Source organism: Fundulus heteroclitus, chromosome 15 (assembly GCF_011125445.2).
Source record: "Fundulus heteroclitus isolate FHET01 chromosome 15, MU-UCD_Fhet_4.1, whole genome shotgun sequence".
Taxonomy (NCBI): Eukaryota; Metazoa; Chordata; class Actinopteri; order Cyprinodontiformes; family Fundulidae; genus Fundulus; species Fundulus heteroclitus.
Genome location: NC_046375.1, coordinates 18028878 through 18098459, shown reverse-complemented (window position 1 = coordinate 18098459; position 69582 = coordinate 18028878). Strand labels below are relative to the sequence as shown.

The 69582-nt window shown below is 42.1% G+C and overlaps 5 protein-coding genes across 7 annotated transcripts; 2 read left to right on the top strand and 3 right to left on the bottom strand.

The window, feature by feature from the left end:
• Positions 1 to 6814: 6814 nt before the first annotated feature.
• pigh (phosphatidylinositol glycan anchor biosynthesis, class H) lies at positions 6815 to 9918 on the bottom strand. The gene is made up of 4 exons (XM_012859995.3): positions 9214 to 9918; positions 8345 to 8554; positions 7258 to 7341; positions 6815 to 7146 (listed from the first exon to the last, which is right to left on the bottom strand). Exons 1-4 carry the CDS (start codon positions 9388 to 9390, stop codon positions 7072 to 7074), a joined length of 546 nt encoding a protein of 181 aa, XP_012715449.2. The 5' UTR covers positions 9391 to 9918; the 3' UTR covers positions 6815 to 7071.
• A 551-nt stretch (positions 9919 to 10469) lies between these two features.
• Positions 10470 to 18321, top strand: zfyve1 (zinc finger, FYVE domain containing 1). 2 transcript variants are annotated; one of them, XM_021324757.2, is made up of 13 exons: positions 10470 to 10713; positions 12188 to 12696; positions 12776 to 13019; positions 13122 to 13382; positions 13476 to 13690; positions 13787 to 13893; positions 14671 to 14779; positions 14866 to 14963; positions 15080 to 15197; positions 15412 to 15582; positions 15717 to 15897; positions 16689 to 16802; positions 16903 to 18321. In XM_021324757.2, exons 2-13 carry the CDS (start codon positions 12217 to 12219, stop codon positions 17133 to 17135), a joined length of 2331 nt encoding a protein of 776 aa, XP_021180432.2. In that variant the 5' UTR covers positions 10470 to 10713; positions 12188 to 12216; the 3' UTR covers positions 17136 to 18321. The 2 variants fall into 2 exon arrangements, with proteins under 2 accessions (XP_021180432.2, XP_012734508.2); XM_012879054.3 differs by having other exon boundaries at positions 10478 to 10713; positions 13119 to 13382.
• Positions 18322 to 19541: 1220 nt separating this feature from the next.
• wdr21 (WD repeat domain 21) lies at positions 19542 to 26933 on the bottom strand. The gene is made up of 14 exons (XM_021324759.2): positions 26784 to 26933; positions 26383 to 26511; positions 26153 to 26277; positions 24835 to 24992; positions 24610 to 24692; positions 24222 to 24324; positions 23441 to 23584; positions 23223 to 23272; positions 22986 to 23065; positions 22705 to 22797; positions 21348 to 21445; positions 21036 to 21212; positions 20177 to 20291; positions 19542 to 20098 (listed from the first exon to the last, which is right to left on the bottom strand). Exons 2-14 carry the CDS (start codon positions 26463 to 26465, stop codon positions 19872 to 19874), a joined length of 1536 nt encoding a protein of 511 aa, XP_021180434.2. The 5' UTR covers positions 26466 to 26511; positions 26784 to 26933; the 3' UTR covers positions 19542 to 19871.
• A 771-nt stretch (positions 26934 to 27704) lies between these two features.
• dpf3 (D4, zinc and double PHD fingers, family 3) lies at positions 27705 to 57660 on the top strand. Of its 2 annotated transcripts, XM_012879066.3 has the most exons (12): positions 27705 to 27887; positions 40160 to 40320; positions 41654 to 41761; positions 50291 to 50424; positions 50710 to 50805; positions 52242 to 52314; positions 52694 to 52735; positions 54155 to 54292; positions 54878 to 55006; positions 55831 to 55943; positions 56050 to 56131; positions 56280 to 57660. In XM_012879066.3, exons 1-12 carry the CDS (start codon positions 27856 to 27858, stop codon positions 56345 to 56347), a joined length of 1176 nt encoding a protein of 391 aa, XP_012734520.1. In that variant the 5' UTR covers positions 27705 to 27855; the 3' UTR covers positions 56348 to 57660. The 2 variants fall into 2 exon arrangements, with proteins under 2 accessions (XP_012734520.1, XP_012734521.1); XM_012879067.3 differs by lacking the exon at positions 52694 to 52735 and having other exon boundaries at positions 27706 to 27887.
• A 6433-nt stretch (positions 57661 to 64093) lies between these two features.
• On the bottom strand, positions 64094 to 67638 carry LOC105937633 (protein LEG1 homolog). Its single transcript, XM_012879059.3, has 8 exons — positions 67232 to 67638; positions 67057 to 67143; positions 66895 to 66968; positions 66712 to 66816; positions 65379 to 65497; positions 64724 to 64865; positions 64533 to 64629; positions 64094 to 64439 (listed from the first exon to the last, which is right to left on the bottom strand). Exons 1-8 carry the CDS (start codon positions 67527 to 67529, stop codon positions 64288 to 64290), a joined length of 1074 nt encoding a protein of 357 aa, XP_012734513.2. The 5' UTR covers positions 67530 to 67638; the 3' UTR covers positions 64094 to 64287.
• Between the last annotated feature and the right edge of the window lie 1944 nt (positions 67639 to 69582).

Genomic DNA, 69582 nt, shown 5'->3' with positions numbered 1-69582 from the left:
AATAGATTGTGCCGTTTTTCACTTTCCTTGGAAGCTTTCAAGTCCAAGTTGGTTCACGCCAAATGAACCGGGGGGTTCAACCAGAAGTTGCAATTGTAACTTTGATGCAGACAATTGTTGTTGTTTTTTCTTTCTTTCCAGGAGTCAAGATTCTTCCATGACGTATCCTCCAGAATATTTTGCAAGCTAAAGAGCTATTTAAAGAACCTCACATGGGTTATAAGGCCTCAGGCATATCACCTGAAGACTAAATATCGCCTCCCATATTAGCATCTGCCTTGTGTCTTTTGCCTTTTGCAGCTTTTAGAAATATTTCCCTTTCTGTTGTGATTTACCTGCCTAATGGGTTAGTGCCACTAAGCATCAAGCTAATGCTACAATATTGGAAAAAAATTAATGTATGCAAGCAAACGTTTTTATTTAGTTTTTTTTACCAGTGATCAAAACATTAAATATTGTATCGTGTAGTCTGAAGGCATACACAGTTTTACTTTTTTTTTTTTTTTTTGTTAAACAGCACTATCCTGAAATGAGTTATTGTAAAGAAACTCTCATTTCTTTATATTGAAGTGACCAGATTTATTTGGGGAAGCAGGTAAACATATACATGTTAACCTTACAGGAAAAGGCCTTACCTCTAAATCCCAAAAGAAGTCAATGTTATTGTAGAAATGACATTGCCTGAAAGGCAGTAAGGGAACCTTAGGGACTCTTTTCAATATTTAGATCTAAGCTGACATCATGCTTCTTTTATCTATTTGAACCAGAAATATGGACACTTTAAAAACAAAGCAAAAGACGAGACACTTCTCTCTCCGGCACCTGACAGCCTTGAACGCAACACACATACAATACAAAGAGATGACGACACATACCGGCTGCCAAACGTTTGCATAACATGTTTTCAATTGAGTTCAGTTCAAAGCTGCACTAAATGCAATAAAGCCTGAATTTGAAAACTTTTTGAACACCTTTAATTTTTAACAATCCTTCAAAAATTATGAAAGCCTGGTGTTGTTTCTGATACATATGGACTAGTGGATAGTTATAATGCATTTTAACAATGAAAAAATAATCAATCTATATATGTTACATCTGAATTTTTTTGTTAAATGTTACTTAAATGCATTTCTTGTTGCGGAATAAATCAGTACACCCACTTATTTATTCCCATTAAAATGGCTTGAATAAACTACAACATGATTTGGAGATTTTTACTCATCACCTTTGAAGGAAGTTTGTCTTGTTTGAGCATCAGGCATGCAGTTCACTGTGCTCGTTACTGTTGAGGTGAGAGTGAGCATCATTGTGAGATCGAAAGAGCTGCCAGGGGTGTTCAGAAAAAAAGACTAAAGCATCTTGGTGAGGGCTTTAAAAAGTGTCTCAAAAGAAGTGGAAATCCACCATTCCAATATAGAGAAAATAGTCTACAAAGTGGAGGATGTTCAATATAACTGCCAACATGCACAGGTCTGGTCATCCAAGCAAGTTCACTCTGAGAGTGGGCAGCAAGATGACAAAATAGGTCTTCAGAAATCCTGAAAAGTAATTAGGGGACCCAAAGGAGTGGCTTGCTGCTGTTAATTGGGAAGTACCATGCATGCCTGCGCAATCAGAGAGACTGCACAAGTTCAACTTTCCCGGGAGGTGTGCAAACAGGAAACCTTTGCGTTCTAAGAAAAAACATGAAGGTCAGAAAAAAGCTGACAGTGAGGACACAGACCAAGACCAGGACTTCTGCAATGATGTTTCTTGGACAAATATATCTAAAACTAGAGTATCTTGACAGCAGAAGAAAGAATGTGTTTAGCATAAATTAAATATAGCATTTGAAGCAAAGAACATCTTACCAACTGGAAAGCATGGAGGTAGAGGTAGCTTGGTTTGGGGGATGTCTTGCTGCACCAGGACCTGGCAAAGCTATCAGCCTGAAGTCTACCATATATTAGACGTTTTTGGGAGGAACATGTGAGAGATTTCTTTGGTTTGAATCTGGCTCCTCATAATATCATGTTAAAGTTCTTCTTTTGGCTGATATCTTAATGAGTCTCAACAGTAGCTCGTCTGCCTCATTTCACCCCATGGGTACCACTCTTCATTGTCACACTGACCCTCTGTGTTGATGCCACAGGGGTAACGACAATCAAATATGGCTATGTAGAAAGCCATTTTTGTACTTTGGTTTATCTTTTTTCATGCTGTTTTAGTTAAATACACAGTTGAAACCTGAAAGTTACATAGGGAAAAAAATAGCTGTTATCCACTGACATTAGATCAGATAAACTATTTTAGGTTACTTAGAATTACTAATTAACATTTGTTGAAAGACTGAATTCTTTTTTTACTTCCTTCAAAATTAGAAGTTAGATTTGCATACATCAATATGCCTTTTAAACGATTCGAGAAAGCCAAGATACTGACAACTCCGGTTGTTCCTTGGATACAACTTGAAGGTGCCACTTTCATCCATTTCAACAATTATAGCTACGCAGCTATGAATACCACATGATGTCTGGCCAATATTAGCAAGGAGACTGATTCTGTGTCCCAGTGTTTTGGAGAGAAATTTCCATATCATAAAATAATTGTGGATATCCACGTCTCATGTATGTGATTGTACTGAAACAACAATTTCCCTCTGGGATTATTAAATTATTTCTGATTCTGATTCTTTCAACAACTCTGGCTGAAGGTGGTATCATTATCCAAAAGGAAATCCTGTACTGACAAAAGTTGAGTGGCCACTCGGAGAATAAGCTATTATTTAAACAAATACATAAATGGACAGATTGCTGTTTGAAAATTCAAAGGGACAAGACTTTGACTTTTGGAGATTTGTTCTGCAGGCCGTTGATATGGATGGAAAGATCCCCAGAATGTCTGACCCAAACCATCCAGTACCAAATACATAAGAGCATTTGATGTATAAGATTAAAATAGAACTCTAAGAAATTCTCCCTAATATTATTCTAGCATAAATAATTCTGGTAATTTGGTTAAAAAAAAAAAGTCTAACCTAACGTTAGAACATGAGAAAATGCTTTTTGGAAATGTTTGTAAATGTCTGGTTTTCAGCTGTGAATCTGGTTTTAGCCGGAGCTAGCATGTTAGCAAAAATCTAACACCTCTGATATCACCTTCATCTTGTTAAACTAATATCTAAGAGTTTTATACACAATACAGATCTACAGAGATTTACCTATCTAACTTTTCTTTATATTATCATTATCAGTGTGCTAACAGATTAAGTTTGCCATGCTAGCGGCTAAATAGCTACTGCAGATACACATCAAGATACTAAACTTGTGTTGTTGTTGAGGACACTCAAATCTTCATACAACTTTATTGACAAAAAAAAATCCAGACAGGGTCTAGAAGTTTCCAGCACTGGAAGAACTGCTCTGTGTACTCAGAAGACATGCCCCAGATGCTGATGTGATGTCACGAACAAACCTTCTGGTTTTCCATGTCCACGTGTCATTATCATCAGCAGATATTCTGAATATTTTCTCCTTACAAGGAGTTCTTCAAATAATTTGGTTTTACTGACCTAAGTCATGATCCTGAGGACAGTAACCTAAAAGCAGAGTTCTGTTAGTGAAGGAGGAATAAGAGATTCAAAATGATCAACCCTGGGCACGTCACCTTTGGCAAACTCGCTACTTGTATTGTTTTAATGTCAGTGAGGCAGAATTGGATTGTGTTTTACACAATTGTGCATTACAGGTGGTTAAAAAAAACTCAATCATGGCAACTTCACATGACTGAGAGAAGTTCTTGTACAATTGCAGCTTTGCTATAAAGCAGTCTCCCATTGAGTCTAAAGCAAGACTTGCTGTGTATTCGCTCACCCAAATGTTTAACCCATGGGGGTAGTGGCTGCTTTATGAGGCTTATTCAGAAGCCCCAAGGTGTCAATCCTGGTAAGTCCCAGGCTTCCCCCTCTCACTGATTCCCCACTGTTTCACACCTTCAGGCGCTGTCAGAAGGCCACCCTTCCCATCAGGGAAATGCATCGCTCCGTGAATATCACACCTATTTGTTTTCTTTTGACCAGCAGAACATGGAGTTCACGCACAGCTAGTGGTTGCAGATGGTTCTGAAGTTTCAACCCAAAATGGAACAAAATGTATAAAGAAACTAAAATCTCACTACGATAAAAGACAACATGACAGAGATAAACCTTGGTCTCAGCCTAGTTTGGATTTCATGTCAACATTAAAGTTGAAAAATAACAAATGGACAAATAAGCTAAAAAGCAAACACCTGAAAGGGCGCCAACACTTTTGCCGAGGAATTGTCTCGCTCAAATTTAGTCTTTGTTTCCACTGTCGCCACATGCATGCTCAGAAGGAAGGATTGCTACTAAGACAACAACTTGATATAACCGACCACTGGCTCTACAAGCTCATTCAGGTGCATGGACTGCTTCTATATATGCTGGGTTTCCTTAAACAGAACACTTCAGAAACTGAACATAAGTATATGTTTTACAAAAAGATTTAACTATGATTGAATCTGCCTATACGATTGGATTGAATTGACTATATGTTTCTCTGTATAAATTGGATGTTCTTTTTATTGTAAAGTACCCTTCAGACCACATTTGAAGTTAATCAAAGCGATCCAAATAGCTGTCCAGGGTGAATCTTGTCCCTTGTCCAATGACCACTGGGCACAGGAACTGGAACACTGCATTATGATACTGCTGAATTGTTTTTGTAATGCTTGTGCAGTAAACATCTCTCTGAAACTATCCCTGCACACACTGCAACTGTAATATGAGGTTAGGCTTAATACCTCAACAAACAAGTCTAGTTAACTAACAGCAAGAAGGCAGAAGTGAGAGAAAGTGGCCAACTGCCTTTAAGGAAGATACAGTTGGGAGAACTAGATTTTGAGACACTGCTAATTTTGCAGGTTTTCCCACTTCTAAAGCTTTTAGAAGTCTTTTTTCCCATCATAAGTACTCTTCAACGACGGCCGAGTGATGCAATCTAAAATAAAAATCCAGATAATCACATTGTCTGATTTTTGAATAAATAATTAGAATTTTTTGTTGTGACAAAAGTATTTGATCACCTATCAACCAGAAACAATTCTGGCTCTCACAGTCCTGTTAGTTCTTCTTTAAATTCTCCACTCATTACCTGTATTAACTGCACCGGTTTTAATAATTTGTATAAAAGACACTTGTCCACAAACTCAAACAAACTCCAACCTCATCACAATGGCCAGGACCAGAGAGTTTTGTAAGGTTGTCGGATAAAATAGTAGACCTGCACAAGGGTGGGATGGGCTACAGGAAAATAGGTAAGCGGCTTGGTGAGAAGGTAACACCTATTGCTGCAATGATAAGAAAATAGAAGAAGTTGATGATGATCAATCTCCTTCAATCTGGGGCTCTATGCAATATCTCACCCTGTGGCGCATGAATAATATTGAGGAAGGTGAGGGACCAGAACTACATGGCAGGACCTGGTCAATGACCTGAGGATAGCTGGGACAACAGTCTCAAAGAAGACCATTAGTAACACACTACGCCACCAAGGATTGAAATCCGCCAGCACACGCAAGGCCCCCCTGCTCAAGCCAGGCCCGTCTGAAATTTAAATTTGCCAATGACCAGATCCGGAGGAGGATTTACGGTAGGTCATGTGGTCTGAGGAGAGACCTTGCCGTGTTTGGAAGGATGAGTTCAACCCAAGAACACCATCCCAACCGTAAAGCATGGAGGTGGAAACATGATTCTTTGTGGATGCTTCTCTGCAAAGGTGACAGGAAAACTGCACCGTATGGAGGGGAGGATGGATGGGGCCATGTGTTGGGGGATCTTAGCCACCTTTTTCCTTCACTAAGGGCATTGAAGATGGGTCGTGGCTGGGTCTTTCAGCATGACAAGAACCTGAAGCACACAGCCAGGGCAACCAAGGAGCTGGTCTCCAGACCTGAACCCAATCCACAGTCTTTGGAGGGAGCTGAAAGTCCGTATTGCTCAGCGAGAGTCCCGACACCTGAAAGATCTGGAGATCTGTATGGAGGATTGGTCCAAAATCCTTCCTGCACTGTGTGCAAATCTCATCAAGAACTAATCAGAATTAGAAATAATTTAATAACTACAGGAAACTTCTGCAATTGCAGACAAAAGGTCTCTGTACCAAATATTAAGTTTTGTTTTTTCCGGATGTATCAAACGTATGTTTTGCAATAAAATGATAACTACTTAAAACTGTTGGTTTTTTTGGATATTTGTTTAGATTTCACCACTCATTGCAACTTAGTTTAGTTTAACCATCGACACAGTAGTTGTAAGCAATAAGTTTAAGGCCTATATAAATGTTATTTTTAAAAAGGCATGTTTAAAATAAAAGTATACCCTTCCTGTTTGCTGTGCTTTCCTAAAAATTCAGAAGAAACAGGTTTGTGAAATGACATGATTCAACCAATACCAGAAAAAAAAGTATGAATTTTGTCAAAATGTAAACATTTCCTTATAGAAGTGCACACAGTGCAGAGAACAAGTATTTGATACACTGCGGGTTTTGCAGGTCGGGAGGGCATTTAAAGCCTGTAGAGGTCTTCAATGTTTATCAAAGGTACTCCATCTGTAGCGCCTCTTGGAAGGTCCCCCTAAAAACCTGGTTCGCATCTTTTGTCCATCGGTGCCCTCTACTGTCGAGTTAATGTATTGCTCTAAGAAAAACAAGAACGCAAGAGAAGCACTAAGACCATTTTCCAAATTATTTTTTTAATGAGCAAAAACAGAATACTTACAAAACAAAGTTGAATTAGTAGTCAGTTCATATCTAGTAAATATATATAGAGAGCTATTTTCATTTAAAAGTTTTAGAGTTGTAGCTTTTAGACTATTTCTAATACATCATTAAACAAAATTTTATAACAAAGTAAAACATTTAAACTTCCACTTGTGAATAAAAATCCACCGGTCTCATTTCATGTATGCATTCATGAAGGAAATAAATCCTGCAATAACTTAAGAAGTCTTGGGGAAAGAAAAGTGTTCAAAACACGCTGAACGTCCACGAAACAATGTTAAACTTGACTCGTGGGTCATTGGCACATCGACAGAATCTCCTGACAGCTCTTGTAAACCTTCACTAAGCAGTTGAGCCTCGGCTTGGAGCTCTGAAAGACAAAGACGGCACATCCACCGTGAGATTTCAGCCTCTGTAGCGGGGGAGCAGGGAGGAGTAAAACAACAGAAGCTCTCCGTGATGCCCGGGGCATCTAACTCACCTGAAACAATGTAACAACACTTGAGACTCCATTGGACTCTGAGGGCTCCTTTAACAGCACACACAGGTAGTAGATGATCTGATGCTGAAATAAAAGCACACAAAGAAAACAACATTAAACAACATCTTAATATGCTGGTGAAGATTCTCAGTCATCCAGGTCATGGTCATTCTAAAAAAAGTAAAAACCCAAAGCAACTGGACTTGTTTTCCGTAGTTGAAGACGTTTCGCTTCCTCTCCAGGAAGCTTTCTCAATTCAATTCTCAATTCAATTCTCATCCTTCCAATTCCTTTTTGAATTGAGAAAGCTTCCTGGAGAGGAAGCGAAACGTCTTCAACTATTCAATTCAATTCAATTTTCAATTCAATTTTATTTATATAGCGCCAAATCATGAAACATGTCATCTCAAGGCACTTTACAAAGTCAAGTTCAATCATATTATACAGATTGGGTCAGATTATACAGATTGGTCAAAAATGTCCTATATAAGGAAACCAGTTGATTGCATCAAAGTCCCGACAAGCAGCATTCACTCCTGGAGAAGCGTAGAGCTACAGGGAGAGTCGTCTGCATTGTCCATGGCTTTGCAGCAATCCCTCATACTGAGCAAGCATGAAGCGACAGTGGGAAGAAAAACTCCCCATTAATGGGAAGGAAAACCCTCCAGCAGAACCGGGCTCAGTATGAACGGTCATCTGCCTCGACCGACTGGGGGTTAGAGAAGACAGAGCAGAGACACAACAAGAGAGACAAAAAAACACAGAAGCACACATTGATCTAGTAATCTGTTCTATATTAGATGGTAATAGCGGGTGAGCCGTCTTCTCTGGATGATGTCACAGTAAACAGAACGCCAGACCAGGTGTACCTACTATGAAGAAAAAGAGAGAGAACAGAAAGTTAAAGCAGAAATGACAACACACAATGCTGAAAAAAGTTCAGTTGCTTTGGTTTTTTACTTTTTTTGGAACATCTTAATATGTAAAGTCCGACCCCACTGTGCAGCGAGTACATCAAAATCTCCCCACCGCGGGGACATTAAAGGATATTTCTACGCTATTCCATCACCACACGCGCCCCACGCACCAAGTAAACAGCTTCATTGATGACGATGTCTTTGATCCTGCTCATCTCGATGAAGGTGGTGACCTCGCGACCCGACGCGTAGCTGGAGGACACCTGGATGCCCAGGGAGCCGACGACGAGGAGAGTCTCGTGGTCCACCTTCACAAAGTGGATGTGAAGCATCATGCCGGCGAGGGTGATGAGAATAGCGCTGGAGAGCACCGCGGTGTTCTGCGGGAGAGGGGGGGACATTCGCGCACAGCTCCATGAAAGCGGTAAAATATTAACAGTGCAGGCTATTCTCAAGGTGCACACGTACATATATCTAGGGATATTTATGGCACGCTATGATTTATACAGAGTTCTTGCATCTTTTTTGCATGTTGACAGTATATGCTTTTCCAGTGTGTGCAAACACAACGCTAAAGGTCACACAAGCGAAGCCGAGAAGGAGAGGAAAGAAGAAAATGGGTGACAAACGCAACTGATGTTGTCATCGCAATATTTAACTATATTGTCGTGTGATGGAACATTGGATGGATTGGACTGACGATAAAAAGAGGCTGTATTTATGCATGAAGGTATGGGTGGATGGATTGATTAATATATGGCTAAAAGATGGATGGGTTGAACTGACAGAACTGATGTATGAATAAAAGGAGTGACAGATCAATAATAGAACAAATAGAAAAGCATAGATTGATTGATGAAGAAAAACCTGATAAATGGATTACATAAACTGATGCAGCTTCTAAACTTTAATATACTTTTGCTAACCCAGAAAAAGGTGGATGAAAGCAGGATCTCACATTTGGTTGAGCGTGAAAATAAAAGCCCTTGCGACTGAGGTCTGGTCCTATAGGGGTAAGAACCGAGACGCGTCGTCTTACCTGCGTGAAGAAGAACATGGCATAAGCCAGGAGCCACACGGAGCAGGTGTACACCATCACTTTACCGATGGACATCTTGGGGGAGCTAACCGTGAACTCCCTGCAGAAGCTCGAGTGATTCTGACAAGCCAGGGAGATCGGCTTGCCGCTTATGTTGGAGAAGGCTTCGTCCTCCATTGCTGCTCAAATCCGACACCAGAGTGAGCGACGGAAAAGATGTTGTCGGTCTGCAGCGAGCTAACGTCTGGTTGGTGCGAAGGTTAACAACAGGCTATGCTAACAAAAAATAAAAGGCCGTAAACTCTTCACGAGGAGGGAAAGAACCCGCTCCCCAGAGGATGGAAGTGGCTCCCGTTGAAACGTAAAAGGTGAAAAAAAAAGACTCAGTTTTAAACACAAAATAAACATTCCAAAGAGAAGTGCTGAGATATTGGATGGCTAAATCGATCTGAACCTTCGCTGGCTTGTTTTCTACACCGGAGCGTCCAGGATGAGCTTCAACTAAAGCGGTTGGCTCAACGTCCAGCGATGCGCTTTATCGGAGGCTTTAATTTCACCAGTTAGCTCGATTTATAGTTTATCATTGTAACCTTGGATATATTCATAGACCCAGAGTAGAGAGACTAAAAGTAGACACCGCGTTGGCTTGGATACAAGTAGAAAGTCAGGCGTCCGCCATATTGTGAGTGGCAAATCCGGCTGGACTTTGTGTTAAACTATTTGATTATGTTTTTTTATACATACATATTGGTTCTAATAATTAGTTATCACTGGATTCCAAATCAGAAAAAAAATCTATTCAAAACATGCAGTTAAAATATCACAATACACAGCTGAAACTATATCAGGTAATTTATTTGAAGTTACCACTTGTAGTAGTAATAATAATAATAATAATAATAATAATAATAATAATTATTATTATTATTATTATTATTATTATTATTATTATTATTATTATTATTATTTATTATTTCACGCCGTTCCACTGTAAAGTCCCGTCACCTTGTGCTTCGGTGTACGCCGGTGTCCAACACAAACAAACTGCACAGCAGCTGTGAGGAGCAAAGCATCATGGGTATTGTCGACTGTTCAATAGCTCAGTGTGTTCAACCAGCATTTTCAGAAAGTTCTTTTCCAACCAATCAATACACTTTTAAGAAGTGTTGCATTCAAAATAATTAAATACCACGTCTCGTTCCCGGGAAGCTGCCTAGGTCGTGAAATGAACAAAAAAAATAATAAAAATAAACAAACTCCATTACCCGTCATGCACTGCACTACATGACCCTTGGGCGAAAACAAGCCGATCAGCTGCAACGTCTAAAAGCAGGGGGGCTGCTGCCGCTGCTGGAACAACATAGCTTAGCTCTGCCGACAGCAGCTATATGTGGCAGTTCGGCAGGATGGTCCCAGACGGCGGACGGGCGCAGCGTTAGCCCGGGTCCAGCCCGCGTCCTTAACCCGACAACCGTCCATCCGGTCGGTGAGAACTGTTAGGTCAGTGGACTGAAATCAGCCTTGTTCTGTCTCCTCTGGACTGAGCTGTTTCTTTGTGTAGGAGCTGCCGTGTTAGCTAATGGCTGTTTATTATAGGACTCTGACTTGAAACTTAGCACCATCTGGCGAGCTCCCGCGACTCCTAGCGTTACCTAACAGATTGTTACGCCGCTATAACAAAGACAGGTTGTAATTAATTGGCCTTGGAGAGTGTTTCCTTGCGTTGTCTCACCCTACGCCGAGTTATGTTGATCAGCAGTAATAAGAAGTAAACAGAAAACAGACTTGACAGTTTTCTTGACAATTGTTTGGGGCTAAATGCCAGAAGACACCTGACCACAGGTTCTTCTAAACGTCCCCTCCATGCCACTGTTGGCTTTTGCACCACCAGGAACCTGAATGTATTCTCAAAATGTATTCCCCCCCACAGTCTGATGCTGCCACCGCCATGTTTCACAGTGTGGGTTGTGTGCTCGCTACTTTCTGCCACAGTGTTGGCCCAAAAGCCGCAATTAAACTGGAAGGCACAACTAGTGATCGTGCTGCCAACAGGTTCCCCCACCCGAGCTGCGGATCTCTGCAGCTCCCCCAAAGTTACCCAGAGTCGGCCTGCTTCTCGGATTCGCCGTTGGGGCTGGGTGAGATGGCCGAAGCTTGGGCTCTCGGTCCAGAACCTATCGCAGCTTTAAAACTATTTCACAACCTGGTGCGACGTATTCTTTGGTCTTTGAGATCCTGCTTGTTAAACCAACGTTCCTCCAGAACATGTGTTTTCACGCTAGGGCTGGACGATAATTCAATAACGATATATATATCGATCGATAGACGTATATCGATGATAGAGAAAAGGGACAATAAAAAGAATAGCTGTTTTCCTTTTGCATTCTAGCCATGTAGGTTAATATTACAGTAATTACAACCTCCCAACCAATCACAACGCAGACCAAGGAACCAAGCTCCGCCCCCTTCAAGGAGTTCAGAGAGCATGTGTTCTTTTTTCTTTTTTTAAAAAAACTTGCAGTTTTGGTAAAAAAGTTGGTTGAATAAAAGGTTGAGTTTGAATTCAGTGTTTGTGTGCTCTGTATCTAAAAATGTGTCGCTAAGCAACAGCATAAAATGGCCAGGGCTGCACTTGAAATACATGTTTTGAATTTCGTTGATAATTATCGATATCGATCAATACGATTTCTATTTTATCGATATGCTTTTTTTCTATATCGTCCAGCCCTAAAGTCCCTGGTTAACTCCTTTTACTGACATTAGGTAGACATTTTTTAGGCGGTCGGTTGTCAGAGGCAAATGAAGTCCACCATTTTCATAAGTTTTTTTGATAAAAACAAACTGAAAACAGTATAAATGTTCCTTTCCTTTTCAAAATATGTGCCTTTGGGTAATGTAAATCTGCTTTGCCGCTGTCTGAGTGTTTTTTTTTTTAAAGGTTGAATGAGTGGATTTCCCGGTTTATCACCTCCAGGGGTCCCAATCTGACCTTCCAGGTTTACCATGAGCGGCCAAGGTCCGGCGGTGGACAAAGGGATGAACACGGTCCTGGTCTGCCAGGAGAGCTACGCCTGCGGCGGGTCGGACGAGGCCGCGTTCGAATGCGACGAATGCGGCAGCCTGCAGTGCGCCCGCTGCGAGCTGGAGCTCCACTGCCAGGAGCGCATGCGGAATCACGACCGGGTGCGGATCGCGGCGGGTCACGTCCCCTTCTGCGACGCCTGCAAGGGGGACAGCGGCGGCGCCGTCAGGCTCAGGGCGGCGGTGCGCTGCCAGGGCTGTAAGATCAACCTGTGCTTGGACTGCCAGAAGCGCACCCACGGCGGGGTAAACAAGAGGAAGCACCCGCTGACGCCGTACCCCCCCGCCAGGGCTCCTCCGGCGGGCGGCGCGGCCGACGGGGAGGCGGAGATGGAGGTCCTCAAGTCGAAGCTGGAGAAGGTGTGCAGCTTCCTATTGGTGGACGAGAGGGAGGAGATGCAGGTAATGCCGACGAAGCTTTTAGCTGCGGCTCACGCTTTACGCGATGCAAGCGTTGACCTGGTCTCATGTCGCTCCTCAGGTGAGGGATGAGGAGGAGTTTGTCGGCAGACTGGGCTGCACCCCAGATGAGCTCCTCAAGGTGGTCTCCATCTTTGGCAACACGGGGGAGGGCAAATCGTACACCCTGAACCACACCTTCTTTCTCGGAAGGGAGGTGTTTAAGACCTCTGCCACACAGGAGTCTTGCACCGTGGGCGTTTGGGCAGCTTTGGACCCCATCCACAGGGTCGTGGTCATCGACACAGAGGGTTTGCTTGGGGCTGGTAGGGGACCGCTTATTTATCTGATAATTATTTGCTCGGGCGCACTGATACCTGATCTCCACTGAGCCTTTCCCCCCTCCCCCCTCCTCCCATACTCAGCAGGAGCTAATCAGGGACAGCGAACACGGCTTCTCCTCAAGGTCCTGGCCATCTCTGACGTGGTGATCTACCGGACGCACGCGGACCGTCTCCACGACGACCTCTTCAAGTTCCTGGGCGACGCCTCCGACGCCTACCTGAAACACTTCTCCAGGGAGCTGAAGGCGACCACGGCCCGCTGCGGTCTGGACGTCCCGCTGTCTACGCTGGGGCCCGCGGTGATCATTTTCCACGAGACCGTCCACACCAAGCTTCTAGGATCAGGTGTCCAGCCCGCTTTGGGTTAGATCTGAAATCCGGTGATCCTCCCATCAGCCCGTCTGACCTTCTCCCCGTCTTGCGTTGTCCTCATTTCAGACAAACCGTCCGAATCGGCCGAGCGCCTGCTCCAGGAGCGCTTCAGGAAACTGGGGCTTTTCCCCGAAGCTTTCAGCTCCGTCCAGTACCGCGGGACTCGCACCTACAACCCGCCCACGGACTTCAGCGGCTTGCTCCGCAGCCTGGAGCAGCAGCTGGACAACAACAACACCCGGTCGCCGCGCTCCGCCAGCGTCGTCTTCAAGGCTCTGCAGGTGTCGGCGCCGCTCTGAATCAACGGCGTGTTTTGTGCCTCCGGACCTCCTCGTTAAAGCCAACCCGACTAATTTTATTTGTTTTCTTTAATCCAGGCCCTGAGCGAGCGTTTCTGCGGGGAGATTCCAGACGAGCGAATGACCAGTAACTCCTTTTTTCCAGACGAGTACTTCACCTGCTCCTACATATGCCTCAGCTGTGGGTACGTCCAACACAGAGCAGTGCATTATTATGAAGCGGGAAGAAAATGATCAGTTCTTTGCTTTTGCATCAGCGGCGTTCTGCTGAAAGCTGGACCTCTGCCTCAGTTTCATGACCTCTGTGGCCTCTAGCAGGTTTTTCTCCCAGTGTGTAGCTCCACCAGTCCTCTCAGCTTCCCTGGCCCCGCTAAAGAAAAGCCTCCCCATAGCATGATGCTGCCAACGTCGTGTTTCGTCGAAGACGCGGTTTTTACACTGCAAAAACGGAACTAAAAATAAGTAAAATGAGTGCATTTGTCCTTGATTTGAACGGGTACATAAGATGATTTGCCAATGGAATAAGATTTTTGCACTTAAAATAGGAACAATCCATCTCCATCATCTTATTTCAAGTGCAGGATGTCTAATTATCTTATTTTAGGGGTCAAAATACAGATAATCTTATTTACCTGTTCAAATCAAGGACAAATACACTCATTTAAGAACACTTTACTTATTTTTAGATCCTTTTTTGCAGTGTAGACGCTCTAATTGACTGACTTCTGAAGCCGTTTAGTTTAACTGGCCTGCGTTCAGGGGTATCAGAGTAAAGGGGATCGAATACGAATGCCGGCCACACTTTTCGGGTTTTTGATCAACCTTTACCACGTTGAAAACCCCGTATTACACAAATCCCGAATGAATGGAAGGGAGCGTCTGTTCGAAACAGCGGTGTCATTACTCCTGCGTCGCGTTGTAGCGCCACAAAAGACGAGCGCTTGTCCTTTTCTTTTTTGCAGGTCAGGCTGCAAGAGGAGCATGAATCACTTAAAAGAGGGACTCGACCACGAAGCCAAACACCGCTGCCGCTACTCGGCGCAGTACGACAACCGCATCTACACCTGCAAGGCAAGTGTGAGCAGAGCCGAACACCTCTGTGGCTATAGGAGGAGCCTGTTTGTTAAGGTTCTCTGTGTCTGTGCGGACTCTCTCAGGTCTGCTACGAGGGCGGAAAGGAAGTGATAGTGGTTCCCAAAACGACGGCCTCATCCGACTCGCCGTGGTTTGGCTTGGCCATCTACGCCTGGTCAGGGTGAGTCCCCAGAGGGCCGTGGGGGAGGCTTAGGAACGGCTGTTTCTTTCTTGGGTTGTCTCGATGCAAATGGGGGCTTCACGGTGTGCCCTCTTGGTGCTGAAACCTTTGTCCAGATATGTGATCGAGTGCCCGAACTGCGGAGTGATCTACCGAAGCAGACAGTACTGGTACGGGAACCAGGACCCAGTGGAGACGGTGGTGAGGACGGAGATCCAGCACATCTGGCCCGGGGTGAGCTCCAAGCTTAGAGGTTCTGCCCACACCAGACAGAGTTTCCACTCAGTCAGAAAAGATGGATTAAATCTGACTTTGTGGAAGGATGATCAGTGCTATGAAACGCTAAGGAGCTGGATGATCCTGCCTCCTTGGAGGTGATGAAAAGTTCTGTAATTATACATCTTCATACCTTTGTGTTGTTGTTGTTTTTGTTGTTGCTCCTTTTCAGTCCGACGGCTTTTTGAAGGACAACAACAATGCTGCTCAGAGGTTGCTGGACGGAGTCAAATACATTTCTCAGTCCGTGTCCGAACTCAGCGTCAAGCCTGCCAAAGCGGTCACTTCCTGGCTGACCGACCAGATTGCTCCCACCTACTGGAAACCCAATTCCCTTATCTTGGTACGCAGCTTTTACAAAGAAATACAGTGATGATTAAAGAACACGCGGTACAGACATGCCTGAATATGCAGAATTAACAGCATTAGCTCACCTTGTTGTTTTTCTCCCCTCTTTTATTTTTGTATTTATGTAAGAATTGTCATAAATGTGGGGAGGAGTTTCAGCCCAACGACACCAAGCACCACTGCCGTGCCTGTGGAGAGGGTTTCTGCGACGCCTGCTCCTCTAAAAGCCGGCCGGTCCCGGAGAGGGGCTGGGGACTGGCGGCCGTCCGGGTCTGCGATGCCTGTTTTCACAACCGAGGAATTCCAACAGGTATTAAAAAAAAAAAAAAAAAAACAGCGAATCCTTCAATTTAGGTTTTTAATAATAACAACTTTAATGATATTTGAAAACAAGGAACGGGTGTACGAGTTTGAATATACTTGTATGTTCTCTCTCATCCACGCAGATTAGAAATTATGGCTACTGGCTCAAAAATGTCCTCCTCTTCCTGGCAGTCTTGGTAGAGTTTGTTGAAATTGCTTTCCCGGCATGACCTGACATAAGGCCCAGAGAGAAATCAACTGTATGCCTTTAAAAACAAGCGTCACGGTCAGACTCCCTCTGTCCTTACAACTGCTGTTTTTGGCGCCACCTGTTGACTGGGTATATTATTTTCCACGCTGGCTGTCGTGAACGTCTGCAGAGACATCTCGTGGTCACTAGTGGTCAGGTACAGACCCGCGGCGCTTGCTGGGAGGCGTGAATCGGGCCTTACGGTCAGAGTTTTTCGGGTAGCACCATCTCCTTCTACGGTAACGTGAACAGAAAACGCCAGTGTTCCAGTAGCCTGCTGGTTACGGTGAGCTAGGTCCTTGTTGGTTTCTCACCAGTTGTTTAGGGATGTTCAGGCCAATATTCACCGACTCTGTTTTGCTGTGCGATCACTCCATTTGGGGAAAAAACAAACGGTTCAGTGTTGCCATGAACCAAAGATCCAAAGGGAGATCATGCCAGAGACGACTGATCAGCGTTGTAGGTCAAACGAAACCATTGCGCGGTCCTCGTGTGTGTTCACTGTCGTGTTGGGATGTCGTGTCTGATCCGACGTTCTCCCGTTTCAGAGTTACTGGACGCTGCCCTGGAGGAAGAGGGAGGCACCCTGATAGCGAGGAAGGTCGGGGAGGCAGTACAGAACACGTTGGGTGCTGTGGTCGGTGCCATTGACATACCTTTAGGTGAGCGTCGTTTCTGGCCGTGTTGTCCGTTCAAAGACGGCGAACGTCAACCGCGCTTCTTCGCAGCAGCTTAGTCGCCAAGGATTCCTTCTTTTTCCAGGTTTAGTAAAAGACGCGGCTCGCCCTGCCTACTGGGTCCCAGACCAGGACATCCAGTCCTGCTGCGAGTGCCAAAGGGAGTTCTCTCCCCGCCTGTCCATCCACCACTGCCGGGCCTGCGGCCAGGGCGTGTGCGACGACTGCTCCCAGGAGCGCCGGCCCGTGCCGTCCCGGGGCTGGGACCACCCGGTGCGGGTTTGCAACGGCTGTTTCCAGAAGTCCGGGGAGCTCTAGCAGGACAGAGAGCTGGAATAGTTTTAAAAAAAAACGCAAGCCGGCCAAGAGCACGAGAGGATAGCGCCTCGTCTAGGGATGCCGTGGCGTCCTGGAGGCCGCAGGGGAACGGACTGTTTGTTGTTTCGTCGCTGGTCAGTGGTCTCGCATCACTTCCCCTCTACTTGATCAGCCTGACTTCAATATGCCTAAAATTTTCACTGTGAATAATAGTTAAAGATTGACTTTACTTTAATTGTTAGAAGAGGTAAAAGGATGCTTGCTTGCAGCCGAATTCAGGTTACTTTCACCGTCTCTAGATCTCCCTTTACCGTCGATTTAGGCTCCTCAACCCTTTTGACAATCCCTTCCTGTATAACAGCCTCATACGTTTAGCACCTTTTTTTTTCTAGTTTGGAGCCACTTGTATGGATGATTTAGAAAGAAAAGCATGAACTGTAGTTATTACTTGCCTGCAAGATGGTTCTTCCGCCCCCTCCCCCTTCACTTTTAGCAGTTTTGAACTTTATCGTGTGAACTCTTCCATCCCTACCGCCTGGCAGGTTATTCTGTTGCATCAAAATTCATTCCCAACAGTACAGTAACCCAAAAGTTCATATGCAAATAATTGTCACTTTTACCAGATTAAAATATATATATTTAGAAGTAATTACATAATAACATAGTAATATTCATAGTTTGTGCACACTCAAGTGGCCCATTATGCAACAGCCTTCATGAGGCTGTCCATCTCAGTTGTTTAAATTTTAAAAGGAACATATAAAACATATATAAGGACAAGGTTTAACACAAGGACATTTTTAGAGACTCGTTTTTATGTTAAAACTAAAATATATCATATAGGACAACAGGGACTGTTTTTATGGGGTGACCGGTTCACAGAAACCACACAGTCTGAGTAAAGACTTACTTGAGGCTGGATCCTCAAACCGGGAGACACAGGAGCTTTTAGTGGGCAAGTGTTCGCATGTGTCGCAACTGGAATAATGAGTTTAACAACTTTGTGTTGGGGAGTTTTTTTTTGTTTTTCTTTCTTTTTTCCACAGGATACGTGGGAATTATGAGACTTGACTGTATGGGAGCTGCTTTGGTCTCGAAGTCATCGGGTAAATAAGACTTTTTGACCCGAGTCAGACCTCCTCTGTTATCAGGTGATCACCAAGTAAAGATATCAACCAAACATCCACTTGTGTTCGTGTATTTCTCATTCAGTGTTAAGAGGAAAACGCCTGTGTCATTTCTGAGTTGATCTGCTACAGCACAGCTACTGGTTGTTTATTATTGCATATGGATAATCTGATTTCCATCCCATTTGGAAGCTGGTTCATCATCATCATCATCATCATCCTGAATAATGTTAAACAGAGGAACAGAAACATATGCAGTAGATGCGCTTGCTGGTAGATGCAGCATTTCTTTATTTTGGCTCAAACACATTTTCAAAAACAAGATTCCCCTGAGATTTTAATGAAAACTGAGATCATCTTTCTCGTCCAGGGTTGTAGTCTGAAGAAGTTTTTATAGAAAGGTGCCTCAGAGGAGGCTGGAGGACAGTCTGCATGTTCACCCCCCACCTAAAAAAACAAACTTTTAACATTGACGCTTGAATTTCTGTGGATAAATATAGAGCAGCCTGTTAAAGTCGTTAGTTTCCCAAGTATAACTATCAAGCTGATCACTAATTTTGCACTATATAATCGATTAAACAAATACATCGCTCTAATCTTTTCTACATTTTTAACAGATTGTATTGTCAATCCCAAGATGACAGAATTTACTTTTTGTTTTAAACTTGAACGCACTGTATTCAGCCCCTTTAACTCTGACGCCACTGAATAAAATCATTACTCTGAGAAGCAGCCAAGAGGTAAATATGGAAGAGCTGGATGGATACAGGACAACTAAGTAAACGTTTTATGTAAAGAGTAGCCATAAAACTGATTAATCATGAGCTCTGTGGAAGATATCAACACTCAAAACCTGTTAAGAGAGACAGCTAAAGACTTGAGACTGGGGTGGAGGTTGATCTTTCTGCAGGACAATAACCCTAAAACTAGTCAGAGCTACAACCGATCAGTTTAGATCAAAGCATGTTTGTATGCACCGATGGCCTAGTCAAAGTCCAAACCCAAATTTAAGTGAGAATTTGGAGCAAAGCTGGAAAATGTATGCTCCCAGACGCTCTCCCACTAAGGTGAACAAACTTGGCCTATTTTGCACAAAGACTTCAAGCTGTAATTGCAGCAAAAGATGCTCCCAATATATTGATTAAAGGAGGCTGAATACAAACCTATGCCGCACTTTTCAGATTTATAGTTGTAAACATTTGGGGGGGGGGGGGGAAGCACCTTCTCCCTTCCCTCTCACTCTACTTTGTGTTGGCCAGTAATATAAAATCACAATAAAACTCAGGGACGTTTGTGCTTGTAATGTTAAAAAAAATGGTAAAGTAAAAAGGAAAGCCCTTTTTTTTAAAGAAAAGCTCTAATAAAACTAAATAATAATTAAGTTTCTGTAGCTCCGTTTACTCCTGACTTTACTCTGCATCTTGAGCGTACATCGGCCGTTTCAACGTATATCTGTAAAGTGCATCACCCAAACCCAGCTCTGGTCAACGATCCGCACGTCTGTGGACCGCGTCCACGTTTCCCATAAACCCTGGACTACATTCAGCCTCCTGGACGACATCGCCACGGCAGCAGGTCACTGTTTTTTAATTCATGCTGTCGTTTTGACTCAAAGCGCCAGCTCTTCTCCCTCCTGGTAGTCGGTGTTGTACGGGTAGTAGTACAGGTCGTGTTTGACGGCCATGAGCAGTCCGGGCAGCCCCCTGCTGCCGCCCAGGTTAGAGGAGAAGACCACATTGGGGATCATGTCGTTGGCTGCAGGATGCGGGGATGGGATGGTCCTTAACAGGTGACCGTCCTTTAGGCTCCACAGCCTTGTGTAGCAGTCTTGGCCCACTGTGTGAAGGCAGGGAAGTGGTGAGTTTAATATGCAGATGGCTGTTTAAGTACCAGGAATAGATCCTATTCACCCACCTGCTAGCAAGAGGCCTTCGTGCTCGTTGACATGAATGGGGAGGTAGGCGTGCTCGTTGTAATGTCCTTTGTACTCCAGCACTGGCTTCGTCGCTCGCACGTCCCACATCTTGATCTGCAAGGCAATTCAAAAGGCTCTTTGCTTAAAACAGGGTTCCTACAGCATAAGGCAAGTTAAATTCAAGACTTTTTAAGACTTTTTAATGCCACTTGAAATAAAAAGTTAAGACCAACTTCACGATAAACAAGATAAACCTGGTTGCGACAACTTAAACCAAACGTGGATTTTAACATAAAACATTACTTTCTGTCCCAGTAGACATGTTTAAAATTTTGAAAAACATTCCATATAGGAAGAAAGCTAAAAAACACACAAATTACAGATATATTTTTAACAACTACTGAACTGAATTCACAAACTGTTTTGTTCCCTACTAAAATAAACTATAAATCAGTTTTAAAAACCACAACATAAGCAGTGCCAGCTCTTTTTCGCAGCTATTGTCCGGCCGCAACAGTTTTTATTGGTTCCGCTATCGGGACGGGACCAATAATGGTTCCATTGAGCCGTTCGGTAAATTAAAAAAAATATCTTATTGTGTTCATTATTTTTCAGTTTGGTAAGGATTACAAAAATAAAATCCTAATTATTACCTGGTAACAATTTTAAGACTTAAGAAAGACTGATTTAAGACATTTTAATGCCAATTAAGGCCTTAGTTTTACATTACAGAATTCAATGCCTTTTAAGACTTTTTAAGGATCCGCGGGAACCCTGTTAAAAACTAAGATCCCACACGGCGGCTTTCGTCAGAGCGGAAAACGCCGACGGACGTTTTTAGAAACGAGCTGGTCCGACCTGGCCCAACATGTCTGCAGCCAGCAGGTAGTTCTCATCCTGCAGGACTCGCACGGAGGTGATGGCCGACTCGTGGTGGAAGCGCCGGGCCTTCCAGCTGTGATCCCGGCGGCCTCGCTGCCGGAGGTCTATGCTGAAGATCTCCCCCGATCGGCAGCCGTTGAACAGGACGGGAACCTGGGAACACGGAGGGGATCCGTTCACAGCTGCCCGACTGGTTGCTCTTACGTGGAGGCAGAGCCAGACAAAAGTGGAGTTATTGGCAGCTAAGGCACGCAAGGCTACACTAACGGGAACAGAAAATAATCCTACCCTGAGAGCAAAATGCTGCGCCAGGACGTCGGTGCCGACGCCGTACGTCTGCGTTCGTCCCGTCTCCGCGTCCTTGACGATGACACGGCGAGACAGGCCTGCAAGCAAGTGTAATGGTTATAAAAAGAAAGATTCAGAAAGTAAGAAAAAATGTTAGCAAAAGTATATTATTGTATTATCATTTGGAAATTTCATATTCTTTTATGCTTTTATCACATGGAAGATGTATATTTGAAAGAACACCGTACTTAATGTCTCTAATGGAGTAAGGTTAATGGGAATCAGATGCACTGTTGATCGGGAGATCTGTGATTCTGTGATCGATTATTCCGGTCTGGCAACTCAAAAGCCACAGAATGATGCAGTTAAAACATGCATAGGTTAAAATCACTTTAAAATGCATTTTATGTAATGTTACTTTTGTAGCTATGGTTGTGTTTAGCATTTGAAGAGTGTTGCCTTTTCAGAATTTATGTTTTACGCGTTTATTTGTAGATCTTGTCTCGATTGTTTTTTTTAAATAACATTACGGCATTAGAAACAACAGAAGTAACAACAGGTCCATGTCGGTTTTTTCATTATTCCCCTTATCAGGGGAATAACACAAGCACATCGGCGTTTATTCATGTCAGCTTTTTCCACATTTTGTTGAGCGGCCTATTTTACAAGGATTCAATGTGCAACACAAACTAGCGTACCACTGTGAAGTGGAAGGAAAACGGCAAACGGCTTGACGTTGGTATAAGGCCGCCCTTGGTTACCCCTTGAATTAAATCCAGTGAAACCACCTGCCTTTAAAAGCCACATCATTTCCACTGTGTGTGATTTAATGTCTGTATATAACCAGGTGTTCGGTGAAGGCCTTGGTGGTTTGTCAGAGGACATTAGAGAGCAGGCGACACAGCAGAAGGTCTGTTCAGATCAGACTAAGTCTTATCTTTGGCCTACATGCAAAACGAAGACCGCACATCATCCTGAACCTCAGCAAGGCTTCGGCGAAGCACGGCGGTGGCGGCATCATAATATGGGGAATGCTATTTTCTTTTATAGAAGCGACAAAGAAGCTGGTCAGAAATAAGATCAGAAGATGGATGAAGGAAAAAAAACACTGGTGTAGGCAGCAAAAACTGGAGACAGATTTTTCTTTTGTAAAAAACAAAAACAAATTCAGCCTCACAACTGCCAGCTCCTCTGTGTTGGATTAGTCACTCAGCCTTCCCCAGAAAGAGTGCCATCAACTAGCTGTCTGAACCAACCCCGGCGCTTTTTTTTGCTCGTCTTTAACCGTGTGGCATTGGGTCACATCCCACAAGTAGAGAGCTGATTATATCTGAAAAATGATGAGTCCAGGACAGACCCGTGCTGAAGCTCTTGTCGAACTGCGGGTTGAGGCACCAGGCGCAGGACCAGGCCGTAGAAATCTTGAAGCTACACAACATCCCTGGCTGATCTGGAAAAGGACGTCAGAGGAAAAGAGAAATCATAATCTAAGTTTACCCCTAACTGCAGAGGTTAAGCACGAGCAATATGTGAATAACGGATGAAAGGTAACGATTTGAAAGCAGAATGATTCCCACGTGAGGAATAAACAGCGAGCTTTGCACAAGTAAATACAAATTACAAATGGAGCTGGCGAACCTGGGTTAGAGTTGCTGAAGAGCGACGCGGGTAGTAAGCTGACGCAGCCCGGGGTGTCAGCCGCTCCCACCAGACACAGCCTAAAGGTCGGCCCTCAGTCAAGGTGAAAGGCAACACGTGGTCAGAAACTAAACATTTTAAATGACAGGTGTCTACCCCAACAGGAACTCCCAGCATGTTCACTATAAACGTCCCATAATCCCATCATAACACCAGCAGGTTGAGGCTGAAGGATACAGGACGTGAGAGTCGGGGTAGTTCACCGAGGCCCAGCAGATGGAATTCACCTGAAAGACACCCAATCACAGCAGAGTCGTAAACATCTAGAGATAAACAGCCCCCCTGAACCACGCATGACAGGTCAGGGGCAGAAAAACAGACAGAACGGCTAAACGGATCATTTTATGGACTAAATGAAACTGGTTCTGAGCGTTTCCCAAGGAACGCCCTCCCACCTTGCGGTTGGTGAAGTAGAGGTTGTCGCACATCTCGACGGAGAGCGAGCCCCGGCTGCCGCTGCTGAAGTTCATGATGCCGTACTTGCAGCCGCCGTGAGAGACGTCGTTGACGGTGAACACTCGTTCGCACACAGAATCCCCCTGCACAAATTTAGACGCTGAGCACAACCGCGATCTGAAATACCTCACAGTTGTAGTTTTTTATGCATTCTCTTGTTCAATCTGAAGGGAAAAGCCACCTCCGCCTGTATTGACCACCCTGGTAAGATATTTCTTGTCTTTGGCATCATTAAGCATTAAAAAAAAATACACGATATTACACTTTTAATCTTATCTTTTTCCAATAACAGAAACAATCCACTTCAAGAAATATATAACTTTCTGATTAATTTAGGTATAATTATCACGAGCCACGAACGCCTAGTGGGCTATTCTTCAAAATGGGAAAGAAGAGAAAACAAGACACTCAAGTATGGCATACAGCGTATTTCATGATCTTTTTTTAGGTCAGGAAATAGATACATGGAGAAAAGATATTTGCCAAAACTTGCTGATATCTTCAGTAAGAGCAGGAATTACGTTTTTGTTTGTTTTGTAAAACAACCAAAACTAGAAGAGGACCCAATAGAAGTAAAACATTTCCAATCCTCACAGTTAGAGAACTGCAGTAATTATTTCCATCGTGGCATTGCACTGCAGCGTCCTTCCCCAGGGGGCCAATAGTTACGGTGGCCGTTTTATGTGTCATAACCTCCAGGGGCGTTTAAAGATTTCTCACCACGATGATCCTGAAGTTGTCGGTGTTTGGGTGGCTGTTGTCTGTGCTCTGGATCTCCAGCTTGTGGCGCCTCATCCCGCTGACTTTCACCTCGTGGATGAGCCTTGTTACCAAGGTAGAGTTGAATTAACACCGTGAGTCGCCATGAAAACAACAGCAACAAGCAGCAAGTTGCTCTTAGTTTTTGTTAGTGATGCCTAGTGGAACGTAGAAAGGTGCGTTCGCATTGAGCACGAACGTGTCAGAGCGAGCGACAGATTTACATGATATCCCTACACACCGGCGCCACATGGGAGCTACGTGTCATAGAGCGAGGCCACAGCGGTGATTCACGAGATTTTGGCGATCAAAGCGAAGCCAGAGTGACACGAAACAGTGATCAGCTTACCTGCAATAGGAGTTATTAGGCAACAGCCCAAGATGCCTTTTCTGCAGCAACAAGGAGGTGTTCAGTCCAGTTCTTGGGGCTTTCTGTAAAAAAATAGATGCAAGTTTGAGGCAGAGGCTCCATACTTAACTGGAAAAATCTGCAAATATTGCACATTTGAATCTGCGAATACAAAATCTGTGTCATAAGCCAGCGAGAAATAGATTATCCCCTCACAGCACTCACTTTTCTTGGGTTTTCATCTTCTGCCAGGCTCTGTTGCCTCTGTTTCTCCCGTTCCTTTTCTTTCAGCTGCTCTCTGGTCAGCGGGTTGCAGTTGTTGTGTCCAGGAAGCAGACGGAAGTAGCGGTTCTTCTCAGGGTCAAAGTAGAAACCGGGCAGCTCTAACAGAAGCGAAAGAAGAAAAAAAATCTGAAGACTCCACATTTAGTTTTTTTATAATTCACATAGCTTATAACTGGGACATCAATGCAAATATGCCATCATTAGGCATCATAATGAAGCAGTGACGTCATGTTTATGGTGCCTTTTGGTGGTTTTGTTGATAAGCTGACGTGACTGAGTGCTAAGGTGAGCAGCTCTCAAATGACCAAATGAGGGACAACAGGATGCTCGTGAGGGACAATGCGGGACACATGACCCTAACACAGATCGCACATTACAATAATCAGTCTCTGCTTTACCTCTTGTTGAGCAACAAATAATTATCACAACTCAGGAGTTTATAAAAAGGATTACTCAACCCTTTTTGAAGTTTAATAAAACAGTTAAATTTTAGCCCTGTGACTGAAGATCTGCGCGGTAACCACTGGAGATAGTCACCAGTCCCCACATGACCCATGTTGAGCCGCGGTTCACCATTAGATACTATGGTAAGCCGGCTCATTGTCACACCTGCACGGATAAACGGGTATAGAAAAAATTGCTCTAAGTTTATCAGACAAAAAACTTAACTAGCTTTTAAAGATGAACACTTTTTAATTAAAAAAAGGCTATTAAACCTTTGTTGAAAGTTAATATTGCTGGAGTTAATCTTGGCTGCTGTACCTTGTCTGTCTGGCAGGTATTTTTGGACTGGAGTAAAAATGAGCCCGCACACATCTGGTCCCCCTACTGAGTGCCTCGAGACTCCTTCACATAGGTGCACCAGACACTTTTCCAGCACAGTTTTTCCTTCCACTGAACTTTCCAATAAGATGGTTGGATAGTGCATTCTGTGAACAACACATCTCTATGGCAATTCACTTTTTGATCATCTGCTGACCAAAGTCTTATCCACTGAACCAGACTGAAAACAATTACAGGTGTTCTGAATAAATCATCTGAGTTGGGAGGTTTTATTTGCTGCTGGTCCATAACTACCAAAATTAACAGAAACACACACTTGATGTATGTCACTTTTTAGTATGAGTTTCATTTTTTTAATTATTTGATCGTAAGAGATGACGTTCTAATTTACTATGATGTTCCTGTATTACTATTTTGCCGCCTGTTGGTAATGTTTGTGGTTCTATTGCTAAATAAGGTGGAATAATTAGAATACCTGGTACTCCACTGGTGGATTTAGAGGAGGAAGAAGAGGCTGGGGGTGATGAAGCTGGGGCAAGTTCGTTATGGGGTTCCCTCAGAGCTGCTCTGTGAGATGGCCAAGCATCATTATAGCCATGCCTGTAAACAGGAAATGATAATCAAAGCCAATTCCAGGATGTAGTAGAGTTAAAAAAACGTGTTTTTGAGTCGCAGGCATGTGTAGTGCTTCGTTAACATGGCTACCACTGGTCGTTGCTAGATGATCTCTGTCGGTCTCCTCTGTACCACCTGTCACGACGATCCTGGCGCCGCTTCCACTTCTTCATTGCTGTTCATTGACTCCTACAGTCGGGAGTTGTCCGTGCTTCACTTCTGGGCGACGGACAGCAACGTCTTTACTTGTTAGCTTAGCAACGTTAGCTCCAGTTCTCACGAGACTCGTTTGGTTTAATTTTTGGGAGCTCAAGATGTGAAATATAAAACGCCAGTTGAAAGGTTTTGAATATATCTACCAATACAGTTAAAGAAATACAAGCCTAATGCATAGCAACGTGATAATTTTACGTAAACTTTTCGACTCTCTTGAGCTCGGTGGCTAACACTAACGAGGCTTTAAATGAACCTCGGAAATGGAAAATGCTTACCTAGAAAGGGGAAACTTGCTTTTACAATAAGTTCACGAAAACAGATGTAATTATCTTCAATAAAGAGCAATGTTAAAATATAAGATGTGACCTGTTTTAATTTAAGATATCAAATCATCCACATTAATTTGCTTGTTTTGTTGTTGTGTGTTTTAAAAAATTCCGATAACCAAGAAGTCTTTCAATGCAACTTCAATATCGCCCCGCCTTTCACCCAATTCATTGGCCAAGTTCTAACAAAGAAGTTCTGACGTCACAGACACCCATTGGTTGTTGTCTCTACAATATGCTGTTGCCTTTAAGAACAATTCGGAATTGACAAACTGTTTGCATATTAACCTTTGGGTTATTGTACTCTTTTGAATACGGCTGGAGCGGTAATGCCTTAAGAGTAAAGAAAAAATATGCAATTAGAAGGTTATTTTAACATTTGGTAGTCAATTTATTTGCTATGACATACACAATAATAAAAAAAATAGATTTGATAATCGCCAGTGTTTTTAAAGGGACAAAATAGCCTTTTTGTTTTGCTTTTAGCAACTTTGACTTCCTTTCATAAATAAGGACGTTTTTTCCCCTCAGGGCAGAAAAATATTAACCTGCTTGTGATTTTTTTTGGTTATAATCTGTGTTTGAATGCAGCGCATGATGCATCTACTAAATAACTGCGTTTATTTGATGTTGAAGAGTGAAACCTCGACGCTCATACACGCATTCTCAGTTGCAATAATGCTCTTTGGTCTCGCAGAGCCACTGGCATAAACAATTTCCCAAATGTTATAAAAGTAACCCCACAATGTCAATTACCATTGCTTTTGAAGTTATTGCGTTCATATAAATAACAATAAATCAACTTTGTTTAACGGGATGAGTCCCGTGTGGGGTCTGTTGACATACTTCTGTGAAGCCACGCCCAACGTCTTCATGCTGGGGTTGTATTGGTACGGAGCGCAGTAGACAGGACAAGCATTGGCTGTTGTATTATTTTTATTTTTTTCCCCTCTTATTTTCACAAGCGTCCCAAACAGCACAGTGATTCTGGATATTACATTACAGCCTTGCAAGACGGAAGATGGCGACTGTCATTCATAACCCTTTAAAAACGTAAGTAGTATTTATTTATATATTTTTTAATAAAGACACGATCAATTGTCAGACGATGATTTCTACGTTGCTCTCATAAATGCATATCATGTTTCTGGCGTAGGCTTGAACGGCTCCAGCTGTTTGCAGGTTATCCCGAACTGTTCCGTGGTCGTGCAGCTAGTGATATAAAAGCATGCACGATTTATGTAAAAAAAAAAAAAAAACTGCGATCGGAATTGTGCACTTCGCAGGAAGTTGCCCACTTTATATCAATTAGCGTTGGGGGAGACGACGTGAGTGACATTTGCATAGAAACTGTCATGCAAATACAACAAAACTTTCACTGGTGCGAGCTCAGCGTATTCAGATCAATTAAACAAAAACTTTGTTGTCGCCAAAAGGAAATGGGATTGATATCTTTTAACCGGTTAAAGGGGATTGGAATATTTGCCTAAAGTGCGAAGTGCTTGTGACGGTCTAAAAAAAAATAAGATGAATGTCAATAAGTGTGCAAAAAAAAAAAGAATAAAATAAAAATAAAAATAAAAAAAAGAATACAAAATAAACCAAAAAATAAGAAAAACACCAAAAACGCTTTAAAATTGTCTCATTCTGAGAGCATTTCCTGTGCACAGCCCTCGCTTTAAGCCACTTCTTGCGAACCTATTCGTTTTCTGATTTTGGATGTGTTGCTCTGGGTTGCTTTGAAGCTGAGATCAAGTTCCTCTTCATCTGCAGGCTTAGAAGCCTGAACGCGTTGTGCCAACACCGACTGGCATTTTGGAAACCACCAAGAACTTCCTTCACCGTGACAAAAGATTGCAAGCATCGTGCTGCCACCACCGCCATGCTTCAGTGTGGGTGTGCTGTTCTCATGGTGATGTGCAGGGTTGTAGTTTCAACATACCATTTAAAAAAAAAAAAAATTGTGGGAGGGGGGGATGAAAAAATCAACCCCAGCATTATAAGACCAAGACACGTTTTTCTACACATTTTAGGACAGTCAACATTGTCACTTTACTTGATAAGAAAAGGCTTCCATGTCACCGTAGCCCAGATATATGAGGAATTCACATGTACACCGCATGCCTTGGAAATCTGTTCGGACGCCCATCTTGATCTCATTAAGAATAAGTGGAGGGAGTTAAAGATTAGGGTGATGGCAAGATGTCCTTCCAACCTCAAAGACATGGAGCTGATCAGCAAAGATAAATCGTTGTGGAAAGATACGAAACAGCCAGTCATCAATATGGTCTAATTGTTGTGGTGCCTGTTGAAAATTTTTAAGATGCTTTGATACTACAATCTATTATTAGCTTATTAGCTATCCCATGTCTTTGATTTCTTCTCACACAAATTTCTTGGTTGAAAGTATATCATTTCAAATTTAAATCAGTCATGCGTATGAACATTTCTTGGTAATGTAGATAGAATAATAAAAATAAAACAAGATCTCGTCTTGTTCTAGTTCTGCACCGATCTCAGCGTCGCAGCACGGCTAGGTGTCCAGGGAGTCAGAAAAGCAGCGGTTCAAAACTCTTGTGAACCAAAACCTTTAACTATTTTGACAGATAGTTTTGGTAGAAAGTCCTCCATAATAGTGTTTTCTGCGTTTTTCAGTGTTCGAGTTGCAGTGGATTTTGAATTATTGCTGATGATCAGTAGCCACCACGATTCCTGCAGCAATCAGTCGCTCCAGTGTCCATAAAAAAACGCCCTGGAAAGGAGATATTTAGAGTAGAGAAGATGCTGCCATCCTGCAGCTGAAATAAACACGCTTTATTTCCAATTCCATTCTATGTTGTAGCATAATTTAATGTGAAACTGTTGCGTCACGTCTCTTGATGTACACATTTTCATGTTTTATTTTTGCAACGCGAAAACACCGTAATCCTTTGCCGGGCTAGAGAAAATAAATAAATGCTTAGAGCTGTTGTATTCCATCAAAACAGATTAGGAGGTTGACAGTTTATGGCTTTTGTGTATGTGGAGCAGCAGATTAAGAGTGTCCCAGTATTTTTCCTGGATCCATCTGTTAGGAGAAAGGTACACGGTAAGAAGAGGAGAGTGAAGTGGGGGTCTGAGGGAGGGAGATCCATCTGCCGTTCACGTGAAGCGGACCCGCGTAGGATTTCTGGAAAGGGGGGGGTTGTATGTGTGTATGTGTGTCAACACATTGCAAAGCACGCATGAGATAATTCTGTTGGAATATATGAGGAATCTTGTCTATTTTGGGTTGAAACAGTCAACCGGGGCTGCTCATCTGCCCGCAGGAGGCTCTAATAATAATCTGCCCTGTTCTTCTCTGATAGGTGAATTAAAACCATCAGAGGCTGGCGGGAGCCATGGCTGGCCCTCTCAGTCATGTCAGATCAAGGATCTATAAAGACGCCTTTGTGATGAAAACCCAGAGAGGCAGCGGGAGATGGGGGGGGGGTTTAATGAGGGGCTGACATGAGAAATATAAGCACTGTAATTCACGTGGCAGCAATGTGCATATTGCACGCCCCGTTGCCATCCCATGGTAAGGTTTTGGATTTATAATGTGACAAAGAGCTCTCGCTCTGGAACGGGGTTTGTTGGTGTCTCCACGAGGATTGTGAAAATATGGGCTGAGATTTAAAACAGTTTAAGGGGGGGTTCCTGTATCTGGGGTTGTGTTTGTTGTATACATGCGTCGCCCCTCCCCCTTCCCAGCTTGTAGAAAGGGGAGCGAGTGATGGAGGTGGTGGGTGCGTGTGCGTTTGTCTGGCTGCATTTAGGCCTTCTTGCATGCATTTATAATGCACCCTGAATACAGAAGCGAACCCCGGCTTTTGTTTCTGCCGACTGTTCAGGAAGGGTTTCTACCGGGTGTAGGGGGGGGGGGAGGATGGCCGGGATGAATCTGTTTTTCTAGTTCTGCACATAGAAATAGCACCGTTTTCCTTCCCTCGTGATTTTGTGTGAGTTTCTTTTACTCGATCAAAACCTTTTTTTCTTCATTTTACATACGGCGGAAAAAGGATCTCAATCTTTGTCCCAACCCCCTCATCTGCATCCCCCTCGCCTCCTCGGCTTTCCTTCTTCCGTCTTTACTTTTCCTTTCCGTTCATTCCCTATGGGTGTGCGTGTGTGCGTCTCTCAGAAACAGACCCAGTGCATTCATGCGTACACGTATCTGTGCATTTGAGGAAGGAATGAGCGTGACACGGTTTGAAAGGGAACACGTGTGCCCCAGGTCATGTCAGACCCCCGACTACCCCCACACCCCGGCCGCCGCCACTCTACCTTATCGAGTCTTCCTGTGCCGCCGTTCCCCCACACCCCCACGCTGCCTCGCCCAACTTTCCAGACTCCAAAAGCCGCCCCAGCTATTATTGCCCCATATGCCGTCGTTCTGCCCTCTGATTGGCCAGACGTTTCGTACTTACTCACTGTCACATGCTACACATGTTTCTGCAGACTTACATACACCGTTACCGATCATATCCATATGTCTGTCTTCACACACATACGAACTGAAATCCAATACCCAAGCCATAGGGTTTGATAGGATGTCGGCCCACTATTTGCAACTTTAACAGCTTGGCGAGTCTTACAGAAGCACACAGCGCACTGTCAAATCCTGATTTGACCATAGGAATGTCAGGTAGACAGACCCAGTTCACCATTTTAAAGAACTAGTTTCCACTACTCAACGGTCCAGTGCCGGGCCTTCTTTACGCCGCTGAATCTGATACGTTGCATTCAGCATGATGATGTAAGGCTTATGCAGCTGTTTAGCCATAGCAGCCTAATCCATCAAGCTCTCTATGTGCTGTTCTTGTGCTAATCTGAAGACTGCAGGCTGCAGCCTGCAAGGCAATCTCTGCACGCGGTTCCTCAGCATCTGCTGACCTCTCCTTGGGATTGTACATGGCCTGCCACTTTGTCGCTGAATGCCGTTCTCATTTGGTTCCACTTTGGTATAATACCTATAAGACAAGTTGACTGTGCATATTTATCCATCCCGCTTGTCAGTGCAGGGTTACGGGGAAGCTGGTGTCTATCTCAAGTAGTCATTGGGCAAGAGGAGCAACCAAGACAGGTTCTTGCAGTAAGGCGACAGTGCTAACATTGCCATCTGCTCTCTCTGCATAGTTAGTTCAAGGTACATTTCATGTCTGCATTCATTGCACAAGTAGGATGCAGTCATGGTGCCACACTTGAATTCATGGAGCTACCGTGAATGAATCATTCTTGCGTAGATGAAGCAAACAGCCGCGGCGTTAGTTTTTGTGCACCTGCGGCCATGGAAGCGATAGTAACGGCTGAATTCGGTGACCGTAGTTGTTGAGCAAAGAGTTTTAGATGGCTTAGAAAGCCATGCAGTGCTGTAACGGTATCAGATGCCTGTATGGTTTTCTGCTTTCCTGCTGAGTCAGTGGTCTGAATGCATACAGTGGGGGAAAAGGAGGCAACTGTTTGGTACATGCTTGACTGACTGGTAAATAAATGGGAGTGAATTAATTGATGTTTTTCTTTTTTCTTTTTACCCCGGCTGCCCTAAAAGGAAAGCAGCAGAATTTGAACTCTACAAGCTGAATTCTTGGTTTGTTGCAGGGCTTCTCAGAATAGTACACCCACCTTTTTAACTGTGTAGTTTTTATGATGTAAAATGACACCATTTTAGATGATTTCAAAACTCTTTCCACGCGAGACGTGCGAGAGTTATCCTGCGCGCTAACACAAAAACATATCTGTTTCAAGCCAAATCTGCAATTATGTCGTTGGATAGGTGTGCAAACCCTTAAACTGAAACTTTGTTAATGCACCTTTTGATTCAATTTTATGATTCAGTGTTCTGAGGTAGGAGTTTATCAGCATACTATGTCTTGACTTGGCAATATTTGCCCACTCTGCCTTACAGAAACATCTCTAAATCTCTTAGATGTCTGGAAATCTGTCTTTTTCAGGCGACCCCACATGTTTATAGCTGGCTTCAGTGTTGGACTCTGGCTTTGACCATTACATAACATTAATTTTCGTCCCATAAACACAGACTTATGTGGATTTGGATGTATACTCGGACTCAATGTGATGAAACATAAAATAAAAGAAAATCTCTCTTTATCTTTATTTTCCTAGCAGACACTGCAAGATTTGGGTCAAACTCCCTGATGTTTGGAATTGTTCATAATTTCATCTTAAATAGCCCCAGAGCATGATACTGCCACCACCAAATTTTACTGCTGGATTGAGGTTAGTTTTTCTTTGTGCGTTTTATTGGGCTACTAAACTTAACTTTCTGAAAAATTGCCCCTGGCAATGGCATCAAATTTTGTTTTATTAGGCCAAATTGCATTCTTCTTCTTGGTTTTGGGAGATTTACGCTCTCTATGTCCTCGTTGGCAGAAATGGTTTCTGTCTCAAAAACGTTAATCCATCACACAGACATAAAGAGAACACAGGGGATTTCTGTCACGTGAAGAGAGAACAAGAAACCCTTGTTGGAAATTCTAGCATCTCTTTCAGTGCTGCTTGTGTTTCCAAAGGGTTTGGAGAAACATCCTAATTTATGATGTCGCTATTGTGCCACATGTTCTCCAGTTATTTACTGTATGACTCTCTTCATTGTGCCTGGATAGTATGTAGATGGTGCTGATGAACTCATGACCTACACCTTTATATATAGACAATAGTTTGATCCCCTTGTTACCAGTCTACAATCTACGACTTTAGCCAAAAGATGCAGATGTGTCTAACTGAGGTCTACATCTAGCCCTGGGGTGGATATCAGGACGCTGCCCCAGGAAGTTCGAAAGGTAGCGACCTAGAACTCCCTTAAACCATTTAAAATTTTTAAGGGATTGTTTATGATCAGTTTGTTGTTTCAACAACATATGGCAACTTTCTCAGTAGATAATGACAATGGAGAGTGTATTGAATTGCCTTCGGTGTTCGTGTTGCGAAGGTCCTTTCGGGAATGACGCATAAGTTGCCAGTGTCTGTTTGAGGTTTTAATTCATGCTGTGCTCAACAGACTTTCAGGCCAGATTTACCCCATGTTTACCAATACATTCACGGAAAGGATGATTTCCTTTTCACTTAGAAATGTTGGAATGTTTGGTTTGTGAACATCTGGTTGGTTTTTGATGGAGCAGACGTGTAAAATTGTTCACTCGCCCTTTTTCATAGCTGTACAGTGATGCCTTTTTCTATTCAATTATTTGCAGATTTTCAGTTCTTTACTTCTCTAAAGGCTTGTACCTGGAACCGTTTAACTGTAAACATTGAGACAGAACTAATGAAAGGATGCCCTCTCCATTATTGTGTCATGATAAGACACAAAGAGCCCCTCTGTGCATGTATGGAAGCATTCTTTCACACACAAAAAATGCACAACTGCAGATTCAATTAGAGTCCAGGAAGTTGTTGTCTAGGAGGAATATTCTTCCTTGACATGGCAAACTGTGCTTACATAAGGTTCAGAGCTCTGATCAGCCATACGTTTTGTGCAAATGTGGCACAAAAGGAAGCATGAAGTCTCCGAATTTAGTTTGAAAGACGAGTGTCTGAAGAGACAGATCAAATGCGGATGGTCTTGAAGGCATACACCTGCCCTGTGTTTATGGAAAGCAGTGTTGGTCAATAATCGCATGCTTTCCAGCACCACCTGGCTTTTAGGAATTACCTTTAGGAGCCCCACTTGGCCTTTATTTAGTGGCACTACATGTTTGATAAATGGCAGCAGACATTTAATAGGTGCCACCCGACATTGTAGGTGTTAATTAAGCACCTGGTTGGCACTTTACAAACATTTTGAGTGGCTCTCATTCAACACTATAGCAGTTCTGTGCAAAGGTTTTGAGCCACCTCAAATTTATTTTCTCTTTGGTGAAAAAAAAAAACCCAACAGCGAATGACTTTGAAATTCTTTAGTTAACTTAACAAAATATCAAAAGAAATGAGAGACAGCTCAAGGCATATGATATGAGAGCCGAAAATGCCACACATTTATTTGTAATATACTAATTATCGGCACATTTACAAATACACTTTATTACATTATAATCAGGTGTATATTAAGGTGTTTCTTTGTTTTGGGCAGTTATACAGAAGTCTTGAGTTTTGTCTCATTTTGTTCTATACTTATTTAAATGAGCCAGGCTTTCTGCAGTATTTTAAACTTTTTATTATATTGACACATTATATACAATCAATAACACATTATATTGTGTTATTGATTTTTATATATATATATATAGGGCTGCCCATTAGACTTTTCCCATTTCCAGCTCTGGAAGGTGAATATCAGTTCTTAGTTTGAATCAGTTGCAAAAACAAGATTTGCATATGAGGGATGGCCAAAGGGTGGGCAAAGTTTTATCAGGGGCCTCCATATACTAGTAATTGATTATACTAATTATTCTGTTTCTCTAACCCGGTACCTAAGAGCCCTTTTATTGACAGCTGTCTCTCTCTCTTCTTGCCATCGCAAGGGAACATCTAGCCTTCTTATGCTTTGCAATTTGATCCAAAATGGCCCAAAGAAAATTACCCTCTTTGTCAGTAATCAGATTACCAACGAGCACTAATGCGTTACATTATGAGTTGCAGTTAAAGTGGAACCTCTGCGTTTTTTTAATGTAGCTTTGATTTTCCTCAGCTTCCTTTTTTCTACTTAGGGAGCAACAAATTAACAGTAATTCGATACTCTCAAAGGTGCTTTTGTATTCACTCCAGGCATTCACGTGTTCTCATTTAAATTCTCCATGTTTGGCCACACATGTACTCAGGTGCTTGAGAGGAACTTAATTCCTAAAACGTCTCTAAGTGCAAAGGTTTGCGTTATAAAAGCAAAATTTTAGCTGCTTTTACAAGTCTGTCAAACACTTAGCAATAAAGATACCCTTTGTGTTTTTATACATATGCGTACGTGATGAACGGTAAAAACAGATGTGCTTTCAGACGCTCCCTCGCTGCTTGCTTTTCCTGTTTGGCGAGCACCACTCAGGATGTGTGTGACAGACATCCCTCCACCACCACTTTTGCATCACCTTGTGCAGGGACAGAAATCATAAATCATGTCCGTCTTTGTCTTTTACCCTAATCGCACGTCTTTCAATGCTAGGAGTAGTGACCCTTCAATCACTTTGGGTCCAACAAGGTTCCAGAGGTGGGCATTGCTGCCCTGGCGTTTCCGCTGGCTCTGCCCCTGGTTGGAAGGTTTAACTTAACTTTTGGTTCAGTGGATGAGACCAGTTCCAACCTACAGGATAATTCACAAATGGAGTTAGTAATTGTACGTCACCAGGTTTTTGCCTGAGCCAGGTGTTTAATTAATTTCAAGTGGCGCTCATTAAATGTTTGATGTCATGTATTAAACCTATAGTGGCTCCAAATGAACCATGTATGTCACTTTTAATGGCGTTCATCAGACGCCAGGTGGCACAGGACAGCGTGTGATTAGTGACCAAAGTGGCTTTCCATACTTTTTATTTGCGTATTGTAAGCACCTCTAACAGATGCGCAGCAACTCAGTTATGTAAGAATTCATGTAGGTGCCTGGGGAGGCTGCAGAGACGCTGTGCCGTTGAAATCAGGACAGAAACATACAGCCATTGTGACGAAGAAGATGGGGAAAAGAGAGCTGAGGAGAAATGCCTGCAGGTCCCACACACACGTTTTCAGTTCAGGCAACAAATGGTGACAGCAGCGATAACATTTACCTCTGGGAATGTAAGTTATGTGACAGGAAGTCTCCGTTGAAGATGTGCATTGTGACTGCAGCTCTCATACTGTATAAACATGTGTTAGCAAAGGCACCAGCTGCATTCCTCATTTCTGTAGTTCTGTCTGACCCGAAACTTCTGCCAGCAGCCTCCACATGTAGTTGGAAGTCAGAAACCACATGGGGCCGAGCCACTAGCAGCTTTAGTTTTTGCTTATTTATTGTCGCCTCCTTGAAATATTCATAAACTAGGAGTTGACACAGTTTGAGTTAAATTTTTCAAATACTCTTGAATTGTAAGTTGCCTTTCTTCAAAAAGCAACCATTAGAAATTTTAAAAGGGAATTGGTTCGATTCCGGGGTGAATAGTAAGAAGGGGTACCAACTTGTTCAGCCCGTACACCTGAAGGCACACAGGAGGCACAATGAGATAGAAATTGGTTGTTAGAAACCATCCAGTCAATGTCAATTGTCATCATTATTCTAATTTTATAAAATTATGATCCTCACAGTCAAAGACTAAGCTGTACTATTTTATTGGAAACAAAGAAGAAAGCTATGATCAGCTACAATTTTGTAAAATAATTACAAAAGGTGCATGTGCAATTATGCATAACCCACAACAAAAAATCTGCACAAATGTAAAAACCTATTGAGTTAGTTGTGAGCTATGATGGTTATAAAGTTTTAAACAGCTGCTGGGAGGAAAGATCTGTGGTAACGCTCTTTGGTACGATGCAGCAGTCTGTCATAAAATTTATTTTCCACTATATATTCTGCAGTCCACTGTTCCTGGTATCATAACAACGCTACTGGAAATGACAGCAACTCGACCATGAAGTGGTCTTTCACATTAACCACAGAGCAGGGTCACCAGATGCTTAAGAGTATGCATGTTGTGCAGAGGACAGATTTTCTGCAGACTCAAAAGCTCCAGGCAACTAAATTTCCTGTTGCTTTCAGATTAGCCTAAGAGCAGAGTGCCTTGTTGGAGTGGGTTTCCTTGACCGCCTGGCTGCATCTGAACCTCACATCACCAAATGCAAATCCAAAGCGTCTGATGCAGTGGTGTAAAGCATGCCTCCGCTGCACTCTAAAGCAGTGCTGATGTGAGAGTGGCGCATTATACGTCTTTGCCTTGCAATCCAGTGGACAAGTTTGGGTTTCATAGTTTACAGCTTTGCTGCATTAGGTCAAATGAAAGTAAGAGACAGAAGAGAGAGACTGACAAAAACTTCATCAGTCTGCTTCGTCACCTGCAAAGAGAGATGTCAAAAGAACAGCACAACCAACTGATATAGACAAACAGATACAATACAGCAACACCTTGATACCATCACTGAAGTGAATACAGTATTAATCAATACGATATGTATAAAGTGGTAGCTGAAGACAAGAATTGGTGAGTATGTAAGTAACCGGATCCAAGCACCTGTAGGTGTTTGTGAGAATGTGCCTGTGTGTGTAAGGTTTATCCATGGGGAAAATGCTTAATAGTGGTTGTGAAGAGCCAAAAACACGCCCCCGCCCCCCGGAGCACTGAGGTAGGTGCCTGGGAACCCAAAACCCCAAATGGCCAAAGGGACCCCCAAAGTAAAGGTGCAGCCCCCAGGAAACCCCCCAGCAGCCACAGCGCCAAAGCCCCCAGGGGCCGCGGGCCCCGTGAAGCTCCCGCCAGGAGTGAGCTGGCACCTGCCCGGGCACCCGTCCCCAGACACCGAATACCACCAATGCACCAGCGGGGGAGGGGACTTCACCACAACTCAACATCCTGGTTCTTGCTCTGGTCCCAGCCCCCCATCCCGCACCCAAGCCAGACAGCCCACGGGACAGACCCCCCGAGGATGGTGCCAACATGACCCGGACGGGCCAAGCAACCAGAAACGCCCCCCTCCCCCCCATTCCCGGGGAGGTCAGAGGTGTCAGCCCCACCGGCAAGTCACCCGGGCCCAACAACAGCTGCCAGCCAAGACCCCCGACCCGGTGGCTCGCTCCTCCTCCAGGCCCCAGACTCCGGGCGGCAATCGGGGAACAGAGGTGTGAGAAAGACCTCGATCCTCCCTCTGCTTGCTCAAATGTTGTGTTACATGGCCTTGTTTTTCAGGAGTTGGACTTGGATCCTTGGTTCAAGTGAAATAAACGTTGTACGTTTCAGCCTACAAAGACTTTTTGGTCAATTTCTTGCTCCCAACGGTGGGAACAGATTTGGGATTCTCCCTTCCTGTTCTAACATGACTGTGCATCAGTACACAAACCAAGGTCCATTAAGACATAGCTGATCGAGTATGGTGTCGAAAACCTTGACTGAAAACCTTGACTACACAGAGCCCGGACTTTTGAGATGAATTAGGGCAGAGACATTTCGCCCTGCATCAACGTCTCACCTCATAAATGCGCTTCAGGAACATTTCCCCTCAAACCCACTGATAGACCTTTGGGAACAACTTCCCAGAAGAGATGGAACTGCTGTAGCAGCAAAGAGGGGACCAACATCATATGAAACCCCATGGATTAAAAACCATATGAAGAGAGACAAACAAATGCTCTTGGCACTCCAAGTAAAAGCTGTCCTTTTTAAAAATTTCCAGTGGGCTATTATACTACTGCAGTAAGAGATGACTTATCTTAAACCTTTTCCACTACTTTACCAGGGATGCCAACGGAGTTTTCTGTGTCTGTAATCACCTCTTTAAGTGAAGCAAAAGCAAATGACATCTGGGAGAGAACCCCATCCATATTTACATCAAAGTATCTCCAAATCACGATGCTGCCATTACCATTTTTCATTATGGGAATATTTTGTTTCCACACCACACAGTTTTTTCTATTTTTTTTCTTTTTTTCCCACATGTCGGCCTAAATGGTCAGTTTGTTCTTTTCTGATCAGAGCATCTTGGTCGACATGTTTCTCCATAGCTTGTGGAAGACTTTAAACAGGACTTGTTAGGGATATTTAACAATTATCTCCTTGGCACCCTTCCATAAAAACCTGATTTATGTAGTGCACAACAAATAGTTTACTTAAGATTGATATGAATTATTATTGCAAGGTCCTCTAAATGTGGATTATACCAAATCAGCTTGGCAATGAGCTTAATATTTTACCTGTATTTTGAGTCTAAATAAAATGAATGACTGGCTGATTTGGTTTAACCCTAAAAGAGGCATATTTAGCCATATTGTGTTTTGGGCAACAAGCCTTAATGCTGTCTGAGTTCAAGGTGATGTGAAATCATCAGGCCTTGCAGCACATGTTTTTGCCATTCTGAAAGAATTTCAGCTGTTGCATGTTATCAATTTAATAGTAACAACACGTCATCACAAAGAGAAAGCTGAACCCACAGAAACATGCTTTATGCTGCTGTGATTGATAGCACGAATAAGACTATAAAGTTGTGGGTACGTTTCCCCCCCCCCCCCCCCTCAAATAAATGTCTTCTTAATGTAGTACAGATGTTGAATGAATGGGGTAATTGTTGTAGGAAGAATTTCAAATATAGCCCGATGCATTTCGCTATTTTCTAGCCTTTATCTGTACTTGAAATGTTGTCTGACTATCTGTGTTTTTTTCCCCCTCATGATTTTCTGGATTCAGGCTGGGTGACCAGTTTTATAAAGAGGCCATTGAGCACTGTCGCAGCTACAATGCCCGTCTCTGTGCTGAGCGCAGCGTGCGGATGCCCTTCTTGGACTCCCAAACTGGCGTGGCACAGAACAACTGCTACATCTGGATGGAAAAGCGCCACCGCCGACCAGGTAAGGAAGTCTACATGGGCCAAGAAATGTGCCCAGACCTGAGAAAAGCTCCTGTTCCCCCTGCAGAATTGTGATTGGGTACATCTTGCAGCCCGCTTGAAAAAAAACAAAACAAAAGGTCTACTTTTATGTTTACCTGATTTGACTTAAAATGTGTTTTTGTGGAGCCATTGCACAGAGAAAAGGGGCTATCTGTTGAGGCAATAGCTCAGCAGATACAGGCCAAAGAAATTGTGCAGAAGTCTCAGCAAAGACAACATCATTTAGTCTGTTGATAGCTGTAGTAGTGTTAAAGACATAAGTAAAAACAATACGGCAGTTGTTCATGTTAACTTAAAAGCCTTGCGGTACAGCTTGCTGCAACCAGAAATGAGAAAAGTAGTTCTGGGTTTCATTAATTTTCCCTATGCCAGAAGCTTGTGTGCAGGTCATATTTGCAGTGAGTTCATTAAGTCGTTTTATGTTTTTTTTTGTGTGTTTTGGAGGACATTATTGGTACCCTTTACTGATATATTCGACTAATACATTTAGAGATAAACATTACCCCAAATATATGTATCTTGTGAGGTGTCCATCACAGAATTATCCTGCACCGAGCGTTCAGGATTCGCCATGCACATGTGGCTCCTCTGTAAAGCCGAAGGCAACAATCTGCTCCTTGCCGAGATCTGGACATAAATAGCCCATGCTCCATCTTGTATGCAAAGCCCTTCAGGCCACACCCTATACTTTGTGGCAGACCTAACTCTTATTATACGCATTTATTCTGGGTTGATGCCTCCCCCCCCCCCTCTCGTGATTTTTTTTTTCTCCTCTTTGCTCATGTGGACATAACCAAACGCCCCTACACCCCCCATTCCCTTTCATTTCATCTCTGTTTTCTTCCAAGATAATGGGGGATGAGGATTAAAAGCAGAGAAATAATAAAATCCATTAGAGTAAATTCAAACATGTTATGCAAGTATCCTATATATTTTTGTATGTTTTCAATTTTTTTCATTAAATAGGGGTTTCATTTCCAGCTAGGATACAAGCTAGAATTTAAAATTCTCAAAGCAATCAGGATTAGCCAGTGAATGACTAATAGATTTCTGTGAAGGTACTAACCAATTTACTAAACGGCACTAAAACATGGACACAATAAGTATTATAAGTATAGGGGGAAAGAAAAAAAGACCTCTGCATGTTCTTTTACATGTTTTTTCTGTTTGTTATGCTGGGACTCAATGCATAAATTGTTAAAATATTAACAGTGGTTGTTAACCGTTCTTCCAGTGAGCCGGCACTAACAAGTATGTGACTATATGTGTCACATGTGTGCGTGTTTGTCCAGGCCAGGCGGCGGGGCAGATGTATACGTACCCCGCTCGTTGCTGGAGGAAAAAGAGGCGACTCCACCCACCCCTGGATCCTCAGCTCCGCCTGTGTGAGCTCCGGCTAGGTAAGGCAACAAACATTTACACAGATGCACAATGAAAACCCTGAACGCTGGTTCAGCTTCATGGTTACACAGGACATCCCGTTTTAATCCATGCATCTACATATTTGTGTGTGCAACTTTCAGTTGCTGCTGAGTATATATGCGCTATGCTTGTTTTATTAATTCTTGCTATCAGGCCATCTGGCTCTGGTTAGCCTCTCTCTCACCAGGTCTCTAGGTTCATTTTCTCCTTCGAATCAATGCCCCCTCTCTCTGTTTTGTGGCTGTACACACACACACACACACACACACACACACACACACACACACACACACACACACACACACACACACACACACACACACACACGCACGTATATACCCCCACACATGACTCCTGCTCCCCCATTGCAACATGGGAGCACCCTAACTGGGCCTCTATAATCATTTGTCCATGAGGCATTGAAATGCAGCTTAGCCTTATGAGAAGGCAGTATGTGCTTTATTTTGTCAGTACTCATCCCTTCATGCACACAGCGTTTTGTCTTATGGGGGATTTAAAAGTGGAATGCCAAGGAACCCGATAAGAGCAGGGATAAAGGGGACTCTTTGTTTCTGCTCTCTACCACCATTGTTCCCTCTTCTGTGTCTTCCAGATGCAATATAATACTCCTGTGCTTTCTGCAAAGAATGATTTTTCTTTACGCAGAGGCAAAGGAGTACTTCTCCGTGCAAAAAAAAAAAAATCCCCCAAAAAGCACAAAACAAGAAACTCCCCCGAGCTGCAACGGTGCAACCAACCAAACAATAATACCAAAAGATGAAAAGGCAATACTGGTTGTTCATCAAGTAAAGCTGGGAATCATTTGCAGGATATCCGTGTGCAGCTTTTCTGAAATATATATGATAACACAACAGAGGAATGTCAATTCTTTGCTCCAGGGCTTCGTCAAATGCTTTGTGTCTATAACGCTTTCTGAACAAAGAGTTTTCTTTGTGCACAGGTACACGGAGGGTCTGCTTTGAAACAAATGCAAAACCTTGATTTATAAGTCCTCACTGGTGTACCTCCTTGGCTTTGTGTTTTGGATATCAGCGCTCATGTAAAGGAAGCTGGAACCAGTTTGCTCTCTTCAGTTTAAGGCTCAAGAACAGTGTTCTGTCACAACGCTGGGTCCAAAGGTATTATGAGATGTATTGTAGATAAAAACAATAATGGTGTACAGAGAAAATGTTACATGACTGAGACAAATCTTTAAAATGGAGCTTAAAGGGACGCGGTGGTAACGCAGGGGCAGAAAAATGCAACTCATATACTGTATGGACCCTCAGTCTCTGACAAGGTTGCCACTAGTTCGAGTCCTGACCCAGACACCTTTGCCACATGTCATTCCCCTTCCTTCCTCACCCCTTTCCTGTCTAGCAACTGTCAAATAAAGACTGCTAGAGCTACAATTCAATGAAATATTATTTATATAGTGCCAACTGACAACACATGTCATCTCAACTACTATGAAGAAAGAAAAAAGCCATAGAAAAAAAACTTAAAAGTTGAAATAATAATGCAAATTGGAGAACAGTAGGAGAACTCAGCAGAGTGAGAAAAACAAACCCTGATGTCCTCCAGCAGCCTAAGCCTATAGCAGCATAACTACAGAGATAGCTCAGGGTAACCTAAGCCACTCTAACTATAAGCTTTGTCAAAAAGGAAAGTTTTCAGCCTAGTCTTAAAAGTAGACAGGGTGTCTGCCTCATGGACCAAAACTGGGAGTTGGTTCCACAGGAGAGGAGCCTGATAGCTAAAGGATCTGCCTCCCATTCTACTTTTAGAGACTCTAGGAACCACCAGCAGACCTGCAGTCTGAGAGCGAAGTGCTCTGTTAGGAACATACGGGGTAATCAGAGCTCTGATATATGATGGAGCTTGATTATTAAGGGCTTTATACGTTAGAAGGAGAATTTTAAATTCTATTCTTGATTTAACAGGAAGCCAAGGAAGGGAAGCTAAAATTGGAGAAATATGATCCCTCTTGTTGGTTTTCATCAGAACTCTTGCTGCAGCATTTTGGATCAGCTGAAGGCTTTGAACTGCATTTTGTGGACTTCCTGATAGTAAAGAATTACAATAGTCCAACCTTGAAGTAACAAATGCATGGACTAGTTTTTCAGCGTCACTCCTGGACAAAATACCCTTAATTTTGGCAATATTCTGGAGGTGAAAAAAGGAAACCCTGGAAACCTGTTTAATATGGGATTTAAATGACATGTCTAGATCAAAAATAAAACCAAGATTTTTTACTTTATTACCAGAGGCCAAATTAATGGCATCCAGATTAAGAGATTGAGTAAGAAGTTTAGTTTTTAAGGACTCTGGTCCAAAGATTACAACTTTTGTCTCGTAAGAATTTAAAAGCAGAAAATTTAAAGTCATCCAGGTTTTGATGTCATCAAGACATGCCTGTAGTTGTAGTAGAAGTTGATTGGATTCATCAGGATTTATGGATAAATATAGCTGAGTGTCATCAGCATAAGAGTGGAAATTAATCCCATGCTGTCTGATAATTTAATCAATCGGAAGCATATAATTAGTAAAGAGAATTGGCCTAAGCACTGAACCCTGTGGTATTCCACAAGTACAAAATAAAAATGAAATACAATTAAGCTAAATCACTCTGATAACAGCCAGCTGTGCTTTTTTAATATGGGCAACATGGTCAGTCTACCAAGGCGGCTACATAGTACATAATGAACATTAAAAAAAAATAAAAAATCCAGTCTCTTGAATCAGTGAGAAAGCTACCAAAAAAGAAGAGCAAGAAAGCAGAGGGGGAGAAGGTAAGGGTAATCATCTGCTCACACAACTGCAATAAAATGCTCAGTTTGAGGGAATTTCAGCTGCATTTGCTGCAGAATGAAAACAACACATCGTGGTACATTTAGGATCAGTTGATTCCTGAGGACTGAGAAGATGCCAGTGGCATTGTGCTAAAACCCATGATTTTAAAACTATATAATTTCACAGAATGTTAAAAACTGTCAAACTGAAACAGATGAGCGGAATATAACAACTTTAAGGCCATAATGAAGCAGGATTAAGAAATTACCCGTTGTCCTGCATTTGAGGCAGATTGAACGCCTTGTGAAAAAGGCTATGTCATGATTGTTGCCTTTACTTAATCCAGTGTATTTAGGAAAAAGCATCTAAGCATCTGAAGCTGTCCAGCCTCCAAATGAGAAAACGCAAAACTGTTAAAACATTGTGTTTTGCACAGCTAACATATATTTAACCTTTCTGCAGTGCTGTAAATTTGTCAAAGATCTGTCTTAGCTAAGAATAACATCAGGAACCACATGACAGTTTCAGACACAGAAGTAGCAGCAGTAGGTCCTCCATCATGTCCAGATGAGGATTTGAGGCCAGGTTACCTCATGTAGCCTCATGTACTCAGAATATTCGATTCATTCTCCACAGATAAAAAAAAGAAAAAAGAATTTGATTTAAGTTAAGCCTTTTGACTTTGTTATGTCGGCAGTTTAGCCTACATCACGTGTTATCTTTCGGTTTTACGTTGTAAAATGAATATGAGATGTGTTGATCAGGTGAGCTTGGAGACCCAACAAGAGGATTTTTGTAGAGGACCCAGAATTTTGTCCTCCTCTCCTGAATATGCCCCAAAAAATAAATATATGTTTTCCAAAAACTGTGCCATCATCTGAGATGGACTGGCATCATCTTCAGGGTGTAGAATACCTCTCGCCCAGGGATAAGCAGGTATATACAATGGATGCATGGATGTGCAATCATTTCTGGGCCATTACGTTGCAGTTCATTAAAAAAAACTTAATGACATAAAAAAACCCAACTGATTTTCAAAAGGTTGATGCTTTCTGACAGTAAATATCTAAAAATGTTAAAACCTTACAAGCTTTCACGACTTTTCCTTGCCCCCACTATGGCTATAGTTCAAATAAAGGGACGATAAAGGGAAACAAGGCTGTGAACAGGAGAGTCAAGGTTTTTGTTGAAATTTCCCACAGGTAAAAGGAAACAAAGGTTAGAGGCATGTATGTGCTGAGAATTGGTGTAAGCTGGGTGTTACCAGATGAAGAAAATGCCTTGCAAGTTCCTCTCTGAAGTCATCGGATACAAAAAAAATTAAAACCGCAAGCGGTGATGAGCGGCCCTCGCAGCAAAGCGCCGCTCCGGCCTTGGCCACCGCTGGGATTTGCGCACCGCCGGCCGCCCGCCACCGCAGATGCTGTCACGCATTTTGCCCGCCCGTCCACTGGGCGATTTACACGAACGTGTTCGGCAGCGCTCCCCCACGACTCACAAAAAATCTGGTGCAGATTCACCACAACGGACCGGTATAGCGCCCGCTTCACAGCAGACGCCGCACCAATCCGCCTGTCGATCTCCCGCTCCATCTTCCCCTCATTCGTGAACAAGACCCCAAGATACTTGAACTTCTCCACTAGAAGCTGGACTTTCCTTTTTTAAAAAGCTTATAGTTAGAGTGGCTCATGTTACCCTGAGCTACCTCTATAGTTATGCTGCTATAGGTTTAGGCTACTGCAGGACATCAGGGTCTATTGTTCTTCAATTTTGAATGACTGTTGTAATTTCAGCTTTTAACTTTTTGATTTTTCTTTTTTCTTCATAGTAGGCACACCTGGTCTGGCGTTCTGTTAGCTGTGGCTTCATCCAGGGAAGACCCGCTACTACCATCTAATGTAGAACTTCTGTGCTTTTTTGTCTCTCTTGTTGTGTCTCTGCTCTGTCTTCTGTAACCCCCAGTCTGTCGAGGCAGATGACCGTTCATACTGAGCCGGTTCTGCTGGAGGTTTTTCCTTCCCGTAAATGGGGAGTTTTTTTTCCTGCTGTCGCTTCATGCTTGCTCAGTAGGTAGGATTGCTGCAAAGCCATGGACAATGCAGACGACTCTCCCTGTGGCTCTACGCTTCTTCAAGAGAGAATGCTACTTGTCAAGACTTTGATGCAATGAACTGGTTCCCTTATATAGGAATTTTTGTGTATAATCTGACCCAATCTGTATAATCTGATTGATTTTGACGTTGTAAAGTGCCTTGAGATGACATATTTCATGAATTGTCGCTATATAAATAACATTGAATTGCATCATCTCTTCAGACCAAATAAACTATCACATTTTTTGAGACAGTTATCTCATTTTAAAGATATAATCATCTAACAGTATTACTCTTAGCAAGTTAAAGCTCCATAATAATTTTAGACCAGGTTTTAGTTCCACTCTTTTATTATGCACATCTAGGCTACCTATAAATATAAAGTATGGTATGCCAAAAAACATTTTCAACAAAAGGCAATTTTAGTAATGGCCTTGCGATTTTATATCTAAGCATTAAAAATGATAATATTTCACCAATTTTCACAGCAAGATGGAAATAACAACTATCCAACATTTTAAGATTTTGTAAAAACTTTTTTCCTTTTTTACCTACCTTTTGAAATTAATACTTGTTTCTACTTCTCCAAAATTAAACTTCAAGAAAACTATTGTGCTGTCCTGGGGCCATATGCAGCTAGACAGCTAGGACAAAAGTTCCCCACAAAAGCTTCCTTTTCTTGCATTCTCTGAATAACCTTTGTTCCCAAATCTGGCTTTAAACATTCTTTTTGTAAAAAGACGAATATTTTTCCAAGGCAGAAGCGTGTAGAACAAATTCAACTTCAACATTAGCAGTTTCCCTAGCTTCATCGCTGAAAAGCAGCTTTTAACCGGAGCAAAATACGTCAAAGATCTTTTTTTAAGGTGAGAGCACTCACTATCTCACGTAATTCACATAGAGATCTAACAAAGTTGTGATGTCTCACTCTGATTAAATATGAACCCAAAACTTTTCTAACTGTTTTTGCCTTGGATTTCCTCTGACTAAGAATTATTATCTTATTTATGTAATGTATTCACGACATGAATTGCCTGTAAAAGCCATGGACAATAAAACATGACACTTCCTGTTGTCAGGGGGCGTGGCCTAAGTGATGTCATCATTTGACCATTGGATATTGTAGAAGACCCGATGATGATCAATCACAGAAAGTTTGGTGCCTCTGTGTGTTTCTGTGTAGGATATATAGCAGTTTTTCCTGTTGTCAGGGGGCGTGGCCTAAGTGATGTCATCATTTGTCCATTGGATATTGTAGAAGACCCGATGATGATCAATCACAGAAAGTTTGGTGCCTCTGTGTGTTTCTGTGTAGGAGATATAACAGTTTTTCCTGTTGTCAGGGGGCGTGGCCTAAGTGATGTCATCATTTGACTATTGGATATTGTAGAAGACCCGATGATGATCAATCACAGAAAGTTTGGTGCCTCTGTGTGTTTCTGTGTAGGAGATAAAACAGTTTTTCCTGTTGTCAGGGGGCGTGGCCTAAGTGATGTCATCATTTGACCATTGGATACTGTAGAAGACCCGATGATGATCAATCACAGAAAGTTTGGTGCCTCTGTGTGTTTCTGTGTAGGAGATATAGCAGTTTTTCCTGTTGTCAGGGGGCGTGGCCTAAGTGATGTCATCATTTGACTATTGGATATTGTAGAAGACCCGATGATGATCAATCACAGAAAGTTTGGTGCCTCTGTGTGTTTCTGTGTAGGAGATATAACAGTTTTTCCTATTGTCAGGGGGCGTGGCCTAAGTGATGTCATCATTTGACCATTGGATATTGTAGAAGACCCGATGATGATCAATCACAGAAAGTTTGGTGCCTCTGTGTGTTTCTGTGTAGGAGATAAAACAGTTTTATTTTTTGTGGCGAATAGGTGAACTTTGACCCCTGCTAACGCCCCTTCAAAATGCTCAAAAACTCACCGTTTTGATAACGTTTAATTGGCCATGCCTTATGATCAGACTGACCGAGTTTCAAGCCGCTCGCTCGAAATCCCTAGGAGGAGTTAGATCAAATACCAATGCTGTAAACGTCAAAAATGGTGTCAAAATCAGACATTCAGTCTAAAATGGCCGACTTCCTGTGATACTTGTACTATGACATTAATTGTAAATTCTGAGCGTCTTGGTGAGCTCTACAACTGTACCAAATCTCGTGTCTCTACGATGAAGTAAGTGAATAGCAAAGGGTCCTTTGAAAATTGCTAGGTGGCGCCGTTGAGGCATTAGATCACGCCCACCAAAGTTTGTTATGGATTCCTGTTGGGGGCTAGATAAGGATGCATCCAAGTGAGTTTTAAGCAGCTCGGCCCAAAAATGTGGAATTCAGAGCCAAACGTATGGCAGCGGCGTTTGAGGTGACTTCACCACGCCGCCACGCTCCCCTGCTCCATCGAATCCACTTGGGGCTGGAATCCACAACACAACAACATGTCTTCTGTCTCTGGACACAGTTTCATATTGATTAGTTCAGAGGGGTAACATAGCGACCGTTTACAGCAAAACATGACACTTCCTGTTGTCAGGGGGCGTGGCCTAAGCATAGTCATCATTTGACCATTGGATATTGTAGAAGACCCGATGATGATCAATCACAGAAAGTTTGGTGCCTCTGTGTGTTTCTGTGTAGGAGATATAACAGTTTTATGTTTTGTGGCGAGTAGGTGAACTTTGACCCCTGCTAACGCCCCTTCAACATGCTCAAAAACTCACCGTTTTGATAACTTTTAATTGGCCATGCCTTATGATCAGACTGACCGAGTTTCAAGCCGCTCGCTCGAAATCCCTAGGAGGAGTTCGATCAAGTACCAATGCTGTAAACGTCAAAATTGAGGTCAAAATCAGACCTTCAATCTAAAATGGCCGACTTCCTGTGATATTTTCACTATGACATTAATTGTAAATTCTGAGCGTCTTGGTGAGCTCTACCACTGTACCAAATTTCATGTCTCTACGATGAAGTAAGTGAATAGCAAAGGGTCTTTTGAAAATTGCTAGGTGGCGCCGTTGAGGCATTTTTGTTTTGATTTTTGTGACGACCTTAAAATACAAAATTTTTAAACAGTCTTCTTGCATCCGCCAAGTTTGGTGAGTTTTTGAGTATGATAAAGCCCCCAAAAAGGCCCCTCTTTGGGGTGGCAGATTAATAATAATTAAACAACACAGATACAATAGGCCTTCGCAGCGCTTCGCTGCTCGGGCCTAATAAAAAATCACTAAAGGCCTGTGGGTTGGAGGGGTTTAGTACTCTGAACACAAGCGCTCACTCTGAGACATTAAACATGCAACTCTGCTTTCATCCCATTTTTTATTCTGCTTTTAAACTTCAAAGAGGATCACAGCAGATTTGGGCTTTCACAAATCCACTTCCACAGAAATGAATAAAGGCAATAAATAAGGAGCGACGGGGCCTGATGATGAGTCTATCTTGGAAGTGCAACTGGAACTGAGTTTATTCCTTAATAGAAAAAGAACAATTGCAATGGCATTCAGAGGTTCAAAAAGTGGCATGAAAAAGCAACGGCTACCTAAATGAATGGTTTGTGGCATTCACCAACACATACCGAAGCCAATTTTTTTTTCTCTTCCTGTTATTTTACCCTTACCCTTCCTCCACAGAAGCAGATCTGGCCCCCAAGCGCGAGGGGCCTCCGGGGGAGGCCACCACCTTGGAGGCCCTCCTGAGGGGGGACAGCCTTTTGGAGAAAAAAAACAGCCTCAGTAAAGATGAAGAGACACTGCTTGAAATCCAGGTATCATTAAAACCACGTAGCATTCAATTGTAACCGAACGGCCTTCTTTTTTATCTTTGCTGTATCCGCAGTTAATCCACGCTTCATATGACTTGAGTAGTTTTAGGGTGTCCCTGTTCTTCATTGTTGCAAACCATCACAATTGTTACACTTGTTCAACAAAGATGTGTTTAAGTCTACTCAAACCTCCGTGTTTCATTGTTTGGCATCTTTTGAGAGGTTTCTTTTTTTTTTCCTTGCCCTCGTATTACGTGAACCCGATCCGTGTGTTTTCACTGTTTGCAGAGAGTTCTGGAGGCGGAGGAAAACGGGGACAGCTTCCATGAAGATGAAGAGTTGGAAGCAGATGTGCCAAAGAAAAAGAACAGGCACAGAGGCAAAGTGGGTAACGGAAACAGAAGAAAAGAAAAATGTTATTCAGTTCCATTGATTTCAATATCCCCTATTGCAGAGAAAACATTTTTTTTTTTTAAATCATAAATAAGGCAGCTAACTGAATTCACGCAGGATATTTGATCCCTCACCTTGTCAAAGTTGGTAGAGGTTATTTAAATTGGTTGGTTTTCCCTGCATTTAGCTCATCTGTTGACACCAGTCCTTATGTTTCCAATAGGGTTTAGGTCAGGACCAACCCAGAAGCGTAACGATGTCTGATTTATCCATCCCAAAAGAAGCTTGATGTGTTCGGGGTCGCTGATTTTTTTGGCTTCTTTTCAGCCATCTAGCTGTTGATTTGAGATGAAGTAGAATAATATGGAGATGGTCCTGCTTCTTTATTGTTCCATCTTTGTTGTATCCCACGGCTAAAAAGACGTGCAGCCTGATGCTGCCACTACCATGCTTTACAGTGCAGTTACTATGAGTTTGAAAGCTTCCCCCTGACTCGTTCACATGTGTTTCCTTGTTAGTTCCAAATCGCTCAATCTTTGTCTCATCTGACGAAAAAGAAACACAGGAAGCACTGCAAAAACGGAACTAAAAACGAGTAATATTTTCTTTAAATGAGTGTATCTGTCCTTGATTTGAGCAGGTTAATAAGATGATCTGCCAATGGAATAAGACTTTTGCTCTTAAAATAGGAATAACTCATCTCCATCATCTTATTTCAAGTGCAGGATGTCTAAATATCTTATTTTAGGGGTTAGAATACTCATTCCATTGGCAAATAATATTATTTACCTGCTCAAATCTAGGACAAAAACACAAATTTTAAGAACATTTTACTTATTTTTAGATCCGTTTTTGCAGTGAGTGGTCACTTTTGGAGCAGGGGCTTCTTTCCTGGTCAGCAGCCTCTCACTACAACATATCGTCAAACTAGTTTCCTTTTATCCGACAGGTTGGGCCAGGTGGCTGAGACTTTATCACGGTTCGGTTTTGCAACAGGACACTGATCCCAATGACACATCAAAACTGGTTCTGGATCACATAAAGAGGGCTAACATTAAGTTTCTTAATCCCTGTTGAAAATTAACAAACTATGCCTTAAAGCCGGAGCTATGTCCGGAAAACAACCAATTCAAAAGATTTGTCGTTGAGGCGCAAACCATTAATGTGGTGTAGCCTATGTATATATTTCAGCCTATAGAATATAATTTTGACAGTGTGTGGAAGGAATGTGGAAAACAAATGCTTGAAATAATTAATTAATAATAAATTAATGGCCATAAATACTGTGCATGGTTACTTCTCACAGGAACCTTGTGTTAAGCTCTATAAATGATTGTAGTTGCATGAACTATACCGTCTAACTCTTGCTTCGACCTGTAACTTTCACAGGGTTACATGTGTGATCAATATTTGTTGTTTCGTTGCAGAGCAGAGGGTCGGCTCGCAGAAGGACAGAATCGGTCACCGCTGAAGACCAGGACAAACCGTACATCTGTGACAGTAAGGAGACACTAAACATGTCTCCTTAGTTTATCATTTGCCCTGTCGGCCCGCTGTTATTATTCTGCTCTTCCTGCAGAGGTTCCCATGGAACAAAGAACTGAGATGTCTGCGAAGATAGAAAATACGTGATGAAAAACAGATGTAGCTTTCCAAAATCTCTTGATGTTATCCCTCTGTTTGTCTGCTCCTTAAAAAAAAAAAAAGCATGCAAAGGGACTCCGATGTTTGTGCAGAATTGACCAGCATGCCACTTCTGTACCTGGACCAGATCCCTCCAGGAGTCGGGTTGTTTGTGGACCGAGCCGGTCTCATTCCCATTTGATGTCTCATTCTGTCTTTCTGTCATGGGTCTGCTTCTGTGTCTCCTCTGTTCCAGATAGGCACAAACAAAAGCATAACTCAAAAAAGGCTGAAGAAGGTATCGGAATTTGAACTTTTCTCACTCACAGCTCCGTGAGCTACTGCACTGATCAGCCGTTTCGCTAACTGAGCAGGGATGAATGAGAGAAAGCTGTTAACGCTGTGTGTTTGGGCTTCCCCTCTGTGGATTCAGCGCCGACGCCGCATGCCACTAACACTTTGCCATGAGCTTCTGCTTGCTTCGGGTTGCAAGTTCTGGTTTGACTTCTCTTGATAGATGCATGTTTTCTTGGTCTCATCTAAAGCCGCTGCGATCAGCTGAGGAAGGGTTTATCGCTAGCTGAAATTATTTGTGAAATTTACAATAGCTGAATTGTGGTTTGAACCAATTACAGGGAATTGGCTGCTACACATGTAGATACATTTATTCGAACATGATACAAATATAAAAATAAAATAGTGCACAGTAACAAGAAGTGCAAAAGAAAGAAGAGAAAATACAGATTTTTGTTTCAGTTAACATATCATGCTCAAAAATGGGGTAGGAAGAAGTGAGAACTTATAAACTCCTACCCCTAAACACTTGAGACTTTAGAGTCCTACTGTCATTAAAAAAAAAAAAAAAATCAAAATCAAAGTGGCAGTTAGAAGTAACAGTTAATAATATTTACCTATACATTTTCCCATTTTATGCTGGTTTATCTTTCTAAACCCTTACACCAAGTTATTATCTTCAATACACACCTTATTGCTTTCTGTCCCCATGTGTATATCTATTGAAAATTACCTCTTTGTACTTTCTTTTGAATTGTGTTAAACTATTGCTTTGTTTTAAATCTTCATGTAACTTATTCCATAACTTAACACCTTTAATTGAAATACAGAAGCTTTTCCTTGTTGTTCTAAAATTGCGGATCTTGAAGATTGAGTGACCCCTTAAGTTTGTGTACACTGTGGTGTACACAAACATCACAGTGTGACTGTCAGGCATGATGTTGGAGGTTTGATGAGTTGGGCTTGTTAACAGCCACAGGATATGGCCAGCTAGTAGTCACTGAGTTGACCATAAACTCCTCCATGCTATGACTGCCTTGCCAAAGAGCTGTGTGATAATGGAAATGACTTCAGGATCATTGTGCTTATTTAGGACTCCAAGGCAATGGGTCAAGGTTTCACATTTTTTCGCATGGAAATGCTTCAATATGAGTATTTTTTTACATTTGATAAATGAGTTCAGCACAATTGCATGTAGGTAAAAAATTTAAAAACAACCTAATGAGCTCACGCTTTTACGCTCATATTTAAACAGTAAAATAATTTTGGTGTGAAGCTAAAAAAAAAAATCCTTATTTGTTAGGAGATAATCTATTTAAGTTTCATGTTTACCGTTTTTGGTATTTTACTTTTTACAAGCGAGCTTCTAATCCGAGTCAGCTAACTGGGCCTTGCTAATGAACGTGTCTTGCTTCATCTGCAGTCTGTGGGAAGCGCTACAAGAACCGGCCGGGCCTGAGCTACCACTACACCCACACTCACCTGGCCGAGGAGGAAGGCGAAGAGGAGAAGGACGCGGAGACGGCGCCGCCGTCGCCTCACAGTTCAGATAACCACAAACGTAAGATGCAGCTCTTATTTCTGACTTAACAGGGGTTGTTGTAAAGTATCTACAAGCCATCCTTAAGAAACTTAGCATGGACGTATATTTTATGAAGGCAGGGCTTGAGCATCTTTGCCAATACATTCCTCTGGGCGATATAGAAAAGAAGCATATCGATAAAATTGATCAATATTGATAATTATCGACAAACTGAAAACATATATTTTAAGTGCAGCCCTGGCTATTTTATGCTGTTGCTTAGCAACCTATTTTTAGATACAGATACACACAAACACTGAATTCAAACTCAACCCTTTATTCAACCAACTTTTTACCAAAACAGAACGTGTGCTCTCTGAACTCTTTAAAAGAGGGCGGAGCTTGCTTCCTGGCTCTGCGTTGTGATTGGTTGGGAGGATGTAACGACTGTAATATTAATCAACATGGCTAGAATGCAAAAGGAAGGAAATTTGTTATTCTATTGAACTTTTCATTTACCTTTTTTTCTATCATGGATATACGTCTATTGATCGATATATATCGTTATTGAATTATCATCCAGCCCTAATTCCTCTTTTGATGTTTTCCTGTTCCCACTGACAGCTCAGAAGGGCTCTGATGGCACCATCATTCCCAACGACTACTGTGACTTCTGCTTGGGAGACCAGGACTCTAACAGGAAAACAGGGCAGGCAGAGGAGTTGGTGTCCTGCTCCGACTGTGGCCGTTCAGGTGAGTCTGCAGCTCACATTTTTTTTAAAGGGGACATATCCTACAAATATCTACTTTTTTTAAGCTCTTAAAAACATTTTGCTATGTACTTGGAGTCTTTAGGAGTGCAAAAAAGTTGAATGATGTCTCTCCAGGTGCTGCAGATATCTTTATATTCTGTTGGAGTCATATTTTTCAATCCATTTAGTTTTTTCCGTTCTCTGTTATGTGTTATGAACAATTACGTCACAGTATTTGCTGCAGACCTGCTAAACAAGGTCATAAACTTTCCGGCAAACAAATTCCGTGAATGCGTCATTTTGATAATTTTGATGTTCAAGCTCAAGTATGTTGAAGCCACAAATGGTTAAGTAAAAATGTTCAGTTGTTGGATGTATTAACCCACACAATTCATTACACCGTCCTCCAGCACATCACAAAAATGGCAGAACAGGGTGGGGTGCAACGCCTGGTTAATGCTTGACGCATCCGCATAAAAAATAAAATAAAATTATGTTTTTGATACAGCATTTTTCTTTTTGTTCCAATTTTCTGTGATTCTTGCATTTTTCTTTTTTATTAGTGTTTTTTTCTGTGTTTGTGTGTTTTGGAGATTGCATCGTTAGTAAGTCTGCAGTGTGTTTAGCCATTTGCGGTCAACACGCTTCATAGTGTTGGCCGCAGGACCAGACGGCTCTTTCACCGTAGACCAAATATATGATAGTATTTTTTAAACTAGAGGATAAACATCACTGCAGATGGAAATATCTTGCAGAAAACGTCTGATCATGGCTCTCCTTTGTGTTTTGTTCCCCTCCCTCTTACCTTGCTCGTCCGCCAAAAAGGCCACCCCACGTGTTTGCAGTTCACGGAGAACATGATGCAGGCGGTGAGGACGTATCAGTGGCAGTGCATCGAGTGCAAGTCCTGCAGCCTGTGCGGCACCTCCGAGAACGATGTGCGTATCGTCGAGTAAAGGCTTGTGGTGTTGTATCTCTCACTGAAAAGGTCTCCCTTTTTTTAATGATGCTGGGCATGTGTTTTTTTTTTTTTTTTATATCCAGGACCAGCTGTTGTTCTGTGATGACTGCGATCGGGGATATCACATGTACTGCCTGAAACCTCCGATGACACAACCTCCTGAAGGTGAGAGCCATTTTTACAGGTTTTTTCCCAAAGACATGAGTGGACACAGACTATATAGGTCATTTTCTTTAGGCTTGAGATAGACTTCAGGCTAAGGCTATATATGGAAAGGAAAAAAGGATGATGATTTTTCACCGTCTCTTTACAGGGAGCTGGAGCTGTCACTTGTGTCTGGACCTGTTAAAAGACAAGGCCTCAGCCCACATAGAAGCATAATGGGAACCATCGACTCACATGCGCAGTACACAATACCGCGGAAACACATTGACACCCCTTTCAGCTGTTCCACACTTTGTCACATCACAACCAAATCATGTTTTTAATTCCGATTAAATAAAAAGTTCATTCAAATTCGTTCCAGCAAAAATAAAATAAAACGAAAAATGCGCCTGCATATGTATTCAGTGCCTTGAATCAAAACTTTGGTTTCCCACCTTCCACCTTTCTGGTGAGTCAGGTCCCGACTCAAGTCTTTTGCAGCTTCTAATAGGTTCCCCTTAATTCAATTCAGTTCAGAGTCGTCCTTCATTTAGCACCATTCATCTTCCCATCAACCCTCACCAGCTTCTCAGGCCATGCTGAAGAAAAGCAAACCCCCGTAGCATGATGCTGCCACCACCGTGTAGTATTAGGCAGATGTGCAGTATTAGTTTTCTGCCACACAGTGTTTTTATATGCCGGCCAGAAAGTTCTGTTTTGGCCTCATCTGACCACAGCTCATTCTTTGACATGTTTGCCATATGAACGCCGTGGCTCGTGTCAAACTTTAAGTAGCTCTTTTTGTGGCTTCCTGTTAATAGTGTTATTATTCTTGCCACTCCTCCTTCAAGCCAGATTTGTGGACTGAACTGCAATAGTTGCTCTGTAAACATATTCTCCTTCCTGATCCTTGGATCTCTGCAACTCCTCCAGAGTTACCACTGGCGTCTTGGCCTGTTTATCTGATTAAGGCTCTCCTTACTCGGTTTGCAGTTGTGCAAACCTACAGATACGTATATTCTTCTTGTTTTCAGAATCTTGACTAAACAGCACTCTGTGGGATGTTTAAAGCATGGAATATTATTTTAGCAGAGCTAACTCTGCTCTAAACGTCTCAGCAACTTTATCCCTGCCCTATCTGCCCTGTTTCTCGGGTTGTTTAATTACACACAAATGGACTCTAATAACACCTCCATTGCTGACCTGCAATGTTTCCTGACCTTTTATTGTATGAATACTTGCCAGTAAGGTGGCTGTGTGGGGTTTTTATTTGGCGGTATCTGATTAAAGGGGGTTGAATACAAATGCAGTCCACACCAAGCATTATTTTTATTTGGAAAACACATGTACGCTTTTCCTCCCACTTCAGAAATCACACACCACTTTGTATTAGTCAATCACATAAAATCTGAATAACATGTTTTAAAAATCGAGGGTTGCAACGTGACCAAATGGAGATAATCGTAAGAGCTGTCGTTTTTTTGTTTTTCTTTTTTTGCAAGGCACTGTACAATATGCTGGTGAAGATTCTCAGTCATCCAGGTCATGGTCATTCCAAAAAAAGTAAAAAAACAAAGCAACTGGACTTGTTTTCTGTAGTTGAAGACGTTTCGCTTCCTCTCCAGGAAGCTTTCTCAATTCAAAAAGTCTGGAGTAATGTGCAGTATCAAGCTTTATACTACTGTCCAAAACAAAGGCCTTGTAATGGCTTAGACAACATGCAAATTCAACCGAACTTGCGACTCCTAACGACTCGTCGTTACAGAGGAGTGGACCAGTTTCGGTTCAATCTGCCAGCTTAATGACCGCCCATTACTAAGGGGTGGACCTGTTTCTGTTGAACTTGCATGTTATCTAAGCCATTACAAGGCCTTTGTTTGGACAGTAGTATAAAGCTTGGTACTCCACATTACTCCAGACTTTTTGAATTGAGAAAGCTTCCTAGAGAGGAAGCGAATCGTCTTCAACTACGGAAAACAAGTCCAGTTGCTTTGTTTTTTAACTTTTTTTTTGGAAGGCACTGTACACAATACCTGTTTGTACATACACATTAGCAGTTTGGTGTGCGCACGCATGTGGAAAACCAACTTCCCAGGGCAGAATTCAAAAACACACAGAGATCGCAGACAGCTCTTAAAACGCCCCCGCGTGCACACATTCCAGGACATAACCAGGCACGGGGCGGCTTCCTGTTCAAGGAGACAAAAACCCTTTACCTCTCATTTAGCCAGGCAACACTCAACAGATGCACATGTCATCAGCGTGCAACCTCAACCACAGGTCAGCGAGCAGCAGGCCTGCCGGTTAAATACATCTCTACCTCACCGCCCAGTGGATGTCGAGGAGCCAGGGCAGGACCGATAAGCCTCTGTCGTACACAGCTATGCCGAATTTAGATGCTGATTTCAAACCAAACGCACGACAGACGTTTAGAAGGCGCGCGCTAAAAGCCGGACCACTTCCTCCCCTCTCCGCTCTGAGATCGCCAGCTGGGAGAAACCCCCGAGTTGGTTTGACAGATGTTTGTTTAAAGTGTCCCTCCAGCTCTCCGGCTCCGCTCCGGTGTTTAGATTCTGCAGAGACATTCCTGTTTTATATCTGGACACGCTCTGTGCTGATTTCCCCCTATTTCTCACAGGGCTTTGTCAAGCCTTGAAATTTACACCCAGAGCCGAGAGCAAACGAGGGAATAAAAAAAAAAAAAAAAAAAAGCCTCGACGATCGTTCCGTTTTGAAATCCACGTCTGTTTTTTGTAGATTTAGTGGTATTTGTGGTGCTCAGTCGAGACCCCAAACAGATTATGTCCCCTTTATTTACAATTCCTTATAAATTGCTGTTAATTGCTCAGTTTTGCTGTCAGTGATCTCATTTACTATAAATCTTGGGTTCCCAAACTGTTATTGCCCTTATCTAGAAAAAAAAAACTGTTTATACTACAGCTGCATCATCTCTTACAGACAAATCTTAATATTTTCTCAATAAAACAAACCTTCTTTGGATAATGTACACACTATAAATGTATAAAGATGACCAGAACTGTAAAAATAACTCAGAAGCTGGATCATCTGTAAACTAAAGCTTTACTCTGGATATGACGGAAAGATGAATAAACCCCCAAATCTTTCTCTACTCTGTCAAATTGTTTAATCTTGCACTATAAGCTGGATTGTGTTAAGCTCAACGATGAACTCTCATTAGGGCGTTGCTCTAAAGTAAAGCTGCATCTCAATTTTTAAAGTCCGGCCAACAAACCATGGAGCTGTGGCAGCTCCAAACTCTAATCTTAAAAAAAGAACACGTGCTTTTTTTTTCATAATAAACTGTTAAAGCAAATGAGATTTTGGTACAACTTCTTGTTTAAACAGGGAGAAAAGTGCTGGGATATGTAGCTTACAACACAACACCATCCACATTTGATCATCAAGATGTTTAACCTTTAAAACCTTCATTACAATTTCAAACCCTTCTCTCTAGATTACATCCGTAAATAACGATCAGTCAATCTGTCCTTCAACCCGGAGTTTTTTTTTTGTTGTTTTTTTTTTTTTTTTTTACGATTCCGACGCCCCTGCTGTAAATCGGCCAATGTATAAATTAACCTCAGGGTCTCAAAGAAGAAACATTTACTGCAGTGCCCAGGCTGAAAGGTATCAAAACGTGTTTGATGTATTTATGTCTGTTTAACAGGACAACATTTGCCTTTGGTTTATCTAAAGTCCTTCACTAAAGGTTTAAACCCTTCAATAGAGCTTTTTTCTGTACTGGACTACATTTGACACTAATATGAGGCTAAAAAAAATTAAAGGAACACTTTTTACTCAGAGTTTAATATCAAGTCAGATAAACGTCTGGAGTACTGATCTAGTCTGCTCAGTAGTGGAGGGGGTTGATAACCAATGGTGGCTGTTCTGGTGTTAATTAACAACAGGCGAATTAAAGGGGCGACAATGAGACGGGCCCAAAAACAGGAATGGTTTTGCAAGTGGAGGCCGCAGACATTTGTTCCCTCCTCATGTTCTTTGACTGCTTTTTGCAAGTCTAACTCCTGGAGGAGTTAGACTTGGAATCTCCATGAGACATTCATTTACGCATTTAGAGCTCAACAGGCCCATTCAAGGTCCTTAACCCATCAGTAGGACCGGTCTCTGCTCCTTTGTGAAAGGATGAACAGGATTAGGACTGCCAGAGCCCTACAAAGTGACCTCCAGCAGGCCACTGATGTGAATGTCTCTGACCAAAAGCATAAGAAGCAGACTTCACGGGGCCGGCTTGAGCTCGACTGGCCCGAGAACACTGGTGTTGGCAGGTTCATCACTGGTGCCCTGCTCATTTCACAGATGAGGTTCACTATGAGCTCAGGTGACAGACGCAACAGGGTTTGGAGATCTTATGGTGATCATTATGCTGCCTGCGACATTGTTCAGCATGATCAAGGTGGTGGGTCAGTGTTAGTCTGGGGAGGTATATCCACAGAGGGACGCACAGACCTGTACAGGATAAACGATGGTATCCTGACTGACAAACCCATTGTTGGACCCTTCGTTGGGTGCAGCCTAATCCTGGAGGAGGAACGTTTCAGTTTCATCAAATTAAGGGACATCTTTTTGTTCCTAGCACATTACTAACCTGGCTAGCCAGATTGATAGTGTGTAGCACTCTCCGTTCTGCACATTTCCAAACTGGGGCTGCTTCTATTAAATCTGTTTGCGGAAAGGAGGGAATTTCAGCAGAACTCTCTGAGCTGATTGGGCAAAGCGACACCAAATGCTCGCCTACCAAAAGTTGGTTTTAGCCAATCACGGTATCAAATTAAAAAGTAAGCAGCAGGTGTCATGAGAAACCACAAGAAGGTGAGCTATTTTGGTTCTGCTGTGGGCTCAAAACCTCCTGCTTTTGTAGCACTGGTATGCCCCGCCTTAAACCTCAATACTGTAACGTGATTGGTCCGAACTATTCTAGTTTCGGACCGCTCTGGTCGAAGCCAGAGCGGTACAAGATGGATTCTCGTGTGTTTGTGAAGGCACAAATGTCACGAGAATTCATCTTGCATGCAAGGTTAACGCATTCCACCTTCCATACCTGTTTGGATTCAAACAGTTCCTTTAATTTTTTTTTAATATAATGCTTTCCTAAAAACAAGTTTGACCATTAAGCACCAAAAAAAGAAGAAAAGAAGACAAATCAAATAAATTCTGTATTTGTGTCTTGTCATTGTGAGTTTGTTGTTGATACTGCTTTCTAAGGACAATCAAAATGTAGCATAGACACAGTATCTTTACAACACAATGAAATGTTTTTATGGCAAATAAAATGTGTGCTTTTCTTTAAAAAAAAAAAAGAAATAAGTCAATGTGTTTTTGTACGGTGTTATCACTATGCGGAGTGGAAATTTGTGCAGTAGTTTGTTAATCTAAACTGTTCACTTTGTGTCTAAATAAAGACTTCTCCATAAATGTTGTTTGATTCAGTATCTCCAAATGCTCCTGTTGACCTGTCAATTAATGCTTTTTAGCTGCTGCTTCATAATGGTTTCTTTTTTTTTTAAGTACTATCAAAATAGTCCAACTGTTAACAACTCTATCCCCTTAAAAAACTGCATGGTGGTATTTCATTGCATTGCCACTAGAGGTCAATAATGAATTGCTGAAAACTTCTGCAAACCAGTGGTTCCTTGAACCTTTGAATACAAATAACACATTAGTGAATTTTCACTTTTTAAAAAAATACATTACAGTTAAAAATGTGGTATTTTCTGCTAACGCCTGGCTTAAAATCCAGCACGCCTGCTTTGCTTTTAAATCTTAGTGACAATAGCAGTAAAAAGGTTTATCCTCATGTTGACAACGTGTCTCCTTTTGATCAACATGTTGGTAAAGCGTTTGAAAGCACAAAATGCAGAGAAACACTATTGATTAGCATATATTGCTCATATTTGTTAACCTTGTGACTGAGCATATAATGACTTTCCCTGTTGGAACTGGGACACGGTTAAATTGGATTTAATGTCATTTCTAGGCCCATGTTTCAACATTATAAGTGCATAGACTGCAGCATAAAAAGCCACCAGCACATGCTCTTGGATTGCTGTCATTCTCTTTAGTTTGTTCTGGAAATTTGCAAATTTTCTTATCAGAGGCTTTTGATGAGTAGATCATTGTGCTTTAAAAATTATCTGTCTTAATTCAGTCTTCAGCAAGTAAGTCTTATTTAGACTTAACATTTTTAGTAAAAACCCAATTTCATACATTTTGATTCCATTTGACACAGATTTTTTATGTGCATGAAGAAAAACAACAGATTCAAAACCAACATAGATGTTAGACTTTCGTCTATTGAATCAGACGTCACTTAATCGTCTTAACATGGGCTCTTTTTGTGCTGTGGTTGCTCTGAAACTCAATTTGGAATCTCTCATAGAAATTATTATCATTTAGACAAACATGAAATGCTTCAAAATATTGCTAAAAAAGATTTAAAAAAATGTGTGATACAGGTCGTTGAAAGCCAGCAAGAACAGAGTTATTTAGTTTTTCTTAGGTCTCATCAGCATAGTTTTAAAAGATGCACAAATTAAACAGCAATTTATAGATGTTTATATAAATCAGTAAAATTAAGGGGTTTTAATTGTTTATTTTAATGCTTTCTTTGAACCAGAGCCTCTGGAAAACAAACTGCTTAGTCAGTCTTCATGGCTAGGCTGTTGTAATTCTTTGATTATCAGGAAGCCCAAAAACATTTTAAAAGCTTTCAGCTTGTCCGAAACCCTGCAACACTAATTCTCATGAGAATTAAAAAGAGAGGTCATGTTTCTCTTATTTAACCTATTTTCATAGACTCCCTATTAAATCCAGAATACAATTCAAAATTCTCCTTCTCACACATAAAGCGCTTAATAATCACTCTGCATCATACATCAAATACCTCATTACTCCATATATTCCTAAACTAGAATGGGAGGCAGATCCATTCGCTATCAGGCTCCTCTCCTGTGGAACAAACTCCCAGTTGTGGTCTGTGAAGCAGACGCCCTGTCTACTTTTAAAACCAGGCTTAAAACTTTCCTTTTTGACAACGCTTATAGTTAGAGTGGCTTAGGTTACCCTGAGCTGTTTCTCTAGTTATGCTGTTATAGGCTTAGGCTGCCGGACGGCATCCAGATCCATTTCTTTCACTCTGTTACTTACCAATCTCCGATTATGCGTTATCTGCGGGTATTGCTGACATTAACTTTATGTTTTTGTGCTGTTCTTTATCTCTTCATAGAAGTTACACCTGTCTTAGCTTTCTGGATGGGAGCAGCAGCGGGGCTATTGCTGCCAATGCTTTCATCTGCTCCTGCAGATGGTACTCGTGATTCTGATTTTCTGTGTAAACCTAGTCTCTCTTAGAAGAAGCCACTGCAGGAGCGTTTGCTATGAATAAAACTCTGCTATGTGCTCTGTTGTTCATGGCATGGATTTTATGGGGCTTATTTGTTTAGCATTGTTTCTCTCCTTGATGAAGCCACTAAGACAGCTACTACTGCCTGTAACACAACTTTAGAAAGCACCCAGAGATCAGTGCTTCTCTGTTTTTTGTGTGTATGCCCTGTTTTTTTTTTTTTTCAAACCTCCAGTCAGTCATGACTGACACAACTCACATTGAGGTTTTTTTTCTGTGAAATGTAAGGTCTCCTCACCATTACTGTTATGTGCATGCTCAACATGGGGGATTTTTGCAAAGTTATCGACACCATCCAGCAGACTAGACTACACGTTTGGTTAGGAAGGAGTGTTTGCCGTAATTGACTGTATATTTCTGTGTATAAATTTGACGACTTTTGTGAAGTGCCTTGAGTTGGCTTACGTTGTGAATCGTTTCCATATAGATAAACTAAATTGAATTGAATGGAGTTTTAGCATTAACCAGAAAAACGTTTTTCCAATATTGACCTTGTCTAAACTTTAACATATTAAGAGAGCTTCAGAATAATTAAAGACAGCGAGTGGGGATTTTTTTTTTAATGTTTTATGTGTTCATACAAATGAACAAGGTTACATGAAGGTGTGATCCAGAGTTGTCTATCAACATTCTGCAATGACATTTTTTTGTTCTTCCTCATCTCAATTAAGAAAATACTGCTAACGGTGTCACGATTATATGGAAGCGGCCGTCTTTCTGGTTTTACGTGTTTGTCTCAGCAGGTTGTAGTCATTTCTGTGATGACGGACAGGAAAGTGGTTGTGGGGAAGCTGGGATTTGTAATAAGCTGCTCCAACAGCTGATTGCCTTTCTCTCTGGTGCTCAATGAGCACATCGCCCCTTTCCACATACGAACCAGTGACCCACCTAGTAGCAGACAAAATCATTATCAACCTTTGTGCTTAGTAACCTGCATAGATTTTTCTTTTTTGTCATCTTGTTTATAACTGTGTGTCCTACCAAGAATGGTATTGATGTTTCTCATCCAGGCGAAAACGGACAGTGTGTAGTTCTCCTCCTGACTCAGATCAGCAATGTTTGGGGCTACATCACCTGCCTATGGGTGGGAGTGGAAAAAAGGACAGATTGCATTATCCACATTTTTTAAATAGAGCTATGTTAAATGAAGAAGTCAGAAAAGTTGGACGCACTCGTAAAACTCGGCTTGGCAGAGGATTCAGGAACAGCAAAGACTTTTGCAGGTTGGAATGGAAATGAGCTGCTGCAACATACTCTGCAGAGTTCGACCAGCTGTCGGCAAACGACTGCTCCTCGGTGGAATAGTGGGTCTTCCTGAAGGCAAATAAAAACCAGCACAAGGGTAAGAAAGGTGAAATCATTTTAGATATCCTGGGGCTCCACGTTTCTATTGTTTAGCGGCAGACTGTACAAAACCTGGACTATAATAATAGCCCCATCTGTTGTTCCTTTTAAAATTGCTTGTTAGCTGTGAGATCTACACTATATTATTTAAAGTAATCAGCTAGGCTGGATCAGTAGCACATCCAATTAAAGTCTAACATGATCTAATCTGTTTTCCAGATGGAAGAGTATTGCAATCAATGTTACACAACAAACTTTTTCACTAAGGTGTACCTATTTTTCAGGCTGTACATGGTGGTGAGAAGTTGCAATTACCAGTCTTTCTGTATCTGATGCAATTATACATAACAATGTTACATGTGTTGAGGCAACGGTGGGTGATTTATAGCTTAATGTTATAGCTGGAAATTACACAGTCAAACTACGGGGTAAGGATGGATGGATGGATGGATGGATGGATGGATGTATGGATGGATGGATTACTTGGCATTGCATACTGCAGATGCATGAGTTGAAGCCGTTTGAGCTGTCCAGTAGACACCGAGGATGGAGTCTTTCTTCTCGTTGTCAGGCAGAGTAGACTCAGTGGTCGCCTTGAGAGCCTTAAAGAACACATTCACCATTAATGACATACGGGTCGACCTCATTCAAATAAAATATCACCAAAACCTTGAGCTATTTAAATAATTTGAATGAAAAAAAGTGTTCAATAACGTCATACAGACTTTGTTGTTTGTTTCAAACAATTTTTTTTGGATTATTATTTACATCTAAATTAAACTCTAAGTTCAGAAAGTTTTACTATTTTGAAATAGAAAGACTGCTTGACCGTTGGCCCACAAACAGTCGTTGGTACACGCATGGTAAGTTACCCGGGTTATTCCTAATTGAGATGAGTCTTCACATAGTGGTGTGTCCAAGCATGTTTACGGGAAGTTGAGTGGAAGGAAAATGTTGGTGGAAAAAGGTGCACAAGCAATAGCAACAGCTACAGCCATGGGACTGTCACCCCTCCTTATGTTAAGCTTTTCCTGAACTTGAAACAACATACAAGTCTGGAGGAGGAGTAGAGAGGCACAGAGTCCAAGTTGTTTATTCTCCAATCAGCAGTGATTTGGGCTGCCATGTCATCTGCTGGTGTTGGGCCTCTGTGTCCAACGTCAGAGCTATCCACCATCCAGCAGGAAATGTCACGGCACCGCACGCTTCCTTCTGCTGAACAAGCTTTATGGGGATGCTGATTTCAGCAGCACTTGGCTCATGTGTACACAAGCAAAAGTACCAATACATTGTTTTATCACTGTGCTATAATAGCTAGTGAAACTACCTCAGAGAGAGGTTTATCAAGAGGCAGGCGAGACGCCAAGCCCCACCGATGCAGATGAGCTGAAGGCCATACATACTGGGCAGGACATGGGCATACTTTTCAGTAAGCCAAGATTTATGAATGAAATATACGTTTGTATTGGTCTCATGTAATAGTGTAAGTTTTTTGTGAAATGGAACTTTGAGTTTTAAGTAGCTGAAAGCCATAGTCATCGATATAAACAGAAATATATGCTCAGAATACATCACTCTGTTCTTATTGAACCTCCTGCACACAAGTTTTACTTAAATAAACTTTGGAATGGTCCTCTAATTTATTAAGCCGTACTTGTGCTGCTGAAACGCTTTCTACACTTTGATGAAATGACTATAAGTGGATCAGATCTCCACAACTCGCTGTCCATGATGTGTTGTTGGCTGTGAAAAAGCACGCCGTTTAAATTGTCATTTTTATCATGTGTGTAAAGTTGCTCCACTGTAGTCTTAATACCTGGAAAAAAGCATCCCACTTGGACATGACATCAGGGTAGCTGGTTGAACATTCAGCATGGGTGGTGCAAAAGCCCTCTACACCCGCCGGCGCCTGCAGCTGGACCTGATAACATGACCAGAATTAATGTAGCCACCCTTATGAACCTCAGGTCTTGTGTGACGAGAGAAAAATCCCAATAACCTGAACGTTTTCTCCCAGGAAGCCCTTCTGTGCAGCGGACAGGAAGGGAAGTGCTGAGGTGAAGTAGGTCACACCTGAAAAAAAAAAAAAAAAACGGCATAAAGTGATGGGTAGTAATTTCTGTGAGCGTTTTGTGTTTAGATGCTTGTCTGTCACACTTACAGCCCCAAAAACTCTCAGCTGAAATACAAGTGGTGTCTCCTGTTTGCAGACCGCAGGTTGTTGAGCCGCTTGGGTCAGCAAGGCGACCTACGGAAGAAGGGGATTTAAAATCCTAAATGTTTCCCAGTGTTTGGGACTATAACAATAACAATATATAAATCAAATGTCATCCTACCTGAGCTGTACATCCATCCAAGCTCCATTGGTAGCCCCCAGATGGGGTTTTCATTCTGGTTTGTCCCCATGTAGCTCATGTAGGGGTCTGTGGCCCCTATCATCAGACGGTAAAAACTCTGGCGGTGTAGATAATGCCAGGGATTGGGGGTCAGGATCCCATTCTGCACAGGTAGTTCAGTCACTTGGCTAGCTGTTTGTGACCAAAGGATCGGCATGCCATTTTCCAGAACAACAGCAGAGCTGCATAAAGTCACGGCAGACGCGACGAGAAGGCCAAGGGCCGCCAAACGCAGCATGACTGTCCTCGATGGTGCAGATCCACAGAGCCAGGAGTGTCCACTCACGACTGAGAGTTGTTTCAGATAACAGGGCTTATGTACTCTCTCTCTGTATGCTCACATTTCTATGCTCCAACTAGCTCAGACAAATACATTTAAGGGCTGCAGTCTGGTGACTTGTGGTTCAATGGACCCTCGCAGATAAAAAAGATAAGAGGGTCCGAGCACACAGAGCTCAATACTGTCCAAATACCCAGACACAAAATAGTGCAAAGTACACCTGGCCATGCTGTGTCTCCTCGAGCCTTTTAAAAATGCATTTTAGCAAAAGTTAAAAACGCATTTAAAGAAGTTTAAGAAAAACATATTTGTTTTAGTAAAATGAGTTCCATTATTTGGAGCTTCAAAAGCCACACTTGTCCTACAAAGTAAGTTGTCACATTAAATGAATTATCTGTCGATCTGATACAAGCTGTCAGGACAAGATTTTGTTTGTGCCGTCTACTAGTGATCAAAGTATGTCAGAGGTTATACAGTGATGTACAGCAGACTGATCCATTGATTGGTTGACCTCGTTGAACTGCACTTGTCCGCTTATAACACCATGAAGGAACACGGTGTGCTCTCTAATTTATTTCAGACAGCATGTGAACACCAATGCCGACATACCAATGTCCAGTATGAAAAGCTCACTCAAACAGTGGGTGGTTATACAAGGTTGTAAGGCAAATGTAAGGATGATCAAAGTGATACCTAATTTGTTAGGTTCCAAAACATTGCAGATGTATAAGTAACAACGTTAGAGTTAGTTGTACAAAATGAGTTGCTTCTCCATACAGGTGCTTGTGGAAAAAAAAAAGAACATTGTGAAAAAGTTTATTAATTTTTGCCTTTGTTTCTTGTCATTTTGATATGAGGACAACAAAAGCCCAAAATTCAGTGTCTCAGAAAACAAGAATAGTATATAAGATCAATAACAAGAGTGTTTTAAAACAGACGTGTCAGGGTGCTTGGGTCTCCTTTTCAATTAGTTATTGCACTAAATGCGGTGTGGCATGGTGGTGATCAGCCTGTGGTTCTGCTGAGGTGTGAGGGAAGCCCAGATTGCTTTCACAGCTGCCTTCTTGTGGTCTGCGTGGTTGGGTCTGGTGTCTCTCATCTTCCACTTAATATTACTGCATTGATTAACTATGGGGCTCTATCTATCTATCTATCTATCTATCTATCTATCTATCTATCTATCTATCTATCTATCTATCTATCTATCTATCTATCTATCTATCTATCTATCTATCTATCTATCTATCTATCTATCTATCTATCTATCTATATCCAACTAATTTATTTAAAAAAATATCATATAACACTGGGAAATACCTAAAAACATTTCAGTTTCTGAATTTAGATCTACAAAATGAAACCCTAAAGCCACAGTTCACGTTTCCCCTTTCCAATCAAGAAATGTACTCTTCTAAAAACCCCAGGCCCTGGGGAATCAACACTGCAGAGGAAGAAACAGAGGTGGGGGATCTGTACTACTAATAGACAAGCTCAGTCTTTTAACTCTAATTTCAAAGATTAGTAAAACATTTACTGTTTTTTTAAACACTGTTTATTTTGCTCACAGGGCACAAGTGCCAGCTGATAAGCTGTCAAAACACAGCAATAAAACAATAAAATGCTTTAGTCTGTTTTGCATTGTGTAGTCATTTAATTTAATGTATTATTCAAAAACAAATCAATATTTTAAAGGTGTTTCAATATAAGACATGAAAGGAGCTTTCAAGTTGTTGTTTTTTACCTTCTCTTCTGCAAGGGCAACTCACCCCCAAATCAAGTTTCGCCAATTTACTGCATATTTGTTGAAATCTTGCTTTTATTTCGAAACCTGTCACTGTGACGGCCTCCTAAGGTATCTTGCATTGAATTTTGAATTTTGAATTTGAATTTGAATTGCTATTAGTTCAGAAAAGTTTTGTTAGGCCACCAAAATAGGACATTGGGTGGAGTTATGCTCTGGTATGTGGTTGAGTTACACTTCAAGTAAATCTGGGAAGATTTAAATGAGTAG

Excerpts from the sequence above, each read along its gene's own strand:
- pigh (XM_012859995.3), bottom strand. The coding sequence starts at position 9,390 with ATGGAGGACGAAGCCTTCTCCAACATAAGCGGCAAGCCGATCTCCCTG. Across the intron at positions 7,342-8,344 it reads TCAATGAAGCTGTTTACTTG|CATCAGATCATCTACTACCT; the intron begins GTGCGTGGGGCG and ends CTTTTATTTCAG. Across the intron at positions 7,147-7,257 it reads GTGTTGTTACATTGTTTCAG|AGCTCCAAGCCGAGGCTCAA; the intron begins GTGAGTTAGATG and ends TTTGTCTTTCAG.
- zfyve1 (XM_012879054.3), top strand. The coding sequence starts at position 12,217 with ATGAGCGGCCAAGGTCCGGCGGTGGACAAAGGGATGAACACGGTCCTG. Across the intron at positions 13,691-13,786 it reads TCGTCTTCAAGGCTCTGCAG|GCCCTGAGCGAGCGTTTCTG; the intron begins GTGTCGGCGCCG and ends TCTTTAATCCAG. Across the intron at positions 14,964-15,079 it reads GCCATCTACGCCTGGTCAGG|ATATGTGATCGAGTGCCCGA; the intron begins GTGAGTCCCCAG and ends ACCTTTGTCCAG.
- wdr21 (XM_021324759.2), bottom strand. The coding sequence starts at position 26,465 with ATGAAGAAGTGGAAGCGGCGCCAGGATCGTCGTGACAGGTGGTACAGA. Across the intron at positions 23,066-23,222 it reads TACCCCGACTCTCACGTCCT|GCTGTGTCTGGTGGGAGCGG; the intron begins GTATCCTTCAGC and ends GCCGACCTTTAG. Across the intron at positions 20,292-21,035 it reads CTGCAGACATGTTGGGCCAG|ATCAAGATGTGGGACGTGCG; the intron begins GTCGGACCAGCT and ends ATTGCCTTGCAG.
- dpf3 (XM_012879066.3), top strand. The coding sequence starts at position 27,856 with ATGGCGACTGTCATTCATAACCCTTTAAAAAC. Across the intron at positions 52,315-52,693 it reads CAAACCGTACATCTGTGACA|ATAGGCACAAACAAAAGCAT; the intron begins GTAAGGAGACAC and ends CCTCTGTTCCAG. Across the intron at positions 55,007-55,830 it reads CTCCGACTGTGGCCGTTCAG|GCCACCCCACGTGTTTGCAG; the intron begins GTGAGTCTGCAG and ends TCCGCCAAAAAG.
- LOC105937633 (XM_012879059.3), bottom strand. The coding sequence starts at position 67,529 with ATGCTGCGTTTGGCGGCCCTTGGCCTTCTCGTCGCGTCTGCCGTGACT. Across the intron at positions 67,144-67,231 it reads TGGATGGATGTACAGCTCAG|GTCGCCTTGCTGACCCAAGC; the intron begins GTAGGATGACAT and ends CTTCTTCCGTAG. Across the intron at positions 64,866-65,378 it reads TCTGCAGTATGCAATGCCAA|GAAGACCCACTATTCCACCG; the intron begins GTAATCCATCCA and ends ATTTGCCTTCAG.